Source organism: Rhopalosiphum maidis, chromosome 2 (assembly GCF_003676215.2).
Source record: "Rhopalosiphum maidis isolate BTI-1 chromosome 2, ASM367621v3, whole genome shotgun sequence".
NCBI lineage: Eukaryota > Metazoa > Arthropoda > Insecta > Hemiptera > Aphididae > Rhopalosiphum > Rhopalosiphum maidis.
Genome location: NC_040878.1, coordinates 47,674,475 through 47,746,563, shown reverse-complemented (window position 1 = coordinate 47,746,563; position 72,089 = coordinate 47,674,475). Strand labels below are relative to the sequence as shown.

Here is a 72,089-nt window from a genome sequence, read left to right as displayed (position 1 = left end):
AATGATTTTATGACAAACATCTTCGTTTTTGTAATTTAAATTATACGTTTAATCGGTTATTTACTGGTAATGTTGCCCACGATATAAACTGTGTTTTTTTTCAAACGGATTTAATGTCCACAGTAATAATAATATTATTATTATACAATAGTTATCGTCTATTATACAACAATATAGCATGTGTCAGATTGCAGTCGTTTTAGTGTAACGATGTCCGTGCAGGGAACTACTAGACTTCCACCGTTAGTCAACAGTAAACAATATTACGACTCGCAAACAACAGGTAATTATAATAATCAACAATAAAAAAATATTATTATGTGCATATTATAATATATAAATCAACCGGAGCCCAGACTATATTGTATACTATTGTACTAAAAGTGACGTGAAAATGCTGTTAAACTGTACTACCTGCTAAACAATAATATATGCGCTGAACATAATATTTATGGTGCTCAATATCACTAAATCTCGTCGACAAATGATTGACCGATAAGTACTTAAATTCTGAATACACATATTGTTGTGCGGCAATATACATCATTATTATCCCTACCTACCAGCAGATACAATCATTTGTCAGACGCCTTAGATCGATTGTCAATCATTTTCCGTTTCGTCTCACGAATAAATTGTCATCGATTTCCGCCGTACATATAATCTAATATTATTACGTATTATTATTTATTTCCCAGAGCTATAATTTAATATTTCTATATAGCCTATGCAGAATGCAGCGACTAGATCATAATACCAGTATATTATATTATTATCATCGTTCGACGTTCATATCATTCTAAGTAGAATCGGACGTCATTCTGGTAATCTGAATTTATACAGTAATCACTTACCTTTGTTGTTTGTAATAATGTTTATACAACATTTTTAAAATTATTAGCTCTAGTCTCAATTTTTTTTTTATGTATAATCAATGATATGTATAATATTCATCTTCAATCAAAAATATCAAACTCAACACTTAAAAATTACAAGTATCTTTACAATATAGGTTTACAACGTATAAATATGAGTACATAGTGATTAGGTGCCTATAGTGTTTATAGTGATGAAAATAATTCAATACCTCGTATGATAAAATGTTGACTTTTACAAGTATATATATAAAAATGTAAATTTTGTCTCATTTTCGAGATATTTCAAAATAATAAATAATAATTAGGAGAAAATAAACTACTTTGTACTTAATATTTAGAAATCACATGGCAATAAAACTGAAAATGCCATAAAAATTAAATGAAAAAAGCAACGGAATTAAAACCAATGCTTTAAAATATATTTCAAAAATTATTATACCGAACAGTAATAAAAAAGTAACATCATTTTTAGAAGTAAAAATATTAGGTATTTATAAATAGCTATTTTTAGGTAGATGTCAGGTAACTTCAAACAAAAATATTAAATGTCTATTGATAATTTATTGTTTTAATAATTAGTTTCATCTAAACACCTTGATGTATAAAAAATCACATAAACACTGTGGTTAATTAAGTTTCATTTGAAATTATTTTTTAAAAGAAACGATTAATCATTGCTTTCAAATTAAAAATAATAATGAAACACTACTTTGCGTGAATGCAAGCAAAGTGAGACGAGTGCACAGCAACATGTTTTCGTATCCGGCCCGATTTTTAATCACAATAATTTAACAGGCAAAAATTCCCCAAGTCGTTACTATCGCTAGACTTGTAGAGATAAATCAATTTGTGAACACTATTTAAACAATTTATTACCAATACATGGATTTTTGACAACTTCTAAACATTATTATATAATGATAATTTGTTCTTTTATTAATAACCGTCGAATCGACTTCGTAATTGGCTTAACATAAATCGTTTTATTATTATTTGTAAATAATTAAATAAAACCTGTTTTAATCGTTTTCGATTGTCCAACTAATAAACGCTTAATTGTTGTAGCTACAATAGCCAATAGATATAATATTATTAAGGTTGAACTATTCGTATTTGTCTTACATGGTATTTGTACACTGTAATGTAATAATAATTATAATAAAAATATATCTTGAAATATTATAAATTCAAAAGTATATTTTTGAATTTGAATGATAAACCTTTAATATATTATGATATACATAACTTATAAAATATGTAGATATAGAGTTAAAATTCAAGTTTATAAATCGTTCAACGATATCATGTCGTATCGAAATATCAGAAAATAATACGTATATTACCATAAAATGTTCGTTATGACTGTTTCAGATAACCATCGTTGTAATGTATCAAATATTTTATCCCACCTGTTAATATATTATAATGTATTATTTTTGATTATATAGTGCTTATTTTTTTATATCTCATGTCATCCATTCAAAAACTAAATAATTTTATTCGTGACTAATTGATTATTTTAATCTAGCGTTTAATTTTTATTACTTCTAATTGGCGGTATCTGATATGTCTATCATCTGTTATTCAAAAACACTAAAAAATAAGTAAATAATTAATCAAATCGGCCAGTTTATATATATATACATATATTACACAGGGAACGAATAATTTTATGATTATCAAAATAAATATACCGATTTTAAGTGTTTTGGACTACTGCCGCACTTATATCGTCTCAATAACGTTTTTTCTTTTCTCTCGAATAAAACGAATAGAAAAGTTTTCGTTTTTATCGTCTTACGACATCTATATTATAAGCTGATATAATAAACTATGTGATTGTAACGTTTTTTTTTTCATTTTAAAATATTTCGTCTTCGTAGTAATAATATATTTCTTGGTCATCGAGTCGTAGGACCAAAACGCGTGCCATTGCGCTTATGACACATGGATTTCTTAATCGGTCTTGGCGGCGGCCGGTATCCGATTTGTTATCCTATTGTCGTGTATCGTTGCGCGGCTTAAACACGCGTAGGGGACACGTAATAACGTTAAAAGCACTCCCGCGGCGCGTTGTCGAACGGTTAGTGCGTTCGATATAACAGGCGGTACTTATTTTATTTCTACGTTTCGTACGCATTTGTAGACAGTTTTTTTCAACTCGTGCTGTATAGCGTCGCCGTATGAGTAAGGCTAGATAGTTCCGTGCGCGGAGAACCAACACGCGGTGAAACTGAGCGAACGGAGAAGAGACGGAGGGACGATTGTCGTACACGAGGAAAGCCCATAAAAGAAGAAACGATGCAAGTCGATGCACACGCACTCCAACCGTATAGATACCGATCTGCCGGTTGTCCCAACACGCGCACACACACACACACTCGTCGACTGACGCACTCTCTAAACGCACACACACACACACACACACACATATACTCGGTCGCGTGTGTAGTCGTACTTAAACGTCGTCCGTTTATTGTACCATTATAATCGTTTGTATAATTGTTTGGAAATCGATCTGCGGCGGCGGACGACATGTACAAGAAAGACCGGTCCCACGTCGTAGACAATAATATGTATATATTATTATTATTATTATAATATTATATTCGTAAGTGCAGTGTGCGTGGTAAATGATCAACGAGGACGTGAGCCGCGGCTCTGTCTATATAATGAGACAACCCGTCGTCGTCACCGTCGTCATAAGATCGCCGACGCACCGCTATAATACAACCTCTATCGTTGCGCGCGTCCCTCCACCGCCACCGTATATCCGGAACACCCCGACGAGGGGTTGTTTAATGGATTCGTGTACACTTTACCCTGCGCAGACCGCAGGTGAGATATCACAATGATATGATGGATCGCATTAATAAGTATAGCTCGTACACCTGTAACGATATTTCGATTATCGATCGGCCGTCTTGTATCGATGGCCGAAATTGATTGTGTAATGCCCGCGTATTAGGTATACTCAATGCTATATACGCGTATGATGAATCACATCACATCGTTAAAACGATTGAAATAATCAGTGGTCGGAAGTCACTAATTTTTATGTAGTATGCGTATGCGATAACTATATACTAAATAATACATATAAAAGCTTGTTATACCTTTGTGCAAACGTATACAGCGCTGCCACACGACAGATGCTGTATTTTTCAGTTAGATAAATAATAGGCTGTGATTAAAAAATGAAATGTATTTTAAGGGAAAAATCTCATATAACTGTACAGATTGGTCGATGTTTACAAAACCAGATTTCCGTATTTATTTTTTTTATTTTTTTTTTTTGTTTTTACTCGAACGTGATGCATGTGAGTATGGTAGAGTGATGTCAATATTCGGAATTTCATTGATATGTATAAATTAATCTTTAATCTAAAATGAATCTAGTTCAAAAAACTTCGTGACGAAATAGAAACATTTTATTAGTTATTAAGCGTGTAGATACATCTTACGTTATTTAAAATAGAAAAGTGTAGTGCCGCTCTGGTTAAACGCAGTATATATCTGTCATATACTTTTGAAAAAAGTCAGTTTACACTCGCTTACACATTTTTTCTACGTATTTTACAGTTCACAGGACTATCTTTATTTTCTGTACCACCATTCTATGTAATAATAAACATATTACGATATTATTATTGTTAGTAGCGTATCCAGCACAAAAAAAAATGTGTAGGCTTGTTTTGTTCTTTATTGTGTACAGAAGCATATTTACAATTTTGGCGTCCTTTTTTCCTCTTAAAAAAAAAACTCAATCTTAAAAATGTAACTTCTAGTGCGGTGTCCCTTTAAGAAGCTTACAATTTGGTGCATAGGGCACCCCCCATTCCCCCTTCCTAAAAATGTCCCTGAGTGTGTGTGTTTATAACTATTAGGGATGATTGGTCCTATCAAATGGGACATGGCTATGATAATAATATTTAATAATAAATATGAATAACAACATTTTTATTTGTGATAACAATAACCAAACAGTCAAATAAAAATTGGGCAGGACCGGGTCTAGTCAACCTACCCTGTAAACATGCCACTGATTATTGTGATGTTCTAGTGTGAATTTATTCCACAAGAATCTTGCTGAAACCCGTTTGATCGTAACAATAAATTAATAATAATAATAAAAAAAACAATTATCGTAATTTATGGTGACTTGCGCGTTTGATATTTGGCAAGGATGCATATAATATTTTTACTCGCATAGTAATTATATCCCATGAAAAAATGTCAAAATACATGTATATATACGGCGATAGTATGTATATAACTTATACAGAGCGATTCAAGCAACCTCAATCCAGTTTTTTCATTTATTTATGAATGTATTTAAATTTAGATTTCCAGAGCAATTAAATACATTCAAAGACCACATTTTCAAATACTTAGATTAGTGTATGCCATTTGAATGACCTAGTAATGTAAAAATTGTTAGTGCATAATTAAATAAGTAGGTACAAACATAAATATGATGCATTATTAACGAAAATATTATTCTAAGTTCCCATAAAGTAACTTAATAACTCATATACAATGTTCGTTATTATTTAGATTTGGATGTAACAAAATTTTCAAAAAAAAAAATCTTAATTTTAACACACATATTGTTAATAGATACAATGAGAAGGGTGAGAAGGGATGCATATGCTCGGTACTGAATTTTCTTGTGTACGATGAGTAGTAATACACTAATACGTATATCGTAGCGCTTTATGAGCCTTTTAGGTAACGACTTCACGTCCAGGCCTCGGCATTGTGCAGCCTATACATACGTACATTACTACTACATATATCACCGCAATAAACCTGAGAAAATCGAGAAAAAAATAATTGTTTAGTTAGATACATGTAGCTGTCGCTGTTGATTAAATATCGTATAACATTACACCGTAACCTGTACGCCACAGAGTGCCTACATATTATACGTGTTTGTGTGCGTATACACCGTGCAGTATATCCGTAATTTATATTGGTGCTCGGTGCAATCGGGTTACAAGTACACAATTTACTAACATATCACGTACACCCATATACCAGTATACGTCATCCACTGGCATACTTTTTTGACACATACAAATGTGGACCAAAGCGCTCATTGCTACAGCAACGGCCTATAATAGTATAATGCGACGAACAGGATCTTCAGTGTATAGATGTAACATGCAATGGTTTTCCGCTGAGATTTATGCGCGAAATACGCGAGTGAATATCTCTATAAGTAAAAAAAAATTAAAATTAAAATAAAGAACAACAACACGTAGAATGAATCACTTTTTTTTAGTATGCCTGCCACGTGTACGTGATAAACGACTGGGTGCAAAATGTCTAGAGTATACTCGTATATCCGATATCCGAAAACAAACAAAATATTCTCCTAATTGATGTCCACGTGATACAAATCGATAATAATAGTCTTTAGTTAATTCTAGAAGTTGTTGGTAGTTATAATCAATATCATAAGTCATAACCGTAACAGTTCTACAATAATATTATGTGTAACAACTATGTTTTCATTGTATATGTTGCAGTACGTGTATTTGTTATATGTTATAGGTGAAGGGAAATTTATTGAAATTACAAAATCACGACACGATCCGTAATCCTAGCGTGAAACCAGTATTTAAGGTTCGGTTTATTTACCAAAGTTATTGTATCACCTATATGCGTAATGTGTGATTTTTTTCTTTCCGATCATTCTTGCAAAACAGATAAAAATATTATGCTGAATCACGCGTGACAGTGTAAAAACAACGTCCACCGCGTACGAAAGTGATTATTGAATGTTAGAAAGCACCCAATAAGGGTTATGCTGCATAAATGGTTTAAAACGATATCATCTGGTATCGATTTCTCAATAAATCAAACTCCGGGGAGTCGTCTGGACCGGTACTTAAGGATAAAAGAACCATATTTATATTATATAATGGTCAACGCGACTTGTAATCAATTATACATGTCGCACATATATTTTTCCATGTACAGTGTTTAAGTATATTAAGTTTCAAAGTGATGCTTTCGTATATGCGCGTGCAATAGAGCCGAAATTATCTCACAGGCTAAGTTCCGGAAGGCGGATAACGGTTATATACGGTCAAATATTTGACATTTAAATGTTTTGAAATTCCACTTGTTATTTAAGAAATTAAAAGTCCATCTGATACAAGAGATCGAATTGATAGTGGCTAGTTGTGAGTAGTAGTACAAGATGTTTACCGCGTGGAATAATTGATGATATCGATTCGAAATTAAGAAGTTTACACTAATAAGTAGCACTCGGAAATACTGAAAAGTAATCCAGCAAAAGTATAAATGTCTGAACAACCGTAAAAGAGTTTTTACCGTTTTAAATAAAACATGGCAATCAATCTAAATATTGAATTAATCTCAGATATTTACTGATTGTAATCGGAATGTTTCAAAGAAATTTATCGAACGGGCGGTATTATGTCTTATGCTGAAAAAATATACTTTAGATAATAGATATCATATGATGATATAAACATAGTATCTAGCTGAAATGAAATATGCATAATATTTAAAAATAAAAAAATAAAAACATCAACAGAAATTAATCAAATAATATAAGTAGTATAATTTATTGTAGTTAATCAAATGTAATTATACAAGTAATAACCTTGTAATGTGCATGCTAATTACGGTAAAAATTAAAAAAAAAAAAAACGTATGTGTTTGGTATATCATCGTTTAGTTGGTACTACTTATTCTTTTGTTTTTATTATACAGTTACATTTTATGATCTATTACACAAGTTCAAGTATATTTTACTATTGGAGAACTAGAAATACTACACGAGGGTGAAAACTTTAATATCATTTATTATACTCGACAATATTACAAAGATCTGTATCATATTATTATAATAACAATAATTTATAATCGAAAATTGGTTAGTTATATTTAAAAAAGACGAAAATAACATATTTTGAGACAATAAAAATTTGTTATTTATATTATTTCATATTATTGAAATTAAATTAAAAAACGATGTATGCAAAGATTTTTTTTTTTTTTGAGAAACGAATGCAAAATATTGTAAAATAATCAGAAACTTAAGAAAAACATAATAAAAATATATCTAACATATATGATTTATAATAATTGGCTGTATTAGTAAATTCTTACCACATTATAAGATAACAGCTATTTTTATTGTCATTATATTGAGGGTTTTTTTTTAATGCAATTTAAGTGTGTTGTTATTAAGATTATTAAATTTGTATTATGTGTATACTTTAGATAAAACAATTTGCGTATATTATTATTTAGATTATTTATTAAATTACAATCTAAGATGGAAAAAAATGTACCATATCTTATTGTTTAATATATGCCATTTTTAGATAGAAACACATCATAATACAATATTATATAAATTATAGTACATCGGATGTTCTAACAATATCGAAAACCGTTTGTGTTCAAATATTTAAGCTCAATAAAGAAAAAGGAATTACATACCTACAGTTAAAAATAAACGTATTAGGGACATAACTCAATATCCTGTGATCTTTAAACCATTAAAATTAAATTATATTTTCGAGAAAATACATAATCTTTACTAGATGGGTATATAGATTAATGTAATATGTTTCTTGCATGGTTTTCTATACTTTATTGGTATTGATATTATTATTATTGTCCGTCAGGAAAAAAACTCATTACGTCGAATTTTCTTCCGAACGCAATTCCAATCAACTAGGATCCATTAAACCAAAGGCGCGTCTACAATCATTTGCTATATACATATACATATACGAAAATGTTAAATATTTGTTTTGACCCAAAACTTTTGGCCCGTTCACTGGGTGGTTTCATTATGTACACCGGGCTTCAAGGATCCTGTCCGACGAAACCTTATCGTTTACAAGACCCGCCTAATGCTCTTTATCGGTTAGGTAACAGTAGCTACTTAAATCGTCAAAGGTCACTATTAGAACGTCCACGACTTTATGACATCCGCCATGCTTTAAGCTCATTAAACGTCGCCAAATTTTCTGTCAGAAAATTCAATGCGATTTAATCTACGTAAAATATGATAGGTCCCTTTTAAACGATAATATTTTACTTCAAGTGATGCTGTACATAAAATAAATATGCAAATTATTATGAAAAAAAATATATATATTTCTACATCTTCGGATTATTTATTTCAAATTTCCACGCCTGGCGGAATTTTTCATTATGACAAGTTTATTGACATTTATATCTCATTATTACAAGAAAAATATTTCATATTATAGTAGAAATTTTTACAATTCATAACTATAAGTGATTATTTTTCATTTACAATCAGTGATTTCATACCAAAAATGGAAACACAATACAACTCTAGTAAATTAAACATGTTTAAATAAAACAGTTAAAAAATATTTATAAAACACCGTGAAATATGCATTACACACTATTATAGAAAAGTGTTAAGACCCCGAGTATGATGTACAAAAATTTTCAATATTTTCCACGGTTTTTTAGAAACCAACATTAAAATTCGAAACACGATCATTTTATAACATTTTTCTATCTTTCATAAATATCCAATGTGTATTTATGCATTTAAAATATTATGTTATATATTGTAAGACTTACTGCATGATGTATGCTTTAAAATATTTACTACCCACACGATGGAATGTTTTATTTTTGAAATCTCTTAACGTAATATTCCAACTTATTGATGTTTTTTTTTTAGCTGAATAAATTTTAATCGGGTAGCATTTTTTGAGAATAGAATTAAATAGGGCTTTTGGAATGGACGTTCAGATTTTTTACACGATTTATTGTTCTACTTAGGAACGTTAAAAAAGTTTTGAAATTAATTGCATTCTCAGTAAATAAAATCTTGAATGCAATGATCTTGAGAATAATTGCTTAATAGATTGAAAGTAATGCCGACCATAATAGGTGAAGTCCTACGATATAAAGTTTTAAAAACTATTAGATATAAATTAATTTTATCATAAATCAAAAATGTATCTTGAGTTTATAACACACTTTTGTTTATAAAGAATATCATATTTAATGGAGTAGAATACGTAAGTTAGGCATTTCATTTTCCGAATTTAAATGAAATATAAACTAAACGAATACAATACGAAATCAGTTCAAGTATATTTTATAACTAACACACACAAACAAAAAAAAAAACAGTTTATGTAAGGTACAAATGTACAATAGGATGTACAATAACGCAAATAAAATGTCAAATATATTACGGAACAAAATACCAAGACAAAAACTAATAATATAATATATATATATATAAAAGGTAAGTAACTAAAGTGTACAGCGTTCTACCTATTTTATGGTTTTCGAGACAAAATAATATGTTTCTTTGAATGTTAAACATTTTTGACATTTCCTTTATTTTATTTTTACATTTAGTATACTTTTTGCATGTAAAAACGCATTCTGTCAGAAAAATACAGAAATAAGATAATATAAACTTTCACTCAAAATTAGATTTTCAAAATACTATTACTTTTTTTTTTTTAACTGGATAACTGTGTAGAACCAAACATGATATATAATAACACATAATCCAAAATATAACTTCTTCACGAAATTACTATCGTAAACCACATTATGTCAGAGAATTAAACGGTCTCTTATCTACAATAACATCAATCATAAAATATTATTTTTTAATTGTAAATATTGCTTTATCCACATTTATAACGCATCTGCACGTTTAAACAGGCTTAAATAAACTATATTATGCATATTTTTAATTGATTTTTATTATAAAATTAATTACAAATTAATTATAAAATAATTAATTTTATATAATAAATACTATGAAATCTATGCATGCCATGATTACGTTTGTTTCGACGCGTACAGTAAAAATGGATGAAGTTATGTTTTTTTTTACTGTTGAGTAAGGGGGAGGGTAGTGTGGAAATAATTCAAAGCGAATATCGTGACAAGTGTGTACTATTTTAAAAACATGATAAGTATATAACGTATATGTATAGTGTATAGGAACTTACATTCGTACTTGTTTTAACATGTAGGAACTTATATATTTAACTTACAATTATATCGTGTAAGAACTAACAAGTGTATTTTTTTTACCTGTTAGGTCTCGTGTAGAAACTTACATTCGTCCTTTCTAGGAACTCTACTGCGACGAATGTGGTTGTCATCCGGACGTCATAATTTAATTGGGTCATTGCACATACGCGGAAATCCTAAACTACGTAATAACGTGAGAACAAAAATAACGCAGATTGTTTGACCAGAAGAGAGAGAAGAAGAAAGACAGGAGGGAAACCGACTATATAAGGGAGCCCTGGCTTAGTCTTAGATAGACGTGGTTCAACAGAATTAGTATGAGCATCTACATGTCAGTCATGTGTCTGCCGATGTCTAATAAAAATATTAAAATTAAACGTATTAAAAACCATTACTTATAAACTTTAGATTCTAATAATTAGAATATAGAACATTAGAAGAAAAAATAGAATTTGTATAATAATATAAATTCATACAAAACGATAGTATAGGTATTTTATGTTAATAAGTCATTGTTAATGTCTAATATTCTATTTAAAATACACTGAAATATTTTCAATAAATAAACACTTATTTTCATTACGACTGCAACATTTCTATACGATATCTGCTTTATTATGCTCACTAAATTGTGGTCGATATCTCTGTATGAAAGTCACGTCCAGTGTATTAATTTTTTGGGTTTATTTCTGTTGTTTTTCCAGGTTGTAAATTGTTCGACGGCCGCCCACGGCGTTATCGCTACTGGATCCTGGTTCAATATAGTTGTTGTCATTGATACTCCTCAAACTTTGAAACTTTTTGACATAGACGACTTCTTGTATGTCATGTAGACCGTCGTGGGTCAAATTTTCAGTCTGAAACAGAGAAATTGCAAGCGTTTATAAATTTATGAAAAATCCATTGAAAAAAAGTTACCATCTGTTTTTTTCTCACCTTTTTGTTACACCACAAATTAAGATTCTTTGAGGTGAACGTGGGACAAAAAGTATCGAATCGATGGAATTATTATACCAAAGCGATCGATTCCAAGTGTAAATACTTTTTGCTCATAATGATCTGTAATCATTTTGTTTTATAATATAATAATGTTACGCATTATAAAACATTTAAAAATATTTGGTGATCAGAACCCACCAGAACTGTTGTTTAGAATCGGATAAAAGCTTCACTTGACCCTCTCGCAGAACTTTGTCTTCAATCCAGAAAGGATTAATGTCATCGTAACGTTTCACTTTGGGTTCTGTTATGGAATAAAATTATGTTTAATTATTTCATGTTACAACATTTATATAACCAAGCTGAATATAATAATAATAATTTATTTAGCAAAACAATACAATTTTACAATACAAATAAAAATAAAGAAGGTATATGTTTGTAACTGCCCATAAAGCTTGTTTTTTTGCGGGGTGGGGGGTATATACTATAAATGTCTGAGTTCAGTATAAAACTAAGAGTAAGAGTAACTTTAATTTATATCTATAGGTACCTTGTACTTACATATAATTCAATGTTCAATCTTCGGTATATATCTTCTAAAGCATTATCTAGTCAGTCACACAAATACATAAAATCATATATAAAAAATAGTAAGTATGAACTGTCAAGCTGATGAGTGATGACTGATGACCATTAGATGAATACTCATCGATGTAAAAAAAAAGGGTAAATATGATTCCCTTTTCTTACTTTGATATGATTTTTTACATATATATCAAATATAATATCATATACAAATTATACAAGTTTATATTAGTATAATGATACTATAGGTATAAGGATTAACTTTTGAATTGGTTGGGTACTATGATGCATATTACAGTGAATTTTTAAAAAACATTACGTTCGAAAAGTTGGCCCACTGCAATTTTCTTAAAACATACGCCATTATTTTGCAAGTTATTTGCAAGTCTAAGTAAATAAGACGCCTGCAATTCTCAATCACAGCATTTTAATTATTACTATTATATAGTTCCCCTCGTCGACCGAAACGACCAAAAACACATTCCAAGCTCACAATGTCCACGTGTGCAATGTGTGTAATAATAACGATTAGACTTTAACGGATTTTTTTAATATCGCCCCGCCACCGCCTCTGCGGAAAATCATTTCATAAACATTCGACCGATTACGTACGTTCCGTTTGGCGCTTAGGGCCTCGATAATAATTTATATATCATTCTATTCGATACATTTTATTGGGTACGGACAGATTACGAAGACGCGCGTAATGCCTACAATAGCGCAGCGTCGTGGTTATGACGTAGGCGTTCGGGATCGTCCGTCGTCACACCACCCGCGCCACCACCAACTACGACCGCGTACGACGATTGCTTTCTGTCCGTCGCCAGAGTATATTAATACTATACACCTACTGACGTCTTATACCCGTGCTGAGTACAATATAATTATAAATATAAATGTACCGCGACGAGTGGCTTGTAATCGCATTATAAGCGGATCGACAATTCAGGGCCGTCTCGGGATTCGCCGCAAACGATACCCCCTTCCCCATCCCCAAACTACCCACCTGCCATCAGCATCGGTTTCAAGTGTCATTAGGCCGTCGACGTATATAATATACAGTATTATAGCAGTGCTATAGATATGTTTAGGTATATAATATAAGTATACAGTGTATATATATATGTTACGTCGATACTTACGCCGAAAAGACGGTCTCGAAACCCTACCAAGTTCAATCGTCCGTTGTACATAAATGCGCGACGTGGCCGAGTTATATATATATCACGCCGAAGACGTGTTTTCACCTCAATTAATAACGCTATAGCTTCTGCTGCTGTCTGCGGCTGTTTATATTTTTATCATCATCATCGTTATTATTATTATTAAATATTATAGTATATTATATTTTTATCTCTCCCGTAAAATGTTTTCGTTCCATTACGTTTGCCGCACCGTTCGTTTATTTGTTTGTATATTTTCCACCATTTTTTATTTGTATAAATACGTATATAAAGTCGCCGTGTAGATTTTGTTATTACACGCGCGAGCGGAGGCTTTTGCGCTCACTGAAATCTTGTTTACGCGTTACCATATAACAATATTATATATACTGCAGTCGCCGGGGAGCGTGTAAGGGTAAGACGTGGCGTCGTAGCGACCGTCGTCGTAGTCGTTGTTGCCGTAAAAATACACGAGTTATATTAAAGAGATAAGACTCGGCGTGGGAGAGGAAGATAGTGCGAGCGAGAGAGTGAAAGAGCAAGGAAAACGTTTGCCGTATAGTAATCGAAACGCCACCCGTCGACTCCGCGCATTATCTCTTGGTTGCCCGTCGTTAAATTTATACGACGTTCGCAAGCTACTTCGGCCAGACGTCTCATTTGCAAACGTTTCACGAACGAAGCTATTGCACTGAATCCCCGAGTGTTTATTATTATATGTTAATAAGTAATAATTGGCTTCGTTAGTGAAGAGAAACATTCGGATATCCGGAATTAACTTTGGCAGGTATCCAAAATGGCCAGAAATTCAAATATTTCAAAATTATGACACATTTTTCATCTACGAAAATCGTTTAACGTTTAATTATTATTATTGGTTCTAACAAAGCTCATTTTGAAACAATAGCATCTGAATTAAGTTAATTGCGTTTATTTAGATTTACTCAAGAATATAAAATATAGAATTGTAATATTCGATACCAAAATTTAAAAATGAATCCTTATTTTTCTTTTTCCGCAATAACAAACAAATTAAAATGTCAATTCATATTTATTTAAGAAAATAATTTTTTTGAATTTACTTGACAAAAATGCTTATAAATTAAGAATAGCTGTGCAATATTTTTTTCTATCAGATTCACGTACAACATAGACAAAACGCGTTCACGCAAATTATTTTTTTTACGATTTTTGTTTAATCATAGAATGGAATCACCCATGACAAAACCTAGTTGATACTATTTTTAATGATTTGACTTATCAGTTTTAAATTTTACTACTATTTGACCTTGTTTAAAAAAATAGATTATTTGTAAATGTAAATGTGTATAAAATTATTTTGAAACAATAATATTTAGACGAATCAATATGTCAAATCCTGAAAAATATTATTTTCTATTGTTTTTGTTATATCTAGGTGATATTTTACTCTAATATTACTCAACAAATTTAAAATATTTATTTTGAGTAAATATGTTTTGTCTCTATGGTGCGTGATCCAGGGACAACAAATAGTTCATTTGCATAAATTTAATTATTATTGTTATTTAAATTCAATTTTTATTAAGATTATAAGTCATAGGTATTATACTCATATATTTCACTATACCATTGTTATTAAAATACATAACCTAAAGGCCCCAATAGTGCATAAGTAATTTATTTGTTAAATTAATTTTCAAATCGTACCTAAGCGTAAGTTTATTGAAAATAATGGAATGACTCGATTCCAATATTTTTAATAAACTAAAACCATTAAGCCGTTTAAAGTGTTTAAACCTGTGTTTAATAATTTTCTTTAGTTTAAAATGCTTAATTTATTTATTAACATTATGTTTATATGTTCCGTTCTATTAAAGTTTTATCCGATTACAAATAATTGTACTACGTTACTTGTGAACTTAACTGCGCACTCACTCACTATAATTTCTCAGGATATAGAAGTCGCGAAAAGGACTTAAAGCATATCAATTTTTTTTCACTATATTAAACGAATTTATAGTTGGTAATTTGTTTAATGTTCAATTGAAACGCAAAACTGAATAATACTTTTTGAAATAATATTTAATAGTTTGTAAAGTTTATATACAACTTCAGGTTATTATTTTGCACTTTGATAGTGCTTTTAGGCATTTATGTATATATAATATATTAATGATATATTTATTTATAACTTTATTTAAATTAAAAACAAATTTAAATAAAACTATTAAGTAAGTAGTGGATTTTGCGTGCGAATAATTTAGATTTTTAATTAAGAATTAACGATTCAAAACTTTTTGTAAAGTAATTTCCTTTTTTTGCTTTAATTAAAAAGGAATTTATTTACAAAAAGCTAGCAGGATATCTTTCGATATACGATAATGTTTACAATTGAGGCAAATTGCACAATTCATAAAATAGTTATAAAATACATTATTATACATAGAACGATTATAGAGACAATAGTACAACACGAGTATTAAATATTTACATTGATTAAGGTTGTAAAATATAGTTTGCAATATTTATCATATAGTTTTAGTGTTTGTATAAAGTACGTAAAAACGTCTAACGAAAAAAATCGTAATTTTTTTGCCCAGCCGTGGTGCATAGACGATCTTCCTGCTATTCGGTGTTTAATGCAAAGGTTGTTTTTGTTGATGCCGTTATATCTCGTAACAACGGAAAAACATGCTTTCCGATAATGGTTTGTGATTTATATGATATAAACATTATTCTATTTTTTGTCGTTCGTATAATTAAATGGTCCCGTGGCTGAGCTTGCTGTGATTGGGTGGACGCGGAGGGTTAGAAGGTTTGCACAGATGGTATTTTATAGTTTTTAATTATCCTGAGTCGCTGTACGCAATAAACTTTTTTGACCCTTCTACTGGTCCACCCATCCATTAATTCCCTCCCACCATCGCAACTATCTAACATTTAAAACGGGGTCACGATTTATTTCAGACCGGTCGCAAAGGCCAAATGCGTAGCGCAACAACGTCGGCGGAGATCATAATCATAAATTGATGGTCAATTTGAATATTTCATATCCATATATTTTCTTTATATCCACTTCCGTTTGTTTACCCCTTATTTTGATACTCGATTATTTTTTTGTGATTTAAACTAAATCGTCACCGTTGTTGCCCGTCACATAATAACAATTAACAGTATTATTATATCATATCATAATGTTAGTAAATAAATAAAATTGTTTAAGACACAACAACAAATCAATAAATACTATTCCATTATTTTTAGCGACTAATATCACATTCGTTCATTGCAGTCGTTTGTTTCACACATTGGAGGTTGGCATATGTAGATGACACATTGAAGAGTTCAGCATTTGATATCTAAATAGTTTTCTTAAGAGGGCGTCACACCCGGATGTGTTGTCTCTTTCTTACAAGTACGTAACATATGAAATTTACGCTCAGCAGATCAAGTTTAGCTCCGTCAGTTTAAAAATTAGTGTGAATTGACTTATTATGAAACTTGATGATAAGAAAATTATCTGTGTTTGTATGTTGGTTTTCTTGATTATTAAGTTTTTAAGTGAGTTATGAGCATTTTTAATTTACGCAATGTTATATACGCATAACTTGCTAAAAAATTGAACTATCGTAAAAAACCAACAGACAAACACAAATAATTTTCTTACCATCAAGTTTCATAATAGGTCGATTCACTGTAATTTTTAAACTGACGGAGCTAACGTGATCTGCTGAGCGTAAATTTGCTATGTTACATACTTGTAAGACATAGACAACACATGCGGGTGTGACGCCCTCTTAACATTTTTTTTTTTTTATAGAACTACGTTGAAACGAAGTTAGATTAGAATAGTTATTTTGATAAGGTCAAACATTTATCACCGTCAAAACGATATTGTATTATTAACAGTTAAAATTATACAATATACGCTTTATATACATTACATTATTATAATAAAAATGATTTGTAATTAAAAGTAATTTGAAAAGTCGGATCTTTTGGGTTCAGATCTAAGTACACGGTTAACAATAATGCCTTATAAAAAAACACTACTGTTCAGATTCAAACATATTAATTGTTGTCTCGGGTGACGCGTCACAATATAGGTAGTTCGTATATTGTACTACACGTTGTATATGTCGTAAACAGAATGCGTAACGACTGGTCATAAAACTGTGTCCCGCTTATTTAATTACAACTGCTGTGTATAATAATTTCAATAATAATAATAATAATAATAGTATGTTTCAATAAGAGAAGATTATATTGCTGAATTATTATTGTCAGCGTTGTTTCCACCGTTAAGTATATATATAGTATTGTTGTGGTGATACACGTGTGTATGGCTGTTCTATATAGGTCAGCTTCACTGTGTATGTATGTGTTAGCGGGAGGGTGAAAAGCTGCGTTTACACACTAAATTGGTAAGGTTCTGTGGACGGATCATATTTTAGGGGGGTGGGGGAATTAAAAACCCATTGCAACATTTAACGGTCATTATTAACACGAAAAGCCGTAAACGACCGCGGCGCACAGGGATCCAATTGTTTTAAATATTGCATAAAGGTACGCGCGTGTATTATAATAATATATGATGCGGACACGGACAATTTACACATAAGTATTCCGAACATCCAAAAACACAGACGTCACGCGCACTAATGAAGAAATATTGTATTCGTTGTGCTATATATACGTAAATATTATGTGTATATTATATGTAGACCTGTACCTGTTTTTATAGGTATATCGACAATAATTCAGGTGGTCAATATAAGAGTTTATGCAAATGCGAATTAAATCGCATTCAAGTGTCTTTTGTACACCGAAAAACACCTATGCTATGGTATACCATAATAATAATATAATACTATATTTTCATTCCGGAAAAATAATTTGATCTATCTATGCTGTTTTTTATTAATATTTATTTAATCCCTGTATGAGCGAGCACGTCGATATTCCCGTACTTACAATTTTAAAATCAAATTCTCTACTAAAATAATTATCATATTTTATAATATATTTATTTTATCTACATGAATAATATTGATAAAATAATGATACCTACAAATGATATACGTAGAGGTAGGTATTGTTTTATTGAAAATTCACTTGAAACTCATTTAACATATGTATACGCATTTAAATAATGTTATATATATATATAAGATATTCATTATTCAAAATGTTATGATTGTATCAACAAAGTAAGCCCGGTGGTTATCAATGAACTATTCAATGCACACATATAGGACTATATACGTTTTATTAACTTTTGTGTTACATGAAAAACATTCATACTTTAATATAATTATAGTCATAACGTTATTTTATTGCATATAATTTGTATTTAAACAACACACGTCATAAGTATGCTATTTGAGCTGTCGACTGTGTACAGTATTATTTTAATTTTAGTTTTTAATTTACATTTTTTTCATATTTCATAACTAGAATACAACTAAGTGTAACAACAAGTGTTTGGTATAAACATGATACTTATCTCAATGGTGAATCAAGAAAATAATGAAATTCAAAATATATTTGAGTAAAATACTAAAAACTGTTATGTTATAACAGGAAGTCAGGAAATGTAATTGTTTAATAAATCTAACTAAACAATTATTTTAAATGCGTTTTTATAAATATTTATATAAACCTTGTTAAGTATCTATTAACTATTGACTTCATTTAGGTATTGACAAGATTGTTTATTCAACTTATAACATTCAATAAACACAAAACATGAATGTAATGAATTAAACCACAAGATACATAGTTGAAATAGAAAAATAGATTATTTTATAAAAACCCAATATATTAAGTTCATAATGAACAATATAAATAAAATATTATAGAAAGATGTATTCTATGAATATAATATACTTATGTCCTAAACAGTTAAAGAAACCAATAAAATGTAATTTCAAACGAAATATTTTACACATATTCAATGGTTATAGCTCATAACGATACACGATATATATATATATATATATTGATGTATTGAAAAATACAATTTCAATCGATGGTGGTAACATACAGGTTGTTAAACGAATGATCTTTTTCGGGGAAAATACAAAACTTTATAATGAAGTTAGGAGATATGTCATGCAACACACAACGTTATATTGCATAGGATGGCACATTATTTTCTTAAATTTCGCACTTATTCGAATTCTGATTTTGGAATTTTCAAAGTAGATGTACTTTGACAAAATTTCGAACGAAAAAGTGAAAATAGTAGCACAAGTCACAAAACTTAGGTATATGCAAATAAATATCATCTTGCCGAAACTGCAATCCAAATGTATAGTTATTATATTATTTTATCCTTGCTATATTATAAAACTTTTATAATATTTAAAATAAATTAAAATTTTTAATATTTACACATAGTTATTAAGATCCCTCCTCATCGCTGCTTTTGCTCAAATCCGTCATTGCCGTCAATCGTACTCGAGTAGTCGAGTATTACAATACGGTATTTCGTCAACAAATATGGCGATAACGGCAATGATAATACTAATATGGCGTTATAATAATCATGACAACAATATATCGGAAAACCCTTCGTCGGCGATGGGACGAACAACTGCAGCGGACAGTTTTCAGCACGTGCCCGCCCTTTTGCGTCTAGCCGTAGGCGTTTATCGGTCCGGCACGGATGACCGGACACGTGAAATGAGCTGCTGCTGCTGCTAATCAATAAACGTCGTATAATACGGTCTCACTAGCCGTTCACGGACGACTGGACCGTAAAGGGTTTTATTGTGTCGTATGACGCCGAATAATTGCAATAATGATGACGGTCGTCCGCACTGTGTATATGGTATATTATATTAGACCGCTTCCGTCGTCGCCCTATCCGTCAGCAGCGCGCATCCCAGCCGTTCTAGTGTCCCGCCGAATAACCGACGACGACCGATAAAAAAACAGTCGTTGTGTGTGCTTCGCGTATTATTACTATATTATATTATTAAATCGATGGAATACCTAGTTCAATATTCGACGGAAAGCGATTTAATTGTGAACGTATTCGACCGGAAGACCGCGACCGGCTAACTCAAAACGTCATACATATACATATATATGTATAATATATATATAATATAGCAAAAGTATAGGTACCTCTATATATATATATATATGGTATTTGTGTATCGCATGTACAGCTATATTATATATTGTATTGCTGCACGGGCATAATAATAATATAGTCCGGCGGCAATAACACGCGCCACCAAACACACGACGTCAAGTACGACGGTCGGTGCAGTTGCAATTACTGCAGCGAGAGAAGCCAGCATTTTCCCATAAATGATATATTTATGTATATATATATCGTACATGTGTAATACACGTACATATACTCATATATTAATATATATATATATATATTTATATATTATACATGTGTAAGGCCGTAAAGTCACGATAAAAGTCCCGACCGTTCTTTTAATATACTATAGTTGGTCGCAGAATCGTTTTTCTCTCTCTATTATAACGCTCGTATAGGTCGTTTACGAAAAAAAAACCGTGTATTTCTCGGTTAGCGCGCACAACACATATTATTGCGGTGGATACTGGCAGAGTACCTCGATACGCGTACTACATACCTATAATACGTCTTTAGTCATTATTAAAAAATAAATCGCAAAAAAGTACTTGCTCGCTGAAAAATGTCAGGATAACCGTAGTGAAACTCGTATATCTTTTTTTCATATATTAGACGCGCACATCGTCGACGTTTTTTGTGTGACAAAAAGTTTTTCATTACATACTCTGTACATATTTTATTTTTATATGTGAGAATCGTTCATATTATTTTGACGCATTATTATAAACTTATAACAGAAAATTGTACAATTATCATTCGTCTCATCATTGTAATGTGAGACCAGTGTAGATCAATCAGGGATCTAGATGATTTTTTAAAATTTGGGTTCGGTAAGTTCCTTAATTAAAAAAAAAAAAAAATAACAAGAATTTGTTTTCCAGTTTTGGTATGGTTCTTAAATTGTTTATACTACATACTTATAGTATGGCTATAATGATATTATATGCATTGCATGTATGTTAATATTACTATTATATTTATCTTTATTATCCGAGTAAGTTTGTCATTGAACAAAAATATATTGTAAGTCATAACAAATGACAATAATACATCATACCTATGACAATTTGTTTTCATTATAGTTATTAATAAGCAGCTAGGCACTCTTTCGATGAATAAACTCCCATTAAAATCGAATCATCAGCATTCATTTTTGTCTCTTCATAAATCTGTGGTTTTTAATTGAATAATAAACAGCTAGTGCTTTATACCGGTGCGCGTGTCTGCATGTAAAATTTATAATAAGCTGCACCTAAAGCTGAAATACGATCGAACAATCTAGTCACGAATACTCAAATTCTTTTTTCGTTTCTTAACCCTTTCCCTGCAGAATTATTTTTTTCCAGTTCACAACACTGTGCTGGGATAAAATTTTATTTTTAAATATTTTTTTTCGTTTTGTTTTAAATATTCTTATAGTTCAAATAATAACTATCAACAAACAAAAAAAAATGTTCTATTAATTTTTTTAGCAGATATTAGTTAATTAAGTTAGTGATTGGTTCCCGAATAGTCAATAATGAGTTATTATTTCAGTTTATCAAATAATGACAATTTGGAAACCCCGGAAAATCAAAAAAATTATTTCGCTAATAACTTTTTTAATATTTATCATACATTTTTTGTTATTGTCTCTTTGGATTCGTCTAATTATTTACCATTTTATTATATTATCAAATTATCGATAACAGTTTTTGTTAATTTTTAAAATGATAGGACGCGTATGTGCGTCCATAGCACACCAAAGTTTTTTTACATTGGACGCATATGTGCGTCCATAGACGTGAAAGGGTTAAAGTGTAATAGCGGTTATAGCACGAATAGGTAATACTGTAATTATTTAATTATATTTGAGATAAATAACTCGCAAAACCCATGAGTTGAATTTATTTTTAATCCCATTCGAAATTCGAGTTATCCGAGACCCGACTGTATTACAATGCGTTGATTATAATGTCGCGAGTCATAAACGCAGTGAGTCAATAACAATAATTAAGATTTAAGTCTAACCTATTGAAAAAGAAAATGTACAACAACGCGGATCAAACGATCGGTACGATATCGTATTCATACCACTGACCTCGGGACATTATGTATTTGTTGTCGTTAATGACACGCACAAAGCGTTAGGGTCACGCTGCGCACGATAATAATACATCGGATGAGTCGCGGACGATCGTACGCATAATTTCTATGTTCTTGAGCGCGGGCAATAATATTAATACGATGACATCGAATCTCGCGAACACACATTATTGTGTACAGCATTAATATACACCAGACGGATGATTAATAATCGACTAATATTCCCGATCACCCACACATACCCCGAGCGTGTGCCAGCCACGAACACAGGAACGGAATAATAATATCTATAGGTATAGAATAATTATATTATCATATACTTACAAGGAGTGGGAAAAAGACCGAACACCTTCGTGGGACAAACGTTAATTGTTTAATGCCTAGTCACTCTCATCGGGCCGCCCGCGTTTATTCATATATGTATGTATATAAATATTAATAATCATCGTATGGGATTCGGAGCTGGAGATAATTTTTTTTATTTAAAGAAAAACGCCATTTTTCTTGCGTCTCATCAATCAAACATTCTGACCCGACGGACCGGCAAAAAAAAAAAAAAAAAATAAAATAAAATATAAAAAAACAGCTCTTGTCGACGACCAGTCATCTTCTCGATTGCTGTACGACCGATCCCGTCGGGGACGGCTACAACGGTGGAGAGTATCATATATAATATTTCGGTAGATTATTATTTTCACCTCCTGCCCATCATTCCGGAATCGTTAGCCTGAAAACGTTTATCGCTAAAGTTAGGCTTGAAAGCCACTGCGATAACGGTGTTGTACGCACGTCATTTACACGCGGTTAAGCACGAATGAGTCGGCCCGCAAATTCAAAGACCGAAATCGCATCGCTTCACTATCGGCGGCGGTGACGATACGCCCAGACAATATGGAACAAGTCTTGTGAATGCAAACGTTTAGTTTTAGTCGAATTACGATGGTTTTACGTCGGCGATGATACGATCGCGACGTATCAAATTATTAATGTTTGCGTTTTGTCGCAAAAATTTACATAGTGATATAAATTATACAGAAATATAATATTATATAGTTATACAGTATTCAATTTAATATCGAACAATATCATTATAATACATGAGATTTTTCTTAGACGTGCTCATTTTTTATGGGCTCGTGTACCTACGTCTATATATAGGTAACATGTACATACCTACATACTTAAGAGAATATAATATTATAATTGATTTAAATGATAATAAATTTATACATTTTAATAGATAATAATTTAAAATTTTAAATTGCTTTTTAATTCATCGATACGTAGTAACAGAAACACGCGATGTCGGCATAATCTAGTCGTTATTGATTACAGTCGTATCAAACACTGACAATAACAGTTATTGTTTTATTTATTTTTCTTGATATAATAAGCTAGGCGGTATTGGTACTGGAAAATTGGCAATTCTATCTCACAAAACTCGTATACTGTTGTGTAAAACTAATATAATTCTATGAAATTGTGTTCGAACGTTTCAAAAATTATTTTCGATAAACAAATTTAATCAAAAGAAATGTACTATTAACAGACGTAAATATGCTATTGTCCATTGTAAATAATAATAAACCGATTTCGTAGTTATTAAATTTGCAAAAAGACACAATTGTACAGTCGTTGTTAACTGTAAATTTATTGTAATTTTACCAATGAGCGACGTTATACCTAAGCTGTTTTTAATTAAAACGTCTAACCATTGTGCTTGTCTGTGCATTATAGAACTGATATTTTGTACAACCATTGAAAAAAATAACTATAAAATATGATATAATAATAACGCGTATTTTAAATTATCAAAGTATTAAATAATATACACGGAGCATTCGAAAACGGCACCTAACCGTAGATACAAACAAAGTGGATGACGGCGATAGGTACTTATATAATATTAATAAAAATATACAACAGCTATGATCCTCTTCGTAGGATAAAAGAAAATATAATATGATATTACCGACTAGGGGGCGTTATTCGGCGGAATCGATAAAATGTGTTTATAACAAAAAAAAAATCAACCAATGATTTATACCTATATAAACGAAATTGCGGAAAAAATTCGAATACCATATAATATAGCAACCACACAAAAGTCGCGGTGGTGCGGATATAATAACACGATGATAATGATGATAACAATAACTACAACAATCATAATAATAATAATAATAATAATAATGTAATAGACAATTTTGTTTTATTATTATTATTTATTTATTATTATTTTTTTTTTTTTTTTTGATGAGTAATAAGACAAAAAAAAAACGCAACAGCGTTATGTATCGCGGTATACCGACGACCGGGACTCGTTCACGCGTCGATTGTTTCGGAAACGAGCAGTCGGCGGCGGCGATACGGGTGTGTTTTTGTCCGTCCCGAAACGCTAATTTGGCGGCTCGCAAATGGGGTGCGAAACGCCGCCGCGCGCGAACCATTCCGGGGCGGGGGCGGCCCGCGCAGGGTCATATTATACGACACACGAAATACGTGTTATTGAGCCGGCTGACGTGCACCGCAGCTGGAAAACATTAACGGCGATCATTATATTAGTATTATTATTAGGCCCGGTGGCGACGGAGCTCGCAGACGTGAAGGTTTCGTGCAAGTAATTATCACCCGTAATATTCAGACGGACTAATTATTTACAGCGCCGCCGCCGCACGCAGACGACGTATAAAACACGGGACGACGTATAATATAATACAATGTGACAATGTGGGGGGGGGGGGGTGCAACTCTCGCGGAAGTGTCGGCCGCCGGTTGTTGGATATTTTCGAGGGATTTTTTTTCCACACTCGCTCTCCGCTCAGTCGTCTTCCTGCGCAGCGCCGCAGTTATGTTATAATATATTGCCTATATATACGTATTATGTGCTGCGCGTATATGGCCCGACGTTTGACGCGAGCCCGTCGTCGTCCGGACGGTCGTAAATCGGCTGCACTTGAGACCTACCAGACACGGATAAACACGCGCGTTTATCCACATTACCGACATCATCGCGTCATAATAATAATATATTATATTTTACAGTCGTACCTACTGTATAGGTATACGCATGTACATCTATGCACGCGTGATATAATGTACTGTGCAAGTATACACGCATAACGCACATACGACGATAAAATATTATAATATTATATTGTGAGTGTGTTTTGGCTTCCACGCGGGCGACTCAGTGTGGTCTCCGCGGATGAGGGCGAAAACATAATTAGTTACAAATCGTTATGACTGCGCGCCGTCGTCACCGCGTTATAATCATTATTGTACACGGAGTACCCGTAATAACATATAAAGACGGGACAAGACGTATTATAATTAAGAATTTAAAGACATGTATCTATGTTTAACGATTCGAAGGCGTTCGTTATAAGTTATAATCAACGATTGCACCTTTTTGATTTTCAGTCTAATAGCTGTTATACGCATTACACATCTGTATGCATCACAAATTCATAACGTTTAAAAGGTAACACGGACACATCCGATTTCGTCTGCTCTAGATTAATCGTCGTTTTCAGCGATAAATATTAAATAAAATATGTAAAAGTTGTAAGATTTTTTTCGATTTGAAAGGAAACCGGAGTTAATGTAAAAAAAAAAAAACATCAAACTCGTGTGAGAACTATAATCTCAGATTAGAATAACAAGAAACGAAAAAGTAGACGAATAAGGTGATAATGCAACGAAAACTATTCCTAATCCACTAATTAATAATAATACGATTTAGATACCGAATTTCTTATAACGTCATTAAACAACAATATCAATAACTAATAAATGCAATAATATTTTTAAAAAAAAATAACAATCAACAAATGGCAAATTTCAACTGCTGTCAATTGAAGACAAGACAAAACAGTCACCAAAATCAGAATCAGTTATATTTTCCTCGCACATTCACGCTTTACAAATAAAAAGCTTCATTCTATAATAAATTTAAATATTCTACCGATCACTGTCAAACACATAGTGTAGAATTATATAGAATAAACCTCAACACATTCAGACAAAATATGTCATTCAATAAATCAAAAGTGCTCAATAAAGTCTCAACTACGAAAATAATTAATTTTTTAAGTGTTACTTAAATCATTAAAAAAATTGTAAATTTTATAACTTGTAAAACACACTATAATATAAGATTTTAGACGAAGAACAATTATTTTAATTTCAATAATAATAAGCTAATAATTCACGATTTTAAAGCTTTAATATTAAAATAATAATAAAAAAAAATATGATAATTCAAAATGTATAATTTGTGTAAGATTTTCATAACATATTCGAATATTTAGTATTATAATATACTTAGTGCTTTTTGGCACGTGACTTTATTATGTACCTATTATACGGATATGTACTTAAAAATTGATTTACTTTAGCCAAATAATAGGTAACTATTATATTATATTTAGGTATCAATATAATAACATTTAATACTTGCATACACAATGTTTTAAAAATTAATTTACATATTAATGCTTGCAGATAGTTACATAAATTATAATTTAGAGCGTTGTGTTTTGGATTGGATAAAATAAAATTATAATGGAATATAATTATCATGATAATTTATTGAACTGTAAATAAAATACACCTTTAAACTTTTAATTTTAAAAAAGGTTTATATTTTTTTCGTTTGTAAAATTGATGTAGCTATATTTAATTTAGCGTAACTACAGGTGTTCATTTTTTTCTAACAGTATTTATTAGAATCTTATAACGCGTAGAAATTTTACTATAACTTTTATCAACCTTTTTCGAATTGAAGGTTTTTATAATACAAAAAAAAATAATCAAATGACTTGCGATGTTATATGTTGCATAAATTATGAATGTTTATAATTTTATACTTTTAACAAGGAATGCGAAGTAAAACATAGTATGAGCTTTTAAAATGTAAAATTTTTTTTTAAACATGTTCTTTCGGTAATTAAACCAAAAAAGCACTCTTTGTATGTATTAATGGTAGAAAATATAAAATAATAATAAACGATGACTGTTAAAAGAACGTGTAAAGTACACTGTGAGCTAAAAAAAAAAATGTTGCTCGCTGTATAAACGAATTAAGCTGTTTTTTACACCGTATTATACTTTCGTGGTATTACACACCTAAGCTTCCGGTTTTGAAAATGTTTTTAATGAATAATTTGTAAAGTATGAAAAAATAAAATAAAATATAAACAGGCTTTAACAACAATATACCTACAGGAATTTTTGTAGTTTATTATATACGTCAACTAACACCATTAAAACTCATTTACCTAATTTTATATAAAAAATATTTCTAAGCATTATTTTATTTAAAAATCATTTCCTTGAAAAAGTTAAATTTCATTTATTTTAAGAGGATGCTATACCCGCATGTGTTGTTTCTGTCTTACTAATGTACATCATTTACCGAGATCAAACATCATTTTTTTTTAGATAATTTATTAAGATAACATAGAAAAAACGCATTTACGCTGTACCGTTTGTTTTATGTTTTTGTGTAATCTTAGAGTAAAACCACTCATTACAAAAATTATAGAGAATCAAAATTTTGAATTTTAAATATATTATATCGATATGTCTATATATTGTCTCAAAACAATTTAAAGATCGTTTTAATTTAATTTTTTTTTTTTTTTTGAAAGTGAATATAAAATCAAATAATAATAAAATATGAAACCGATATGTCATTCCCTCGAAAATATTATACTCAATTATTTTTGTAGTAAGTAATTTCACTCTAAGAGTAGGTACTCAAAAATCATAAAAAAAAAAAAAACGGTTTTAGATGAAAGTGTTTTATTTATGTTGCACATGCATCCGAGGGATATATCAATTATTGCGCTGAGAACTGACATCTTCTAAAGTTTTTAAGTTACTATGAAAGTATTGACGTAGTTTCAGTTTTTATGTAAGACGAGGACCATTAAATCAATACAATTGAAAATGATAATAATGATATATAAATATATGTAAAAAAAAGTTGTTTTTTAATAATATCAAAGTTCAATTTGTATAAGACATATTACTAATTTTATCTATTATGTTTACTTATAATAAAAAACTGCCATAATACAAAACACTAATCACTCTGTATATTCTAACTAACAAAATAAAACTATATTTATAATCAAAACCTTATATCTTATTTACTAATTATTTGACTTTTCAATCGTTTAAAAAATTTAATTATCATTATCAAATTGTTTGTTGAATAAAGAAAAGCAAATAAACAGATAACAACTATTAAAAAAGTAATAGTTGTATAATGAGACTACAAAAATAAGATAACTGACCCAACCGTTGTTCATTATAGTGGTGAACTCGTAACGTATTGAACAGAAAAATTAGTAAAAAATTATTTATTCAATGTTGTGATACTTATTAAAATACGATTTTATATTGTAAAACATGCATTGGTTTGGCATCTATTGTTTTTGGTCTTTATTTACTTATGTTTTATCTGATACTCATAATTCCGTAAGTATCAAATGTACATAGATTCTTTAAAACTGAAATTTATAGTTTAAAATTAAATATCATGAATTGACGATTTCACCGATTGCATTGATTTAATATTTAGACGAAAGAACGGACGTTTATTGTAGATTATGAAAAAAATGAATTCCTAAAAGACGGAGAAGTATTTCGGTATGTTTCTGGTGATCTACACTATTTTCGAATTCCTAGACTTTATTGGAAAGACAGAATTCAAAAAATAAAAGCCGCTGGATTAAATGCTATTACAACGTAAGTGTCGCAAGTACATGATATTAACGAATGAAAAAGTTGCATCAACTTTGTATAATTATAGAGAAAATATTTTAATTTACCAAACTTTGTGGTATTAAAATGTTATCTCCTTTTTTAGTTTTTATCTAAATTATTAACTACAAATTCCAGTTTCAAAAAAATATTTTGTATATTAAAATTTCTATGAAATATACAGATTATATATAATAATGACATTACATCTATAATAATTCAAAATTATTTTCATGATTCAAGAAATAATTTTTAATAATTATATCAAGTTATAACATTGTACATTTATACACAAATATACATATAAAAATGTGTACAATTATTTCCTTAAAAATTAGCTATAATAATGGTCAATAATACAAGAAACGTAGTTGTCAGTACCTAAAATTTACATATTAGTAGGATTAAATGTAAAAAACAATAAAGAAGAATCTAGGTTTTATATCATGTACAAGTTTCAAAGTATGTAATTATTTATTTTTTTTTTAACATCAAAAAATAATGATAAATAATTTTAAATGTAATAATATGTGTTATATGCACATCATGGTTATTAAAAATTGATTAAAGGATTATTTACCAGTTTCTACATAAGAATATTATACATAAAATAGGAAACAAAGAAAAAAAAAACATTTAAAAAAACAAGTTATTTAATAATTTTAACACAGTAATTATATTATGTAGTTATGTAGAATGGAGTTTACATGAACCATTCCCTGGTATATATAATTTTGAAGGGATGGCTGACTTGGAGTATTTTATAAAACTGATACAAGACGAAGGCATGTACCTACTCTTGAGACCTGGACCATATATATGTGCAGAACGTGATTTTGTAAGTATAGTCGTATATCTCATTCAAAACTTATATTAGAAAAAATTATATTTTAATCAGCCGTCAATTTTCAGGGTGGATTTCCATATTGGTTATTGAACGTTACGCCTAAAGGGAGCTTGAGGACTAATGATTCAAGTAAAAAAATATAGATAATATACAAATTTATAATTAACCTGAGCGCAGCTCGTTTCGACCAAAGCCATTTTAGTCGTTTTCAAATTAAGTTGGCAATGGTTTTTAAATAATATAATACATATATTATTATTAGCTTTTTTTTATTATTATTAACTATTTTTAAAAAAGTTATAGGAAAAGTTTTTGGGTGAAAGTTTTTTGATTTTGGGCGAAATGAGTGCCGCTCACTAATCTATCTGTTATTCGTCTGGTTTTTAACGCAACATTGACTTGCATGAGATAAAAAGAAACCATGTTTTTTTATACATAAAATTACATAAATATAAATAATAATCACCTATATAATAATTAATAAAAGATATAGATATAATTTTTTTAAGGTTAATTTAATACCTGCATTTTGAGTTTCTTTTGGGCGAATATTTACCTCGTTAGAGTGCTGAAGGGTTAAACTTAAATATTTAAAAAAATAAAAATTTATATTAAGTATTTACAATTTGAAAATTCTTTCTAACTATTCCGTAACTCATAAATAATTATCTAAATATAAAAAAGGTAGGTAACCGAGTATTGCTTGTTGTACATTAAGTGTCGTTTAGGTCTGTTTAATTTAAATTCAATATGATATATACCGATATATCAGTGTATACAAAAACAATTTTGAGCAGAAATGGTCTATCAGCCTTTCTGAAATACAGTAGAATAATAAAAATAAATCCATAGAACCTATTAATAGATAATATTTTAAAATAAATCAAAAATGTTATTGCGTATAGTAAAAGTTCCCATGAATAATGTTTTTAAATTGTAATATAATAATATATCGTTATTTATCCTATAAATAAAAAATTTCATACTAACTAAAAATGTTTATAAAAAATTATGTCTTCTTAAATTTTAATGTATTATACAGTTTCAATAAGAATTATTTATAAAAAATCTTGTATTAAATTTTCAATAATCTTGACCAGCAAATTTTTTTTTACTGTAAAAATTAAAAATTTTTATTCTTATAAATAACTGAAAAAACTTGAACACTTTATTATACAAGGAAAATAATAATAATATAAATATTTGGTGAAAATGACAAGTACTCGTATTTATTGCTATTTTTTTTTTTTTTTTGAAATGTAATAAGATATTAAATATTGTCTGACAAAAAATAATATTTAGTAGAATTTTTTTTAATAATATATTGGTTGAATTACTTGTAGAGAACGTTATATTCAATTTTTAAATTTTAGGTATAAAAACAAAAATTGTAACAAATTTTGTCAAAACACTAACTTTAAACGCTTATAAAAAAAAAAATACTGTGAGTAAAAATTTTAATACCTATCTTTTAATTGAGAAAATAATAACGTATAAGGAGTATTAAATTGTATTTAATTTATGTAATAATATTAAATTTTCAAGCATTTCTGTTCAGTGAATATTTTTTATCGTCAATTATTTTGAAAAAAAAATAAAACAAATTGAAAATTGAAAATTCCTATGAATTATGAATAACTAAAAATCAGGGACAAACACAGGGGAGTGTTTTGGGTGTTCAAACACCCCTTTGAAATATTTGATTTTTGTATGGTTATTTACTTATTCTATTTTAATGTTAATTGTCATAATTATTATTATACTTTGATAGACAGGTATGATATTACAAGGGCTAGGTAAATTTAGTCCGAAATACCATGTATGTGGTAAACTGAGTCTCTGGTTATAGTAGGTTTAGTTAACAGCACATTTTCTCACTTTTACCAGCTTAGTACTATCTGTTATGTTAATAATGTGCTTTTTTTTTGATTTTAATATCTTATATTATTCACAACGTAGTACATAAAAATCACAATTAATTATGTATACAACTGGCGTGGTTAAAAATGTGCTTTTACTCACTGTAAGTTATGACGAATTCTAGTCATTGAATCGAACACTGATTTTTTTTCAAATTACCTAGTTGCATTGGAAAAATATGTCTGTAGACTTAAATTGAAAGAAGAAAAATTAAATACAAAAAAGACCCCCTCTTTAAAGTATAAAACGAGTACAAAATAATACAAATCCTCGTTAAGATATTAAAATATAATAATATTCTATTTACCGTAGGTACTACGTGTTATACACAAAAATAATCGTCTATAGAACATAAAAAAGGCGTTGATTACTAATATCTACTGGCCGTTAAGAATAATGAACATCACACCGTAGCCGGCTAGTAAGACATAAAACGTTGTACTCGTCGTCTGGAAGGCACGGCATCCGACGTAACCAGAATTTAGTTCATTTGCAATTCAGAGTTCAAACGTCAAACACCACACAAGTGTAAATGGCTGCAGTCTACGAACCAGCCGACATCAATGAAATCGAATACACCGACACGCTGTTGTTATTGGAAAACGAAATCATCGGTAATCGTGTATTATCACTAACGCGGTACAACGATTTCGTGCTGCCAGTTGACGAACCGACACGACGTGCGTAAAATCGCAGTTCTCAGTTGAAGCCGTCGAATAGGACGACAGTGAGTAGGTTACCCCCGAGAAGGAGCAGCCGCGGAGTCTGGCGATAATTGTCACCAACGCGCGTTTTCGGAATCCCGCAGTGGTGTGACGAGTTCACGGGTGTCGCATGCTTGGTCAGACCCCCTGTGCATGGCGGCCAGCCGAACGGCGCCCGCCTTTTCCAATCGCGCGGTCCGACGGCGACACGGTGGCTGTAGGTATTATAAGCGGTACCGGCGTGGACAACGGTGCTACCTCGTTGACGGCACCAATAGCAGTTATGGAAATCGTTACTAATTTACGGGTGATCGACAATCAACCGTTACGCAACAATGCGACCGACTGGTTGATGGACACGAAACGTCATCGCGGATAACGGTATAGTTAGAGCGATAATGTACTGCATCGCGCGTACAAAGGTATAACGACAAACGGTATGAAAGTTGGCGGGCGGCTACGGAACAGCCGGCAAAGTAGCCGCCGGACAAACAACGATAAGAACATTAAAAACGCACTAAAGCGTTTAACGTCGAGTATGTTTATCTGTCGCGACACGCGTGACGCAACCGAAGACGCATAAAAAGCAATACAGCCGTTCAAAATCGACAAAATCGCAAATGGTGTTTTGCGATCGTACAAAAATACGATGTCGGTGTCGGAGACGTCTCAACAACATACTGTAAAAGTAGTTATAAAAAAAAAAACAAATCTCGTGTGACATGAATTGCGGGAACATACAACCAATGGTCAACATGTCTTCGAATGCAGCGACAATGTCTAATTGCAGCGACACGGTGGCACTGAACGCGATCCATATATACGAGGCATATCCAGAAAGTAAGTGTACTAAGGCTCTCACGACCGCAGGAAATACTTTTTTACTATGTTCGCTACACTGCTGTATAGCTTTACTCCTCTCGTTTATAACAAGACCATCACAAGTTCAGTACGTTGAAAACTGCGGTCACAAGAATTTTTCTCGTGAAACATGTCCATCGAGTCTGCCGCCAAGTGCGAAATCCGCGCGGTCATTCATTGCCTCTATGGAACGCTATAAACTGGAGAGTGATAATTTTCTCAAGTCTATTGTTACTGGAGATGAAACTTGGGTTGCACACTATATGCCTGAAACCAAGAGACAGTCCGAACACTAGTGTTCACCCTCAACCAAAAAGTTCAAAACCGATTTCAGTCAAAAAAATCATGGCATCAGTGTTTTGGGACCACAAAGACGTCATATTGATTGAATATTTACCTCAGGGTGAGACCGTCAAAGCAGCAAGCTATTGTGAAACCCTATAAAAATTGAGGAGAGCTATTCAAAATAAAAGGAAGGGTCTGTTAACAAGAGGAGTCTGCCTGCTGCACGACAACTCCAGACCCCACACAGCCAATGTCGTGAAACAATTTTTGGGCTCATTTGGATGAGATGTTTTGAACCGCCCTCCGTATTCCCCGACCTGGTGCCTTCAGATTACCATTTGTTCACTTCTCTGAAGAAGCACACGGGTGGAAAAAAATTGTTTACTGACGAGGAGGTGAAGGGGCGGTCGAGAAGTGGACAAAGGAGGTGGCGGCAGACTCGATCGACATTATTCACAAGAAAAATTCTTGTGACCACAGTTTTCAACGTACTGAACTTGTTATGGTCTTGTTATGAAGAAGAGGAGTAAAGCTATACAGAAGTGTAGCGAACATAGTAAACAAATATTTCCTGCGGTCGTGAGAGCCTTAGTACACTTACTTTTTGGATATGCCTCGTACATTATGTATATTCTGACTGTAGCCGTGATGGTGACGATTTATATATATATATTTATTATGTATCGAAATACTGTGGTGACATCACTGACATCGGGTCACGGACTATATGTGCTATTAACGTCAATACGTCATTGATGACGATAATAATAAGCACAACGGAACAATTACAAGGTGACCGGCCGGCGTTTGCATGACCGGCGAAGACGCGCGATTTCGATGTGATGCGTCGTCCGGCAATAGCGAATTTGACGGACCGTAGGCACCTGTTCGTAACGAAACTGATGCGCCACCAATAAAAACACGAGGTTGACTCATACATATGTATAGATATGTGTGATGGCAATGCAAATTACGTACCGAGACGTTTGACGAATGGTGAATCGTCGGGCGGCCGTACATTTTACGCACCAAAACGATATATGGTTTTGAGTGTACCAAACATTCGTCACTCGATCTACACTAATCAATTTTTAATCATATGCATATCATTTATTTTTTTCAATATGTATAATAAAACTTTTAAACGATTAAATCTTCAAAAGACTTAACACAATGGCTAGAACTTCACGAAAATTAGATTTAGTATTGCAATTTTTTTCTTTATATCAATATTTATACTTAAAAAAGTAGGTATTGTATTTAAGTAGGTATAGCTAGTTTTCATAAAAAAAATTCGTATGTTTATTAAAAAAAAAGTTCTACTTTTCTATAACTGATTTTCAAAAACACCCCCCCTCGCAAAAAACCTTTTTCTGCGCACGTCCCTGCTAAAAATAGTCATAATATTTTGAAAACTTATTGTTAATAGAAAACAAACAATAAAATCAGCATTCACTGAACAATTTTAATATCTATACGGTTTATTTGTTTTCAATTTAAATTTATGGACAGTTGGATTTTCTTAAAAATTCCAATTTTTGTTTGTTTTTTTATAATTTAAAAAATAAATACCGGGAATTATTAAGCTTGACCTCTTAAAAATATAAACTAAATCCAATTTGCTATCAATAACCACCCTCTATTTTTGAAAATTGAAGGATTTTATCAACAACTTATCGTGTAATGACAAAACAAAACAAAATACATCATGGTAAAATCAATAATTCATTGCCTTGTTCAAAATCTAAAAAAAATGATTATATATTTTATTTTTAGAATTAAAATTATATAATAAACCATATACTACCTAGCTATTAGGTTCTTTGTATTTTTTTTCTATTATTTATTAGATTTAAGACTATTATAATTTAAATGCATAGTAAAAAATATATATTATCCTTATAATATGCTAAATTAGTTTTATATTTTATTTTATGATACGAGTTATATTGTCTAATATTTTAAAATTTGTATTTTAGGTTATAAAAAATATGTTTCGAAATGGTTCAGTGTGTTTATGCCAAAAATTCAACCTTATTTGTATGGAAATGGTGGGAATATCATTATGGTCCAGGTGATTAAAACAATACGTTAAAATTATTAACTATCAGAATACAAATATATTTTTAAATAAGTATTTAAATATTTTGGTACTTTTAAAAAGTATCTCCTAAATGTATCTAAATTTATACACGTGCAATATTAATTGATAATATAATATTTAATAATGACGTATTTAGGTAGAAAACGAGTATGGGAGTTATCATGCATGTGATTTAGACTATAAACTGTGGTTACGTGATTTATTTAAAGGCTACGTAGAAAATAAAGCTCTACTCTATACAATTGATATGTGTCAACAGAGCAGTTTTGATTGTGGCTCTATTCCAGAAGTGTACGCGACTGTTGATTTCGGAATTTCAGCTAACGGTTTGTATTATAGTAGGTGCCTATGATATAATAGGTGGTCATTATAGCCACACAAATTGTTTTATGAAACAAATACCCCAATACAATGTATTTATATAACATATAAAGTTATATATTTATTACCACTTGTTCGATAATACATTTACAACCGATTTTAATATAATACAATTTTAATTTTTTTTAGCTTCCACGTGTTTTAACTTGATGAAAAAGGTGCAAAAAGGTGGACCGCCAGTAAATTCTGAGTTTTATCCGGGTTGGTTAGCTCATTGGCAGGAACCACATCCTACAGTAAATTCTAACGATGTTGTGAGGCAAATGAAATCAATGCTTTCGATGAACGCTTCGTTTAGTTTTTATATGTTTCACGGAGGTACAAACTTTGGATTTACGTCTGGCGCCAATACCAACGACACTAACGCGAATATCGGATATATACCTCAACTAACATCATATGATTATGATGCTCCGTTAACCGAAGCAGGTGACCCGACCGAAAAATATTTCAAGATTAAACAGACTCTTGAAAATGCCAGTGTGAGTCTTAACAGTTTACACAGTCATACAAAAGTCGAAGGTCTAACTCGTTATTTTTATAAACACTCTGACACTAACGATGTATCGCCGACTTCAATGCATAAAGCAGCATATGGTGTATACTATTTACAACCATTGGTTAGTATATTTGAAACGGTTACTCATCGAATCGAACCAATGTCAAGTGCTGCACCGATAACGTTTGAAGCTATGGATATCAACACTGGTTTTGTAATGTATGAAACAACATTATTGAACAATAAGTTCCAAAATCCTGTAAATTTAACTGTGGAATCTGTAAGAGATCGAGCAATCATATACCTGGATCGAGTAAAGTCACATCCCTACTCAATAAGTGTTGGTATATTAGTTTAAAATAATGTTATATTATTACAGGTTCAAGTTGGCACTATGAATCGATTAAAAGCAAACACAACTATGTATTTAAACATTAGTAATAACTCTGCTCAAAAACTGAGTATTTTGATAGAGAACCAAGGAAGGATTAACTACGGAGACTTTATCGAAGACAGAAAGGTTGACTGATAAATTATAATTAATTAATACTTCATTTCCAATTAAATTGTGTTAAAATAATAATTTATCAGACACTAATTATTATTCTGTCTAGGGAATTGTGGGTGATGTACTACTTGAAAATACAAAACTAGGTCCGTGGAAGATGATTGCACATCCTTTAAATGAAACGTCTTGGCTTTCTTCAATTAAACCAGTGGATAGTGTCCAAGTACCGGCATTTTATAGAACACAGTTTATTTTACCAGAAAATTATACGAATACCTTAGATACATATCTGGATACTTCAGGTTGGACTAAGGTGCGTTTTCTAATTCTGTTTTGTTTTTTTTTTATCTTTTTTAATTAGTATTCATTGAAGTGCAACTATTTATAAGGTATTTAAAATTACATATTTTTTATTTTTACAGGGAGTAGCATTTTTAAATAATATAAATCTGGGTCGTTATTGGCCACTTGCCGGGCCTCAAGTTACACTTTACGTACCCGCTACTTTTCTAAAGCCACCGCCCAATGTTAATACACTTGTTATGTTTGAACTTGAAAGCGCACCTCAAGACTTGGCAATTAAGTTTGTAGACAAGTCAATTCTTAATGGCCCAATAAACACATAGATTAAAATACATAACAATATGCTGTATATTATTAAACTTTTATTTAAAATATGATAAGTATAAAATAAAATATGGTTACATATTATTATATTATATTTATATACTTTCTAACATATTTAAAAACCATATGGGATAATGCATTATAGTAGGAAATATAATATATCTTATATTATAAAAGTTATTATTTTGATGTATTATTTATGAGTTAATATGAAGTACCTTTTAATATTTACAATACTAAAACATACAAATTTATAATTTTTAAATTATATTTATATCTAAATGGTACAATCTATGAGGGTTTGTTTATCACATGGTACGAACTTAGAGAAATTAATCCCATCTATAAGTATAAAGTGATATGTGTATATGTGATACATATTATCATTAAATTTAATTTAATAACAATACTTATGATATATTCAACATAAAATGTAAAAATAAATACGTCTATTAATTATCAAAAGAGTATATATATATATATATTTGAATACAAGACTATAGTCCATATTTTTCATTATTTGTAGTTCTTAATAAACTATTTTTTAAATGTTTTACGTGTGCAATGACGTTATTCGATAAGACTTAAATCGTTTCATAAGATAAAAATAATATATTTAAATATAATAGCATAGCATATGTATCGAAAATGTTGAAGATTATAAAAAAAGGTCAATAGTATAATTAATTACAAATAATTTTTCGTATCACCATTTAATTAAATTGATTAAAATTATACCTTTATAGCTATATAAGTAAATAATTTATTTTTATAAATAAAAATTAATTTGATTATTTAAAAATATCTAATAATTAATACTAATTTAAAAATAATACAGTGAAAAGATAATGCATTGTTTTTAAAATATAAATCAGATGAGTTAATTTTTTTATTATTAAAATACAATATACTTATTTCTTTTTACACTGCACGTATCCCGTACTGTATTGTTTTGTTTTTTTGTTTTATAACGAAATATCATAATATTTTATATAGTTATTTAGTTAATTTTTTATATAATTATACTTTATTTTTATCAAGATTTAAAAAACATTTTATTATACAATATAAAATAACATAACATAATATATTGTTCATTAAAATATTAGTCGATCGAGTAAACTATAAAATTCGGGAGTATTAATCAATCTATATAACTAATAAACCCAATTTTATGATAACAGACTGGAGAGGAGAGAGAGTTCCATATAAATTTAAAGAAGTCAAATAAACAATAAATTTTTTTTGAAATATTCCTAATACATGAGACTATTCTGAATCATCCCATTTTTCTTTACGTTTCTCTTTATTTTTAGTTAATTATATTATACTATTTACTGTCGTCACTGCTTTAATCAGTTCTACTAAAAGCACAAGTTGCTAGTCAAAGGGAAGATTAAGTACGAGTACATATACTACATGCACATAGTTATAATGTCAGATATTTAGTTATCTATGATTTAGAATCGTTTGACGTGGTTTAACTTTGACTGAGACTAACGAAACGTCTATCGTACATTTCGTACCATGTACCTATTATAGTTATGGACACTAATGAAATGATAGTATTGTTGTAAATGAAAAGATCTGATGTGAATAAATTCGTTTTTAAAAGATCTATGTTTGTCGAAAAAATCGCACAAAAAAACAAAAAATCGTAATGTATTCAAATGTGTAAAAACGTTATTGGTAATTAGAAATATGTGAATTATATAGAGCATAATAATAGTATAAAGTCATATTTCAATTAATAATACGTATTTATGAATGAACATTAGTTTAAATTTCTTCAATCGAAACTACTTTTTAGACAATCATTATTATTATTTATTATAGTCAAATTGGCATTAACATGCCACGTGATCAGGATTTATTTTAATATACTGATAATATACAATGTTTTATTTTTGAATACTTACTATATAAATGAATTAACATGCGATTCGGACGTACGTGCAAATTATAAATTCTGTTTGTTTTTATTTTTTTTTCCGTCTGTCGCCGAAGTTGTGTGTTTTTTTGGACGTCCTACGCACGACGACTAAGATGGTAAAAGTAAACATTTGCCGCCAACAAAAAAGAAAAACTCGAAAATATAACATTGTCCTCTGTACGCTCGCCGCGCGTTCATATTTCATATACCTATTGTGTTCGTATGTCCAACGCCATTACCGTTTAATAATGCGACGGATGTTTATAGGTATCGTCTGTACACAGGTAGGTACATGGCGTATAAGACCATATTATTATTGTGCACGTGTGTGGCAATCGTGTAAATATTATAATAAAAATGGTTACACAGAATACCTATGTAGGTATCTACATATTATACTTTTATCTCATACATTAATATGGTATTATATGCGTGTAGTTGGAGCCTGGTTCGACGAGACGGTTGATTAATGGTTTTAACGCGGTGGCGTCGCGCGCGATTAAAAAAAAGTCGCGTACGTTAATAATAATTATTATAAATGTTTGTCCCGTACTCTCGTAGTCCACAGTCACCGACAACGTGTCTCTTTCCACGTTCCCGCTGTTCGGTCATCCGTCCAATAACAATTATAAAGACACCTACGATCTACGCGACAGCCACAAATTTCAGAATATATAACAATGTTAATAACTAACAAACAATACGCGTACTGGTTTTGGTAAAAATGCCACTGTCGAAATATCTTACTAACAGAAAAAAAAAATCAATAGTCAAAATTCAATATCAAAAAATCCGTCTCAATAGGTACTCAGTTAAATTAGTTTAATAATAATGTCATCCATCAATTTGAACTTTGTGCGAACTTATTATCGGATTCGTATTTATGAATAGTAAATATAAAATTTAATAGGTAATGGGGAAAACGTATGTCACAATATAAAATAAACAAAATTATTTGACGGCTGTTTGAGTAGTATTCAGGATCGTATATTGCTGTGCTTTATGGTTATTGTGAACAGTTCATTTTTTAAGTGATTTCATAAAATAAGAGGTTTATAAATATTTTTTATGTTCAAATTTAAACTTAAGATATATTTATAAATTTTTTTTTTAACTTAAATTTTTTGATCGCACGAAAATAATTTTTTACAATAAGTATACGTAAGTACTTTACGACAGATGTTGGATTTATTGTGAGTGGGTGTCGCATGGAGAGTCAATCCATTGGCGTGGGTAAAAACATAGATATTTGTTACCTGAAAAATTCTTTTATATTTGTATAAGATGAATTATTATATAACAAGTTTTGTTTAATATGTTGTAAATATATTTTTTATATGCATAGGTACATAAATATTTGCCAAATTAGTAATAGGTATAATATGACTTTTATGTATCTTGTTTTTGTATTTAATGAGTAATAACATATTATAGGTTTACGAGATTATTAAAACATGCTTTAGTTGTTTTTTTTTTCTTTCTTCGATGAAATGTTAAACTTGAAAAAAATAAAATATCAATGCATTTAATTTTAACAAATAATTAAAAACCAACTGTATGACAATAATATTTTGTTGTTGATGTTAAGTTTGGTATAATACGACATGTGTATGATCTCAAGTGTATATATAAGAATTGTCGGACGATCAAAGATATTGTTATCATCGTTACAATATAATATAGGTCCTATAATATTTTTATGTATGACGAAGACGTCTATCTCGGTCTATATGTTAGTTCCGACCGTGATGATTAATAGAGAAGAGACGGTCAAAATGTCCGTTTTCATATTTTTCTCCAATCATCGCTATACGACCGCGTCGTTTGTGTACTTCGTTTACATAACATCATATACTGCAGTAGTAATAATAACAACAACAATAAATAGACAAGTAATAAAATAATATATTTACAATATCATAACGACGTGTCGGCCGTTGTTGAGAAAATTGTTGCATTGTTATGTCGGCATATCGGATCGAAATCCGATTATTATTATCATAATAATATTCTCTCACGACCGCGGCGAGTCGACGTCGCGCGCTATTTGTTTTCGGCGCGACACGTCGCGGTCGTAGGTACTATTATTAATAATATTATTATTATATTATAAGATTGCATTCGCGGTGGTTAACCTCCGACCGGTGACGGCGAGAGAGCTGAACACGTACGTACAAAAAAGAAATGGCTGACTGTTGTAAAATATATCGCCCGTCGGTCGGGTCGCCGTTTCTCCGGTGACGACGATAGGAGCGAGAGCGCACGCCGGAGATGTCCGATTTCCGTTTTGGCTATCCGTCTCCTCATCGGATCGTCGTCCGGAGAAACCGCATAAGGCACCTCTACACAATGTATGCTTACCAATTATTGTTATATTAGAAAACGATAATGGTATGCGCTTCGTCATCTACGAGACCTTTACACGACCTCTACGCGCGCTGTACCGATAACACGGCGATCTGGCCGAACAACCATATTATCGTTTCCGACGTGGCACTAATCCATCGACAAAATAATATTTTAACTCTCGGGTCTCGTGACTTGAAGCTCTAAAAATAATGGAGTTATACGCTGAACTATGATAATATGAAACAATTCTTTAAAAAGTATAAAAATAATAAATAGTTATAATAATTTCAAAATACAAAACAACTCTCTACGAAAATCAATCGTAGATAATTTTATAAAACAATTTCTTCTTGAAAATATAGCTTACACAAAATGGTTTAAAAACAATAAAATATATAAACGTTTAAAATCTCTTCGAAATTCAACAATATTTAAGTATTATCGACTGACACGAAGCTACAATTTTGAACGTCGAAATAAAAGTTAATTTCCAAAGTGGACTTACAATCGTTTTGTAATTCAATGAGATTTCCCAAACTATACTTCGTTATTCAGAACTAACTATATGTAGTGTATTATATTTGATCTGTTTGGATTTGGTCCACAAATTAGGAACTTTATCAGTTTAGCTTAATTAATATTATACGGTGGAGATGAGCCTTAAAAGTTGATCTACCATGCAATGTACATTGAAATAATAATACGCAACAAATTCGCGAATGTCCGTCGATTTCTTTAAAAGTACAATGATTACTAATTCTTTTCGCACACCCCCATGGTAGAAGTACACTTGAATCGAATAATTGCGTGTTAAAGAGTTAGAGTTAAAGTTACATCTGATATTAATCTAATTGCATGTTTGACGAAACTCAAATTCTAAAAAAAAATCTTAAAAAATATCGACCATCCATTTAAAAGTTTTTGTCGAATATTGTGAGGGAAATATTTTTACCGAGCAACATTCAACGCTTCCGGCAATTACGAGAGTTTTGCATTTAATACTATACCTACATCAACAAACCGAGTCTAAAGACAATACTGATAAATTACATGGTACTATGGTAGGTACCACCGTTTTTTACCTTTTGTGACATTTAAATATCAAAGACATGCACGCGCGTGTACTCTTATATTATAATATATATATATATATACTTTGATTGGTACTTGGAGCACGTTAAGGCGTATAGCGTAGATTCCTAATTCTTAAGTATATAATTATTATAAATTTTGAGTTAAAACAAAAATTAACATTCAAAAGTTAGTCTTAGTAATCTAATTTTATGAAACTGTATGCGAATCGTTTTATAATAATAGTGTATATACTTACAGTACTCGTATATGTTCTCTTCTCTCTATTAAACGAAAAAGTTTTTAAAAAAATCTTTCGCCAAATTATTACCACGGTAACCATTGTTCATTATTATACATATTATATAATATTTAATCTTTTTGTGAATTTAAAAATTGATAAAAAGAGACTTCAGATATCAGAATCATAGCGCATACATAATGTACAAAATTAACAAAAAAACGTGAAGAGTATATTGACAAGAAATCAAACAAACAAAAAATTAAAGAAAGAACAAGTAGATGAGTGATTATTTAGATATCAATTATATGGCAATGTCAATACATAGTACTTTGGGACTTAGGTGTTGACAAGTGAAGTGACTAGGGGACAGAGTCTTCTGGTGCAATATATTTATTATTATTTTAATAATTAAAATACAAAAACGAACATAATTTTAATCAAAGTATTTGAGAGAAACAATAAAAGTTGTAATCTAATAAATTAAACTGAAAAATGTACAGTTACGATCTTTTTTTTCCCCTCACATAATTATTCGTGTTCTTTAAAAACTAAAAATTATTAAATTTTTTATATTATAAAATACACAGTTAAATTACTATGTTTTAAACAATTTTAAAAGCAATGTAATTGTTATAAATGCCCGTTATATTTAGTGTGCACTGAGTTATGAATATTGAATTAAATATCCTTTCTTTTTATGATAATTTCTTTCTGGCTCACTTATTTCTAATATTATACCTCTACCTGGGAATTCAAAGTTTTATTCGCATAATACAACATAATACGTACATAATAATTAACGTTAGAGAAATGGTATATGTATATGAACATAAATTGTAGATTTTCTATACGAATATAATATTATATTAGGTTTATATTCATTTAAAAGTGATAATACAACACTAAACACGTGAGGCTAAAGTCTTTGACCTTAATTAATACAATTACATTTGAATCGGTAGTCGTATTACGATTTCGTGATCGGTTTGCTTGACAATGATCGATTAAAGTACGTCTAATCGATTATTCAGTCGATTAGATAACGACTAATAATATCCCTAATGCAATTAATTACTAGTCTGCACACAAACACTATTCTAGTGTAATGCAGCTCGTTACCAATAAAGAAACTATTTTTTATTTTAATTAATGGTGTCTGAGAGAGAGTGAAATAATATTAATACTCGGATAGGCTGTGGTTAACCATCTAAATACCCTATGCATTAATAAATACCATATGATCGTTTAAATTATAATGTGTTGAGCAATATATACTGGTATCGTCAATAATAATAATAATAATAAAAAAAAAAACCAATCACAAAAAAGTATACTGATTTCGTCATTGATTTAAAAATATGAATACGAATGGAATAAAATCAAAAACATTGTATTCCTCCACGCATACAGTGACCCAAAAATCAAAGGCAGTAAACGCAGCATACAATATATACCTACACCCATGCACGTCATTATCGACAAATAATAGCTATAAATAATTGGTTATTAAAATATTTGAGTAGCGATCCTTCGAGATGGTTCACTACTACGAAATTCGGACCGAGTGCCTATAATAACGTGTTATTATAACTATTGCTTTACAACATAATGCCTATAATAATAATGTATATCGTAATAACATAATATGGGTGAAACTCCACTAATTATTATCGTTATTATTCTTCGCGAACACTGTCGCGTGGGCTTGACCGTCCGCGGCGTTTGAATGCCGGGTGAATTTGAACGCCACTGCAACCTGCAACCGGTCGAATGATTACGATGTGTATATATGGGTAATATATATACAAATAATGCGTGTGTGTGTGTGTGTGTGTGCATTATATACGAATAAATATTAAAAAAAAAAAACACACAATACTCCTCGGGGATATTTCCCATCGGTTTCCAAACATATGGTCTATCAAAATTCGGTCCACCAAAAAAAAAAAAAAAAATAATAATAATAACGATTATAATATTATTATAATATGGTTTATGTAAGAAGTTACGCGGGCGATCGGCCGTAGAAAGACGCCCGGGGGAAACCCCTTTCCTACTAAACGATATTATAGTGTATTATAATATCATGTCCGCCACTGTATAGTTTCACGCAGACGTCTTGGGGTAAAATAAAAAAACACTGATGGCTGCAGCTACTGCCACGATCGCTATCTGTGTAGATAGAATTTTTGGACTATCAACTGTAGCACGTACACACGCGCGTTGCATAATAACACGCGGCAGATCAAATTTTACACACACACACACACACATGGAGCTTATTTTAATATGTTTTATTTTTAATAACAGCACGATTACCATATAATGTATAGAATATACGCATTCCCGGTTGATTGCCGTGGTCGCAAACCAGCCGGGCAACACTATAAGTATATAGGTATAACTATATACATATAGCTCGCACGAAAACGAAACACCGGACAAGCTACGATATTAGTAAATAGGTATTTATAATATGTATATATATATATGTGTGTGTAAGTGTATGTATATAATACCTACCCAGCTATATATATATATATATCAACCGTATTACATATTATTTTAACATATATGATATATTTACCTATACGTCATATACCCATATACGTATATCGACGAAAATCGTAAACGGGCGACAGATTCATAATATCATATTATCGTTGTACTATAATAACCTATATGGGCTACATGCATAGGTATGTATATTATATGCTTGTGTAAATGCGTAATACATATATTTGGCGTAGGCAATAATAATTAACATTCACAAACGGCGTAACGGTCATTATAATACATATATATGTAATAATTATGTGTTATAATATTCTGTGTAAGTAGTAAGTATCACTACCGGTATTATACGGGTATATATCATGTGTGTATGATCTATATTATATAAATATTGATCATACGCACGAAATTAATATTGAATGTTATGTGATTAATAGCTTATTATTCATTTTCCTAACCATGGTCTATGAGAGTACACACCCAATTAGTGTACTCTTTAATAGACGTCCCCAGTAAAATAAAATCGAGAACGCTCATATTTAATAGTTTTTATCACTGTTAATTTTGGTTCTGATCTAGATAAATATCAAAAATCATCTTCGAAACACATATAAAAAATTTGATTTACATTAAATATTATAAGACTCAGTTAATTTATTAAAATATTTAAAGTTATTATAATATTAACTATTACCAATTCTATACAGTAGTCAGTAATTAACTTATAGGTAACTTATTACGACTTAAATATAATCATTATAATTTATGACTGACTATTAAAAAATTTCCATTACACATTTTATTTATACGCAATATACATTTATAATTACTTACTAGTTATTTAAACAATATTATTATCATTGTAATTTTTGTTACATTTAAACCAAAAAAAAATCAATGTGCCGGAATCGCTTAATAAACAATTAATTTATATAATATCTACTTTGCAAGTAAATTCGTTCACAATCGTGTAATTTTTTTTTGAAACGCAACATGTTTTTTTAGATTTGTAAGTATTTTAAATCGTACGGTCAAAATGGTATATTTAATATTCTCAACCATATCGAAGACAATATTTCACTCAGAATACTTTCCGCCGATTTTATAATAATAATACTATGTGCAATTTTTTTCATATTATACTGCAGATGCCTACATAATGACGAGTAACGTTTATCAACAAGTCGAGCACACTGCGAAGGTTCTATAAGATCTTACATAGGCGCCTGGAAGGGGGGGCAAGCTGGGGAATTTGACCTCCTTGGCTTTTTAAAAATACTTCTCAAATTAAATGTTTTAAGATAAATTACTAATTACTATATAACAAATTAGACAATTTGCAGTCGATTGATATTTTGTATACCTAGTAAAATTATAATATTTCTTCTCAAATCCTAACATTGCCCCCCCCTTAGAAAAATATCTGCGGTTGCCTATATGTACATCTGTATAATATTTAAATATAATTCAGTAAATCGTATAATATACTTTTTTCACATATATTATATTTGGTTATATTTTTCATAAAAAATAATTTTGACATGACAACATTATTTAAATCAATAACTGTTGAATGGGTATAAAAGTATACTTTTTATAATTTTTTGAGAGAAACAAAAAAATCATATTATAATTTTCTCTCAATTGGATAAATATTTTTATTTCCGAGCGTTATTTTTAGACGTTCAGACAGCCAGATTTTTCAATTTTTTACAGTTAACAGTGATTAATTTATATTGTATTATAAAATATTTTATATATAGTAGAGACTGAAAATTTAAAAAGCCAACATAAAAAAATTATAAACAATGTCCAACTTTTATATTTTATATTACCTATATAGTTGGTATTCTGGTATCTGCCAATCAATGTATAAGTATATGGATTTGTTTATGCTTTCTTATATTACTTAAAAAAGTTGCACTTATTTTTTTTATTAGTAAAAAAATATGATTTAATTTTTTTTCATTGCTAAATAAAATTTGTTAGAGTAATTTAAATAGAAACTGGGAAACCAGGATATTCTAATATTAAACACGTGCTGCTATCTTTGTATTGAATTCTGTAGCTATAAATCTACAAACAAGCTCAATACAAAATAAATAACGTCAGTATCTGCGAATCTGCGACCTGTCTAATTACATTAAACTCGCGATGCTTCAAATTTTCGAGTATAATTATTGTTAGAGCTATTTTTGAATTAATATATTATATTAAAAGGTTAAACAATTATCTAAATTTCGCTTAAAAGTTAATAAAATACAATTTATTCGCCGAGAACAATATTTAAAACCCTTTAGATTTTGGAGCACATTGTTTTCTTATTTTCATACGAAATAGGTACCTGTAGAAATTGTTATTATAACATGTATATAATTTAGTAATACAGTAGCCATGAGAAAGACTAAAGACTGTTGAGTGAGAAATATTTAAGAAATAATAAGGTTATGCATCACATTATTATGATTACAGTAGATATCAATCAACAACAAGACTTTTGAAATAAAATATAAAAACCAACCAATGAGTACCTGTATGTGATACTATATACATAATATTTCATAATATATAATATATGTACCTTATACGAATTAATTAGTTATATTATATTTTATTATACCTAACACATACCGACAAGATTTTATGGTAAAAAATACAACATGTGTGTGTTTGTGTGTGAAAGCATTTCAATTATTATATTATTATTATTATTACAATACGAATCGTATGGTGTGTTTTTCTTTTTAATTTCCATTGCAGCAGGAAACGGCGGAGGCGTAAGTAACGGTGCAAAACGTCGTGTAATGCCGATAGCGTGGCGAAGGCGACGGCGGCGGCGGCCATATGCAAACATGGCCGATGATCGACTTGTCTTAATTAATAACACCCGAACACCCGCGTGGAGGTCAAGTGCTACGATATTATGTAAGTCAGTGGTTTAAATCGATCTGTATATACGAAACGTTTAGAGAGATCATGATTTTTCGACTAGTTAATCGATAGAGAAACTACTTATTAGTTAATACTTATTACGAAACGCAGTTGTTGTGGTTGTTTTTTTTTTTTGCGGCCAAGATATTTGAATGACGTTGCAGAGATTATACAGATATTCTTTTTGGACTTTTCACGGTCATAATTTTCGTGAATTTTAAGCATTCGACAGTCGATACATAAGTGAACGCGTTAAAATACGCGGTTTGATATATAATTATTATACCTACACAATATGTTGTTCATAGGTATATATAATAATAAGATTACGAAATTTTATATTAATTTTGTATTTTTGTTGTTTGATAATTAATTATTGAAGACACATAAACATATAGGCCATTATGTGTTATTCCGATGGACAGATGAGTGACGAGTCGACAAAGAATGTCTGATAAATTATTAGTCTGCTCTAGGTTACCACACAGAGACAAACCGAAAAAATCGATACCTAATAATAATACAATATTTTGCAAATAGAATCTTTATTTTAGCTTAATAATAATATATTGTGATATTCTAAATCGTATATTAAACGTTATTTATTTATTTTTTACGAATCATCAAAACTCTAATATTAATATTGACAACAGCAAAAGGTTGTTACTAAATAATAAATATAAGCGTACTTAAAATATTACCGTAATGCATATTTTCATAGATGCATAAATTTAAAATAAAAAACTTAAAATGTTATGTAATAATAGGCATATAATAAAGAATAACAATTCAATTTTCAAATCTATAAAAAAAAATGTATCCTTACCTATAAGTTTTAAGAACAATACAACGACGTATGTCGTACTGTTTTTATGCCTATATAATCATAACATAAATGTTAGAATGTTGTGAGAAATTCAAATTACACAAAAACAATGTACAGTTGAGCGCATTATAATAATAGATGTCTTAATAAATCTATAATCAGTAAGTTCCTATTACAACGAACCACAATAAGGGACTGCATTTTTTTTCCGTTATAACAGAAATTTCGTTACAACGAAATTTCGAAGATTCGAATAAAAACAAATTTAAAAACATTATGTAATTCAAATACAAATATGTAAATCATTTGTGAAAAAAATAACTTTGTCATTATAATCGATAATTTTAACAAATGTAAATAATTTGCGAAAAAAAAAACAACTGTATTATAAATAATCGATAATCTTCTTTTGAACAAGGTTCGCTGTTTTAATAGAAAGTAAATAATTTTGTAGTTGGTGAATTTTTGTGATGCAAGATGAAGTTTGGTACATCACTTTATCATGTAGCAATGAATGTTCGCATAACTTCTAAACTTGATAAGGCTTCTGATGAAGTGACATATTAGATAAAAAATTACTTGAACGATAAAAATAATGTATTTATATAATATTATATAATATTTAAAATAGCTATGTATCCATTATATATTTAAAAATCATAAACAACAATATAATTCTAAAAGTGGACAATGAGTTTGATTTGTACTTTGTGTTATACCACTATACCACTATAATTTGAACAGCTTGATTCGCTTTTGTTAAAAAAAAAAAACAAAATGTAATGTCTAGAAATAATATAACAATACTTATCAAATCAACTAAAGCTCTGCTCACTGCTCTTATATATTTGTATTTATTAAAATAATTTACTGTGACATATTTTAACCTAGGTTATAAAGCTTTTATCAAAATACAATAATTATTTATGTAATGACCAGAGCTCGGGATTTATAGCACTTGAAATCATTAAAATAAGCGTTTAAGAGGACGTTATACCCGCATGTGTTGTCTCTGTCTTACTAATGTAGATCATAGCAAATTTTCGTTCAGCAGAATATATTTTGTGATGTTAGCTTTAATATTAAAGTATATTTGCCTATTATCAAATTTAAAAGTAAGAATATTTTTTAGGACATTGCATAGGCTTTTATTGATATCTTAATTTTTAAGTGAGTTATGGTTATATAAAATATTAAAATTTTATAATGCTCTTAACTCGCTTAAAAATTAAAATGCCAATAAAAGCTTATGAGATGCCCTAGATAATTTTAATACATTTAAGTTTGATAATAGGTAAATTGACTCTAATATCAAAGCTAACATCACAAAATGTGTATAAGCACTCAAATAAGCATTTAAAAAAATCAAATTTGTGAAAAAATATTTAATCAAAAAAAAAAAAAAAAACTTTCTTATTACATGATAAAATAGGTACTATAGACATAATTTCTAATTGTGCTAAAAATAATATAATTAAAGATTACAAAAAATATTGAAACAAAATGATTAGGAAGAGTTTCTGACTAAAAAATAAAAAATACAATTTAAAAATGTTTATATTAAAATGTAAAAAAAAAATATAAGTTGATCTATTTTTGGGTAATGGATCTTGTTATCGTTTAAACCTAGTTGTAATCTTCAAAATAAATTATTAATCTAAACTTTTTAAGAAACCTGCAAATATATTTTGTTCAGTTTTATTTGACAAAGAAAACCGAAACGATTGAGATCAAATAAGAACCATTTTTTAAACATAATATGATATAGTAAAAATGGAACTATTTTTTTATCATTTTGAACTGCAATAAAAAATTATTATAAGTAAGATTTATATATTTTCCTGTGATACTGCACAACTTAAGTTTTGAATGATTCATATAAAAGATGTATTTTTTTATTTTCAAAATAAGTTATGTACAATAAAAGCATGTCAATATAAAATTTATTCAATACTATGTAGTACAATAATCTCGATTATACTATCTGTGTTTACTGTTTAAACATGAAAAAGAAAAACAATATACGCTTTTTGCCATTCCAATAATATACTAAATAGGTATAATGCGCAATGTGTTTCTCATTTAATCGTTTGAAAATGGTTTATCAATTAACTTATGATAGTAGAAAAAAATGTGAAGTATAATAATAAATTGAATCGGGTAATCTACGTTCACCCGTTGGCTGTTTATGATGCATGTCTCACTACATACATGAAACCGGGTTCATAAATCTTTATAAAATATACATTTTTTTCACTCAACGTCCATTGTTCGTCGACTAACGAAATTTATACTATATACTACTTAAATTATTCGTTATTCTGATTAAATGAATTCGTAAATAAAACATTAACGGTCGTGATTATTTGGTCAATCTGCTCATCTTAAGATGGATTTACGCCAATATAATAATATATACTAAAATTATGTTTTTTATATTTATACCTATTTTAAATCCAATTGAATTCTGATGGAACATGAATTCTCAGCAGGTGCTCGACGACGGAGATAGACTTTTAAAACAGATAAGAATATACATATACCAACGCTTGTACATAGCAGTATATTAGATATTTATTGAACGACCAAAAACGAAAAAAAAACATTACATTTCGATAATTTATGATCTCCGTGTTGGGTCTTTGAATTTCGTCTGTAATTGGTATTTAGACGTTCTATAAATTTGTACGTATCGTCGCGCATTCTTCGAGTAATTCTGTTTGACGTTATTTCACCATTGACAATTTCTCTACTGTGGCATTGCGATAAAGACCGTCGTTGTATAATTGGTTGCTGGTTATATGTCTCCTGCAGGAAACCCGACGAAAAGACACCTAAAGTTCTTATAATGCTCTCCGTTCGTTTATATTATAATATGTATCATATTATTGTGGTCACGAATGGGTGTAGACCGTTTGAATGAATCGACCCAAAATATGGTCTGTTTGGGCAAATAGATTTATACCGTTTTGGCGAGGGTTTATTCATCTAAAAATACGATTTGGAAGAATAAGTATGAAAATGCTTATAATATACACTCAACAATTAATTAAACAAAACCATATAAAATATACATAATTAATAATGAGTCCTATTAAAAAATAACATATTGGTATAGGTGTTAGTATTATTAGTAATATTATATATGTAGGTAATAATCTACAGTCAAAAATAATAAATATAATTTTATAAATTTTATAATATAATTAGTACATTTTAAAGTGATCTATTGACTTTGTATGTAAATGCTTATAATATATACTCAACAATTAATTAAGCAAAATCATGCCTGAATCATAATCTTGTTTTCAATAATAGTGATTATAGAGGTAGGATGTTGATGGCTTTTGCATTTTTTCCCTTTGTTTCTTATCTTAGCTAAAATTTTGTTTATTTTATAACACTTATTTTCTAAAATTTACAATATATATTTCTAACTGCATATGTCATATAATTTTTTCAATATTATTTTATTATTGTATTCAATTTAAAATATTTCATCACTTTTTAAATTAAATAAATAATTTTTGTAAACGTACTTACTTATTCGAACAAGTAACTTTTCTAACACTTATCATTCGAAAATATGACTTTTTAACACATTACCTGCTCCTATTATTTCTAAATAATTTTTCTGTGTATTAATCGAACAATTATGATTTTTGAATAATACACATCTACAGTTCAAATTTGTGTAATTGTTATACCTATATTATAACTGATTTCTTGTATATTATATTTTTTTAGAAATGGAAAAGGAATTAATGTGCTTAAAAATATAATTGATAATATACAATATTAAACCTCAAACATTAAAGCAAATTGAACAAAATTAATATATTAATATAAAATATTAAACCTAAAACATTTTAATAAATAACACTCAATTGATCTAACTATTCTGTATTTCATTTTTCAGACCATGCCAACCAAAATTGTTGGAGGAGAGAATTAAATTTTACACATAAATTATTCCAAAATCGTTGCATTAATGTATGCTGTAGTGCAGGCGTAAACGCAAGGGGGTTTTGTGGATTTAAACTCCCTCCGAAAAAATAAATTACCTGTTCTACAAATGTATGATATTTATGTAAATTTTTTATAAATTTTCATCATTTATATTTTAAAAAAAATGTTGCCCCTCTCCACTCGGAAATTTTTTTCAGTTACGGCCTCGCCAACAGACGTGTAATCTAGTAAGCAACAATAAAAGATTATGTTGTATGTACTTAAGTTAAGTTTAATACGATTCGTTACAATTTATGTAATTTATAAAAAACAGATATTTTATTAAAAAATTTAATTTTACCGCAAATTATGAGCAGCTTACAATGGAATACGACTTAGACTTACCAAATGAGGTACGTACTTAAGAATATTCTGTCATCGTCCACTGAATTAATTGATTTTAATAGTTTGATATTTAAAATGGAAAACAAGAAAAATATATAAGAAATACAAATGGTAATATACAATAATAATCATCAAACATTAAATTAAATATTACTTAAATTAATTAACGGTCCTGCTTCTATTTTTTAGGTGAATTGTAGAAAAAAAAACAATTGAAATAAATAACGTATTTAGTCAATCAACGGTAACATGTACAAACACGTTTAAAAGGTAATTTTTTAGAACATTTTTCTGAATTTAATTTTTGAAATATTACATTTTTTAGTATTTAATCATAAACATTCTGAAAATATCTGATTTCAGCATAGTCTAACGCCAAGTTTATTATATGAACAGAATATTTTACACGTGTTACACAAGTGCAACAATAATGATCGATGGCCACTGTAAAATATAATAATCGGTCAACATTAACGCCTTATATATTAATATATATCGTACGTATATTATAGGTATTAGCGAATAAGTATTTTTATGTATGCGACCCGTGGATTTTCTCTTGGGTCTTATTTGTGATAAATATTATACGAAGTAGACTCGGTAGAACCTTATTTTGCCGCATCCCGAACAACACCTTTGGAGTTCTGAGGACTTTTGAATATTGCGACGAGTTTAAGTTTACAGAAATTACTTAACTATTGTTGTTCAGAGACTTAGATGTTTAATAGTAACCGTGGACAACCAAAACCTCTACGGACGTCAGCGACTGAACGCAAGTCACCTTTACAAAGTGCCTTTCAGTAAGTATTAAGTATTCTTAATCTCATTTTTTATTTATTGCATATTCAATTTAATCTATTCTAATTCTAATTTTCAAACTTTTAAACTTTAATTAATAAATAAAGAAGACAATTTATTAAGTACACTTAAATATCATATTTTTTAATAATTTAAAATATAATAGTAAATAAAAGAAACTAATACTCATTTAAATATTTTTTTGTCAATTAATTATTATAATTTTTATATTGTCATACCTCTCATTTTATTATCTTCTGACGGTGTTAGATACAGATATAATAAATGTAATCGTAAATATTAAGAATAAGTCACAAAAATTATAACTTATTGCATTTAGATTTAGATATATTAAAATTATCAAAAATATAATTTTTGAAAAAAAGTAGTTAGTACGTCACAGACAATAAAAAATACAAATAGTAGAAAATTATATTGTCCATAACCATAAGAATACCTAAAAATTTGAAAAATAATATTTTGAATTAATCCATTATTAGAGGTTACATGGACTGTAGCTGAGTGGGCATGCTCGAGGTGAATAATCCAGAATCCAGTATTTATCGAATATGTTATATATACTATACCAAGGGTGGTGAACCTACGGCACGCATGCCAAAGGTGGCACGTTGATCAAATTTCAATGGCACACATGAAAAAATTGAAATTATTAAAAATGATGCTATTTATAAAATGTTCATTATAATTGTTATAAGAAATTCAAAGAAACAAATTATATACATTTTAAAAATTATAATTAAAAAAAAAAAAGGTGTGATAACTTAATAAAATAATATATAATAAATCAGTAACTTTATTTTTATCCTTAGAAAATTGAATTTCTTTCGGGCACGTGAAAAATCTTCAAAACGTTGATTGGGAAAATTTGGCACTTGACACCAAAAAGGTTCGCCACCCCTGTACTATACAATAGTTCTTATATACATATCATATTATTTATATTTTATTATGTAACCATTTTAGTCATTATTATTTTAAACAAGAACCGCAATATATCATGAAATTGTGGAACATCATAAAGGGTAATAGAATAAACAAATTGAAAAATTCGTCACACGAGGTGCTTAGATGTACCTAATTATAATATACATAGAATTATTATATTATCAAAAAGCTGATCCTATACACGGCGTGACCCGCTGTAAATTAAACGCCCGTCAATTGACTCCTTCGTAAATTCCGTCAAATGTAAACCGTGCAGATTTTTAACACTGTTATTTTGATTGTGTAGACCAAATTTAAAATGCAGGTATATTCTTTCTTAGTGCACTTATTATACTGTGTACCGATTCATTTGACATTTTTAAGAATTTCAAATGAATCGGTTTACAGTATAGTAGTTTTGGTTGTACGAGTATGTTGATGAATCAATGAGTCATGATAATATGTTATTTTATATACTAACGTATAATTTTTAAATTGTTTTTATGTCTAAAGCCACGAATGGCGTGTCCGACGTATTAACACAATATATTTTATTTTATTATACTGACGTAGAAAAATCTTCTTTTCTAATCCATTCGTTGGATAATAATGTATGAAATAAAAGTTTAAATAAAATAAAGTTTATCTGACCGACAAATAAAACATGATGTTATTTAGTAACGATTTTTCCAACCCATAAGTATATAATAATAATTCACACTATAGAATATTATGTGAGATAACAATAACGATTTAATAGTCCGCGTGGAGACGAGAGACCGGTAGAATCCGATAGTTACAATAATGCAATGCTTAACCTATAGTTCGTTTTTTTATTTGTCCGTTAAAACGGATTTTCTTCGGGGACGCTAATGGATGAACTCCTAGCGATCGGCGTCGAAAGCTCGCGTGTATATTTTTTCAATGACACACAATTTTATACTGCAAGGATATAAGGATTTCCTTTTTTCTTTTTATTTTTTGTGGTTATAAGTGCGCGAGTATAATAATATAATGAAGCCCTGCCGCGGTAATTCTTCCGGTTTTCTTCTTTTTTCTTTCATTCTTTCTTACCATAGTACCACCGTGACCTGCAGGCCAGATTTGGCACACGACGCATTTAATAATATTATACCATATACGTGTAGGTACGTAAACCGTTCGCGGCGTCTGCGGCGATCGATCAAAATCCTTTTTGCCGGTCCGACGGGATTTTTTTAGCCGCGCAGTTCTTATCGCCGTCTATAATACACTCGCAGCCATACTACCTTCGCCGCGCGCGCCCGCTGCAACGATGACGGATGATCAGACGATGATACGTCGGAATAATAATAATAATAATAATACGCGTCGTCTGACAACACGGTGACTGTAATATTTATAAGTTTTGTTTATTATACCTGTACATATACAATACATATTATATATATAGATTTATTTTGATATTAGTCGGTCATCGGCTTAAACGAATATTTACAACGTGTCCCGTTATCGTGGCGGCTGTATCCTTATATTACTTTTGGGTTTATAATTTCATTATATGTGTTTTTCATTATCAACATTTTTTTATATCTCATTTTTAATTATAGGTACCCGTACGGTCTCTAAATTGGACACGGACATTACTGACCTACAGTCTCGACGATCTCGTCGTTATAACAGTATAAGTATATATATATATATGTTTATGCATGCGTGTATATATAATATTATATATGCTGTGAATGGATGGTGTACCTATGTACCTATACTTGCCGTGGCACGGAATATCATCGGAAATAATATTATTATTATTATTATTATATTACGTATACACTCGTCGTCGTGTCCAAATTCCCCCGTTGCCCCTCGCCGCACGTGACCATATAAGACAATGCGTATATAATAATGTATAATGCTATTATACGCGCGAAAGACGTTTCTGGTATACTACACCTATACATCGTAGGCGTGACTATTTGAAATTTCATTTACACTATAATGTGTTGTAGATACCACTGCAAGAATGTGCCGGAAAACGTTTCGCGTGCCGTCTGCTGTTGGGTCCGTGAAATTTGTGAAATCTACGCGGCAGGATAGAAAACTTCCGAAAGCGACACCGATGACGACTATCCGATACCATAATATTCTACCTTTTCACCTATACATAATATAATTACGCCATTATGATACGTGGGGTAGTACACCAATGCTATTTTATTATTATATAATCGCATTAAGTGGTGAATGTATCACACGAAACGCATTGCGATTCACTAAACATCACTTACCTCTCTCACTTGTTCTGCAATAATTATGCGTTTATTCGACTTTTGATATTTTGAATGTTTAAGGTTATATATATTATTTTTTGCAGGTGTCGCATTTATTTAACCATTTAAGATATGTCCAGTGATTATAAAATAATTTTTTTTTCAATTGAGAACCATTCCTATAATTATTTTTTGAAAATTTTAAAGCATTCAAATATAAATTCAAATGAGTTATTAAACTTAATGCACCTATAATATAGCTTATAATAATTCTTGATAATATAATTACTTACATTCAATTTTACATTTGATTTTAATTTGGTTCTCAATTAAAAAATTTAAGAATTTTTACCGATACAGCTAAGACACTAATTTTTATTAATGGTATTAAAGAATTTAAGTATTTTCAAACACCGAGATCTAAGTTCTTCTCTATATTGTCAAATAAAAAATAATTTTAATAACTATTATATAATATTTCAAAAATTACATTATGTCAACAAAGTTGAATTTACAAACAAACGGAATGATAATGTGAATTATTTTTCTCACTGAAAATTACACAATAAAGCAAACAAATAGATTAGCACGGATGAGTCAAGGTAATTTGGATTAATATCGTGATTATTAAAATTAAATCACGAAACAGATTATAGTCAATCCATTTGATACTGTGGCGCTCTGTAAACGGTGTTAAGGTTCTATGAAGGTATACCTGTTTCGGTGAATGGAAAATAACTGTGTACACCGTACATTATAAATTCCCGTCGAAAGCGAACATTTTCTGTTGGATCCCATTGTGCGGCGTATTGCGACTGTAATAGTAATGCGCATTAGGAAATAAACCACAGTACGTGTATACGCAGTGCGTGGCTGAAATACAATTTAATTTGCAACAGCCAAGTGCAAGGGACAATGAATATTTATGGAAAATTGGTACAGTATTTCATACGGGTTTCACGAGCGAAATTAATTTGACGCGAATAACCGGGCTTTTATTTTATTTTCATTTTTTTACTCTCCTGTTAACAACGCAATCGCAATAAAGAGAATACTGGCGACATTTTATTTTATTTTTTTTCATACGAGATAATCATAATAATTACCGGGAAGTCACGATTTTAATTTTAATTTTATGCGCTTTTCCGGGTGGTTTTTAAAATTTTAATATCAACCACTAACCTGCAGTTGTAGTACTCATTCGACGAAATTATCGTCGTCGTTTATTTTCGTTTTCAATATGTCGTCACCGAGAAAGTAGGTATTAATAACTGTTTACTTTGACGGACGAATAGTACAGAAAATTTAAATCCAAGTGTACGTTAAAATATAATATGATAGTATCATATAGCTCAGCATTTATAGTTTACTATTAAATTAAACCAATCTTGTACAGTATAATAATATAATACGTACATTTTTAATTATTTTTAAATTCAATACTTCTCTTGAGTATATTATTTTTTATTCATAATAAACGATGTTTGTCAATTTAATTTGTTACAGAATAAGCAGTTTTTTTATTGTAATCTATATATTTTATATAAAGGTAATATCAATAATGATGAAAATATATTAAATAAAGAAACATTTTAATTTAAAATATTTAATATATTTACATTTATAAAATCAATTTCTTAGGTATCATAAACATTTTCTTGACAATCGTAAAATCCTCTATTAACAATATTAATTTCATTAATAAGACTATTATTTTGGGTGTATCTTATTTTTCCAATGTATAGTTTATTGAATATACTTACATAATAACATAGTAAATAAATATTTAATTTCAAAATAACCTTAAAATATAATAAAAAATGATTTTACACACATTTTCTTATATATCATTAAATATTTAAAAATATTGCCCATATTAAAAACATAAAACAATCATTTAAAATAAGACGCTATTAAATTACGCATTGTTAAACGATGAGAAAAAGCTTTCGTTTTTATTTGTAGTTCTATGCGATACGTAACTCGAGTAACTGACACTTACATTTTATTAGTGAACTAATAGAATAGCTCATGGTTCGCAGTTAAAAAAAGCTAAATAAATTTCATAAAACGGTCAAATAACAGTAAGTTTAATCTTATATAGAAGTACTAATTTTAGACGACGCTTTGTCTTCAGTACGCGCGTAAATGTTATGTTCAATTTTGACCATATGATAAAGGAAATCGGATCAGAACAAATGCCATTAAAACTTAAAGTCTATTCTCAACTTTTATTATTTTTGCATGGCGAATAAAATTTTATTTGTTTGCACAAATAGGACAATTAAATTATACCTATACTCAGTATACTCTCGAGTTGAATAGTTATTGTTATTATACTCTAAAGTATCTTTTGTTTCAACAATAGTATTTTTCGATACAAAATATGTCAATATCACTCTTTTCCTATAGTCTAATAAATATTTAAATTGTATAAAAGTTCAGTGTACCTATTGGACAGGTAACTGTTCATTTTGGCGAAACCCATTTCGGTGAACGGATATATTGGCGAAAGCGTATATCGACGAAATTAATAATTAAAAATATATAATATTTAAAAATGTAAAAAAAATATCAGTCAGTTTAGTAGTCATACCGTAAATTAATATCAATAAAAACAGATATATATGAAAATCAATATAATACGCAAACCTTTTTTAATACCAATTTTGGTTTCGACCGAGCCGTTATGATATTCAAAATTTATTAAATCAACAGTTATTTAAATATAATAAAATAACACAGTTAACAATTAAAACTAATTTGATTATTATTTGATCAGTAAAACATTTCAACTTAAAAAACACATTCGTGTCGGTTATTACGGTTCGGCTGAACTTTATCGTAATAATGTTAATTGTAATTTGTAATCAACAAAAATGAAATAATTTTTATCTTTCAATCTGTTCATGTTTTATTCTATATATATATAATGTCCAAAAATTATTGTTACAAAGACTAAGGTCTAACGGCCTAATCGTTATAAATATCCATTCGGTAATACATCCGTTTGCCAATATATCCATTCGCAGATACATACGTTCGGTGAAATGCTTTTCACTGAGATGTCCTAAAACCCTATTTAACATTGTCATATTAGTTAATTACAGAGAAAAACTATATAATAGCCAATAAGTATGTATTGATAAATTTTTATTTTTTTATATATTTGGCAAAATATGATCAATATAATATGAATTTTCTTTTATGCTTGCTTTAAATAAGTAATATTATAATGTAATATTATATATTATATTATGTAAATTATTGTCTTGTAAGTATAATATAATTTTATTTATTTTTAATACTAGTATTAATTTGATAATTTAGTAGTCTAAATGTGATTTTCCAAAATTAAAATAATATATCAGACTTTACAGTTTTATAGAAATTGTCATAGCCTTAGCAACTTTCTATCCAACGGCAGAAACCAAAACATAGAACACAGGGCTTGCATCAGTAATACTAATTACGTATATTTGTACGTATTTTGGGATTCCAACCTCCCAGAAATTTTTAAAGTAGAATAATTTTTATCATTAAAATAATAATAAAATAATGTATTTTTAATTCATGTATTATAAATATTTAACCCCCCCCCACCCCGCAAAAAATGTATCCTGAAAACGTGCTTGCCGCGTTTATTCCAGTATAATTCGGCCGAGAAATTCTGTGTTCTCTAAATTGGTGAACACAAAGTATATATGTGTTATATATGTATAAAGGTTTCCACTAGACAGATCATGTATGTATAATACATTTCTAGTAAAATCGCGTGTTTCAAAGTGTAACTTATTCACGACGAAAATTATTCAGACAAATCGCAGTCGCCGTCATTTATATCGGTTTAATCGATCAACTGCAGATTGTCGCGACGTTACTCGGTTCGGTATTATTGTATTCAAGGTATACGTGGGATAAAAGTTTCCTATCGACAGAAGATGAAAATCTCGAAGATAAAAAACTAATACAAATAATGAATCGTAAGGTTGTTTACATTCCAAACGGCGGAGAATTAACAAAGATCGGGTAAAAACTAAAACTATAACTATGCGTTAATAAGTACGGGTGGAGTGGTTCGAACGCATTACTACTGCAACGGAAAAACGGCGACGGGCCGGCTCTGTACATACGCGTATTACGGCGCATACCTTCATATCGTATTGTGCGACATAAAAATATACAAACGTAGACCGCTTATAATGCGCACGTCAGTGCATCAATATGTTTACCATTTACAACGATCGACGGGTATAACGCAGTCGTACAGCGTATGCGTATCTATATGATATACTATAGTACATGCGCATACACTTACTTGAATCCTAAATTTTTTTCCCGGTTACACCGCCGACTACCGGGCGAGTAATTATATTAATTAACGAACCGCCGTCTGTGTATACATATATATATATATGTGTGTGTGTGTTTATGTGTGTATATAATTAAAGAGTATTTTTTCCTACATTATTTTTTTATCAGACGATTAAAAATATGTATATCGTACGCACACGCTCGGGTTCACATCCTTAAATAATATGTGTAGGTATTGTGTATATGTGTGTGTGTGTGTGTGTGTGTCACGTTGTTTTCGATAAATTTACGCGCAGAGGGAATATAGAGGCCTCATCGTGCCCCCCGGGTCCGAGTCTGTGTGTGTGTGTGTGTATATTATATAGTGGTAGGACCGAACAAGCCCGAAACTTATATAGTTTCGCCCGCTATAATTACGATCCATTAGACCACCGAGCCGCGTTATAATAATATTATTCAGAAAACCGTCGTGCCATCCGACCACGAGTGCGGTGCAGTATATTATTATTATGTATAAAACTATAAACGTCATAGTATACATCACGATGGAGGTACAAACGCCCGAAGGCCTTTTCTCCCGCCCTCACCGCCACCGCGTGCGTTGCCATTTTAACTGTTGACCTGCCGACCGCTCGCCACGTGCTCGGATGCGTTAATGTTTCCGATGGCAGAGGAGGTTTAAGGGACATCACCGAGATTTGAGTACTTAGACCGGACCGATAACGCTCGTTTTCGTATCGCAAGCGCCTATCGTAAGTTCGGTATAGTAATTATTATTTCGTAGGATACCTATATTATTAATAATTATTACATGCGGCTAGTACTACACGATACTATCAATAACTTGTGCAAGCTGCAATCCGTTCATAATGACGACGATGGTCCGAATTCGATAAAAATTGATTTCGGCGTCCGATTTCGGAGATGATTTGTCAGTCTAGGACAAATCGGTGTAGTAGGGTATATTATATTATTATCAATATTTAAATTGTAATATATATATATATATCCTTATTTTACGCAATTTCGTAAAAAATTAAATTTTATACGCTCATAATATTTTTTCTATATAGACGCTAGAACTTTTTTTACAGTTATTTGAAGAAAAAGTTATGGAGAACCTTTGATTGGGTTTTTTAACTTTAGGTATATAAATCAAAAAAATGTTATGAATTTTCAACTTCAATATTCCTTGCAATTTTTTATTAAATCTTGTATTAAATTTTAAAGATTTTTTGGAATAACACATTTTTTTTATAGACATTTCAAAAAAAAAACTTATAAAATTAGAAAATTTCAATTATCTATAAGTAGCTTTAAAAACGTCAAAATGTTTTGAAAATTTAATCGTAAATAGATAACGTTAATTTAAACATTTAGTGAAAATTTCAAGTACTTAGTATTTACAATGATTCGTTTTTTTTTGTTACAACAAAATAAAAATATATAAATATTCCCGTTTTTCCGTTACTTTCTTAGGGTTTTTTTCTGACGTTTTTGACTACAATTAGACATTTTTACTTTTGACACCCCAAAGTATCAACAAGATTCATTTTCTTTTTCAAAGAAAGGCTGAAGTCCAAAATCAAAGCACTATTACTGTTCCATAACATCATGATGACCGACACATACAAAATAAACCACATCATTTAAAATCAATACATTCATCACTCCGTTGAGAATATAAAAATATATTATTCGCTTTTATTTAGAAAAAAAACGATCGTGTATGGGTAATGTTGGCGAAGTCATTAAAGCCGCTTTAATCAGAAAAAATATGAATAAGCATTAAGCATTGTGCTTTATATAGCGTTTTCGTTTGCAACGGTGTCTGCGTAGATATATAGGTACGTAGTGTCGAATAGAATAATCTACTTAATATATCGTTGAATCCGTGGCCGTCATCCTCGCACGTCCAGAATCGTTCACTTCAGCTCTCTCACTCTCTCTCTCTCTCTCTCTCTCTCTCTCTCTTTCTCTCTAAATATATATATGATATAGTTTATCGGATTACCTGTTGTACGCCTCGCAGTTCTATATAGGCGGTAATAATTGCACCTTGTCAATAAAGAAAACAAAAATAATTACGATTGCGGACGTCAATGACTCGAGGGCGTTCTAGTTTTACTTTCAACTGCTTTGGCACGTTGTATACGATGGTATACTCTGTTTACACAATAAATATAATAAAACAACGATATATTGTGTATAAAAACGCGACGATAGTACTGGGCTGCAGGCTATCCCCTACCCATGGCTGATATTCTCGAAAAGTTAAAGACAAAGCTGAGTAGAGTATAATACGTTACTTTATATTAAATTATATGTTTGGAGAGTGTTCTATACACGAATAAATTGTTATCGACTCAATTATAAAAACCTTTCGATCACCGTCATAATAAATAATTAATTCCTATATAAGATCAATTTGATCAGGAGACGAAACGTATATAGATACTATTCTACAGCCACGTATATCATACTCATTACTGGTACGTAATTATTGAGATTTAAATGAAACAGAAAATGTACAAAGTGAATAGGAAAAAATGACATAAAATGACAAATATATTAAAATATATAGGTACAATAGGTACATTCGTAAAATTCTACTTATTTTAAACTCGATGTGATTCGATGTATATAATATTTTTATGTTTGCATATAATATAATGAAAACACTTATTTAATTGCATACCTATCTATTAAACTTGAGGAATAAAATCTCGGAGAAAGTCTTCTCTAACAACGAGTAGAATATTTCGTATTTCTGTTCCAAGACATAAATAACTTGTTACTTTTTTTAAACGTGTTAAAATGAATTACCTAATGATGGCATATTTTTATTTCAGAGAACAAGTAACCCCAAACATAGCATTAAATATGCCAAAATAATTTTAGATATCATAGATAACCAGATTTATAATTAATTGATTAATTTTAATATTTAAAATTTAAAAATATTCTTATTTTAATTATTTACACATTTATGATTGTATTGACATGTTTAGAATTAATAAAATACTTTATAACGTATATTTAAAAAGGCTAGCCACCTAAAATATCAACTGCGAAATAAAAAATATTAATTTTATTGTGTTTTTAAAATAAAATTAATTAGTTTATTTTCAATAAATATTATCCTTAGTATGAACATTTTAATAACTAAAAAACTATTCGTTTCTATATTATTTCATAATTCTGAAAATATTTTTTATTTATGAGTTGGTAAGATCTTGTATAAAACAATTTTGGCTATATGTTGTTCTGTGATTGTAACATAATTTATTTATATAAATTATATACAATAATAATACATTATGTTTGGCTAGAAAAAAACTGCTCAACTTTCTTTTTATTTTATTGGTATTAATAAAAAACAAATCAAAGTTATTTGGATATTAATATATAATAATTGTACAAATATTGTTACAAGTAATCTTTTGCGATTACATTGATTTTGTAAAATTATTTATCAAAGTGATATTTTGTCACAGATTGTATTAAATCATTTCATGGTTTTTATTAGGTACAATTGCACCATTTGCACCGTACTTTAGCAAAATAATATATTATTATATTAACAGTATAGGGTTTGAAGATCGTCTAGGGATTTCCTTTGAGTTGTGCTTCCCGAGATAATGTCTCAGACCACCGAGCAGCGATAAGGAAGAAGCACATTAATCATCAATTTGAACATTAGACAAATATTTATTAGCAAAGTTAGTTAGAACAATAGTTTACACAATGGTACCGCTGGTAAGTAAAAGCGTAAATAACGTACATTTCGATTGTAAAAAAAATATATATATAAAAATTGGTCGGAAAATTGTATAGTTATAAATATGTGGAATTATAAGAGTGTGGTGGTTATTAGTATATTACATTATATAAGTATGACATAAAATATTAACCGTGTAATACGTACACGGCTTTAAAGAAAATCCAATAAAAAAAATCTTGTGAACTGTTTATTTATAATATATATGAAGAAAAAAACTAGTGGACATTATTATTAATCATATTAAAAAAAAAACAACATCAAGGGTAGAGATATGCTATATTTGATGTGATAATAAACGTATTTAATGGATTATTACTTTTAAAACAGTTTTCCATTTATATTAAAATAATATAATGTAATATTACATTATACTTGATAGTTGATATCATATGTAATTCGAAATGAACCTAAATATTATATTATACCTAATAATAATTATACACACAAACAATTTAATATTTTGAAAGCACACAATTATTTACATGCACGCATACTGTTATACGAATACATTTTTAATTAAATTCCTATAGTCGTTATAGAAGCGAATTATTTTTTAAATAAAGTTTTAAATCTTATATAGCTATAAGTATTAATTTTAAATCACCGTAATCAATATAAATGGTTATTCTATGTATACATACAATCTAAATAAATACATAATGACATAATTTGTAATAGTAAATTGTAAACTTATATAGTAAAGGTAGTTGGTACCTACTTAATATGTATTATCTCATTATGATATGATATAGATTTATTTAAATATATATAGTAGTGTACCATTGATTGTAGCCCTGTGGTAATAATAGTATACAAGGTTATTCACCAAGCATATTTACTCTCTTTTTCTTTTTCAATAATGTAGTTATTTAAAATCTGATTTTTGAAACTATTAAAAAAACTTAGAGATTTCATTTCCAAATTGTTAAGATTTTTTGTACTACTTAATAATATGATTAAATTATAGAAAATTTATAGTAGCTATTAAATTATCATTAAGTAATAAACCATACATTTTAATAATATTTTGAATTATTCGGATTTCCTGAAACGGCATTACAAAATGTTAATGGTATGCATTTATGAAAAACATTTAATTTAATGATGATAATATATTGGTTTAGCTGTTAACATAAGAGTTGAATAATAATAGACAAATGATAAGTTAATTTTGTTTGTATTATCGTTACCTGTAATTTACAGAATGATTTAGATATGACATTTAAAAATAAACCAGATGATAAATCGAGCGAAATTTGTTTCTCAAGCTATTTACGAAGATACAAAAAAAAAAAAGTCGTAACATTTAACAAATCAGCTATAAAAAACATATAGTAAGATACAGAGACAATAAGAAATCAGTTAACTATTGTGTTTTTCCTCAGTTAACCACATAAATCAGAGTAGTAGTGTTATTTTATGTATATTTAATATTTCAAAAGCAGACCCAAACGAACGAATTTGAAAAATATTGTTGGTGAAACACAATAAAAAGTTTAAAACCCAACTTTTATTTATTTAGTTTGCATCTTATTTATTTATTTTAAGCAAAAAGTTCGTATTTAAAATATTTGAAATAATAGAGTATCGACTATATTTTTAATAAAAATAGCAGAGATTATGAACTACATCTTTCGTTATCAGCTCTCCAATTTATTGTAATCGAAAAAGTGTACATTTAATTAAAAATAACATTTATTGTACACGAGTAAGTTGTTCATTTCCGTCGTGGTCTGAAACAGCAAACCACTATTACAGTGATGTCGCGTAAATGAAACCCCATAGACCTATATTAACTAAAAATTAAGTCAATATAGTGGCATAGGGACTATTTTTGGATATGAACTCGACTGCAGCTTATGCTGTGTTTAGTCACAACACGGGGCACAGCATGGGCAGTACGACAAACACGCGTTTACCCACTTGTACTGTAGGTCCAACGGTAATATTTAACATTCATGACGTCTTTATTAACGTACAACAACAATAATAATAATAATAATAATAATAATAATAATACGGTAGTTCAGTGTATACGATATTATATGGGTACCTACGCGTTAAATGATAGCAACGCTGGTTTTGTGAATATTAATATGACGGAGTTAGAAATAAAATCGACGAAAATGCCGTAGGTATATGATTTCCCAACCCGCGATCGGTTAGGCTCGCGTATTATGTGTATTCTCGAGCCCAGATCGCAGCGGTAGCTTGTCCGTCCGTGATCTGGTTCACGGGCGAAGGTCCGCGAGGCACACTCTTGCGCGGGTCGGCCAAAGGTCGTGCTCGCACAAAATCATTACCGTATTTTATTATTATTATTAAAATAATCATTATTGTAATTATTTTTATTTTCATCTATTACGACAACAGCCGTTCGTAACGCGGCCGCGGTGCCTAATGAGCGCTCGAGTTTGTTTGTTTGTTTGTTTTTTTTTTTTTTTTTTCGCTCTCCAGTTTCACTTTTCACGACGAAGGTACCTTCACACGCGTGTAATACGTGCACAATACACGTCTTACGACCACACTCGAGAAGCAAGCAGCACGGTAAGGCCGGCGGTATCGGTGCCAGAGATCACTGTCGACCCAAATGAACGGCGTGATCAAACCCGTTTAAATCGCAGTTCACACCACGCCAACGAATATGTGTGTGTGTGTAATAAATACGGGCGATAACCGATAATGAACGGCTACGGGGCGACGGGTGCGTTGCGTCATTTTCGCGCGGCTTTTAACAAGCTGCCGACGTCTGGCGTCCGACCGTTTAATATACACGCGTGACGCAACGCTATATAGTATAGCACTCGGCGAGCTCCAGACAGACAGAGGTTTAAATCGATACACAATAATAATAATAATATTAATATTATTATAATATATACGCAGCTATAATGCAGGTGTATATATATATATAAACAGTATAAATCGTACGCGGAGACGTAGTGACAGACGCGCGGCCTCTGAATATTATTATTATTCCTTTTATTTTTTCGCCTAATGAACCTGCCGCTACTACTATAATATTATGTAGTATTATCACACTCTACGCCACTTGCGCACCGCAACCCACCGCCAAGCTCGTGGTAAACGATAATAATGTGTAATTATTAAGTGCACAACAACGTTTGCGCGCGGTAGGTATGGGAGCGTGGAAAATCTATTGCGCTGATACAGAATCGTATATCCTCGATCTTCCCTTAGAGTCAGTTATCGTGAGCTATATAGGGCACAAGTCCTCCGGGATGTTTTCAAGTCAATATAACATAATAGATAATAATATAGTTTTATAAGTTCACTCGTATATCGTTATTATTTATTTACATTTATATAATGTCCAATGCCTATACGTACATTCGAGCAAAAGTCTTGCGCACATAGTTAGCATGTCGTAGATTCCGATTATATTTGATTCGAAGATTTGCGAGTTAAATAAAAGTTATTATTTTTGATTAGTCGCGAAGTCGATTTATATCCATATACGATTCGTTTATTTTGTCAATTAATCAATGGTTTGAAGACTAAAATAAATAAATACGTAAATTGCGTATGGGGTATATAATCTTATTTATATTCTACTTATCAAACACAAGAATACATCAACATTTATTCAAACTAAAAAATAATAACATTTTTAAAAAAAGTTTGTCCGAAAATTGTAATATTTATGAACTCCGTAGCCCGAATAAAAAATTAACTAACTGTAAAACAAATTTCTATCTTAGAATAAAATCGGTAAAAAAAATCGTGTAGTTTGCTATACTCACTTGTCAGATCAACTCAGTGAAAACAATCTCTAAAGTGTTGTGTAATTGTATTGCAAACATATAATGCATAATGGTATAATAAATTAAATAACTTATTAATATAATATATAAATAAATAAACAAGCTAAGCATGGTTTCTAATTAATAATATTATAATATAATCGCTTATTAATAAAATTATTATTTTTTTATTGATCATAGATAATTATTGAACTCAATATTTATATAATTAAGCTTATTTTATGATTAAAATTGATATTATATAGTTTGAATATTTACTAAAATAAAATCTATAAAACCTAATATAATTGGTACAATCAAAAACGTTACAGATTAAATGGGCACTATATGGTACATTCAAAAACCTGTAAAAGCAAATCTAAACGTAAGTCTTGTCGAAAGTTTATTTGTGAAGAATAGACGTGAATTTGAATTCTAATCAACATGACTTTTAACTATTTACTTTGTTAATACATTTCCGTTCTGCATGACTATTCATACAATAATAACTAATAACGTAGGTGTAGGTTCCTTATATAGGTATGCTAATAGAAATTACTTTTAAAGAGCATATTATTAAGAGCATACAATTCAATGCGTATATATTATTTGTGCTACGGTGAATTAATTTTCGATTGTTCACTTGTTCATCGCCTATGTTAAACTAAATTCCCGCAATAACTTCGTATTGTAATAAACGGTGCAATCTATATATACATTATATACATTATATGCATTTTGAAGACCAAAATATTAATGGAAATGCATATTACGAATTTACGACTGACACTTCAACGAGACGGACATGCCATTTCATATGAAATATATAAAATGTTCCCTAAGTGCCAAATTAATATACGTACTATGTATTAAACTCATATAATTTATAGGTACGGGTAGTGTTATATTTTAAAAGCGTCGAGCGTTTACCCGCCGACGTTCTAATCGGAATATTTTCGCAATGTAATAATGGAGCGCGCGATTGCCGTCAATTATCGATTTACCATCGACAACGGCAATACGTGATTACGATTTTATTTCATTGTCACACAGACAATAATCAAAATACGATTTTATTCAATTTTTATAAAAATTATCTGGAAAGCTTGAAATACGAAAAAACTTCGAAGCAAACATGATCGGCAACGCAATGTACATAGTATACATAATATACCAGCCAGTACTCAGTAGCCACGCAATCTGACGAGTCAGCTGGTCCGCACGGTGTTCCGTTCACGTACCGGACGAATAACGACGCTCGTTTGGCATATGTATGGTACACGAGACTCGAGTGATTTATGAATTTCAGTTGGATTGTCATATCTTTTTTATTGATGTGTATGAAATCTTTATTTTTCCCGAGCAACGGCCGGTATGGGTATACCTGTGCGTCTAATCCAGAGATTGGAAACGCGGCAACGATTCTTTTTTACGATTCCGCGGGCCATAAAAATTCACAAGCTCGTTCTGTCTCTCTCGTTTTTACGACGAAAAACGGAAAGGTTTTTATATGAAATCCCGTCCATCCATCCAAATGGCAGACAAATATTAGATTCCAAGCGGGCTATAAGAAAAATAAAATTACCGCGTCTTATCAAATATTGATGAGGCGTTTTTCCGCCAAAATGTAGGTAACTGGTACCTATACCTATATTATGACATAAGTATATGAGTATACGTGCACCCAAACTACAAAATTAAA

General features: G+C 29.9%; 1 protein-coding gene across 1 annotated transcript; it reads left to right on the top strand.

The window, feature by feature from the left end:
* The first annotated feature begins 29,119 nt into the window (after positions 1-29,119).
* On the top strand, positions 29,120-38,396 carry LOC113553538 (beta-galactosidase-like). The gene is made up of 10 exons (XM_026956906.1): positions 29,120-29,288; positions 29,392-29,558; positions 30,261-30,411; positions 30,486-30,549; positions 36,170-36,264; positions 36,431-36,620; positions 36,805-37,487; positions 37,554-37,694; positions 37,789-37,995; positions 38,105-38,396. The coding sequence occupies exons 1-10, from the start codon at positions 29,220-29,222 to the stop codon at positions 38,306-38,308; spliced, it is 1,971 nt and encodes a 656-aa protein (XP_026812707.1). The 5' UTR covers positions 29,120-29,219; the 3' UTR covers positions 38,309-38,396.
* Positions 38,397-72,089: the final 33,693 nt, after the last annotated feature.

Coding starts and splice junctions, on each gene's coding strand:
- LOC113553538 (XM_026956906.1), top strand. CDS start 29,220: ATGCATTGGTTTGGCATCTATTGTTTTTGGTCTTTATTTACTTATGTT. Junction 29,289..29,391: donor TATCTGATACTCATAATTCC/GTAAGTATCAAA, acceptor TTTAATATTTAG/ACGAAAGAACGGACGTTTAT. Junction 30,412..30,485: donor TATGTGCAGAACGTGATTTT/GTAAGTATAGTC, acceptor GTCAATTTTCAG/GGTGGATTTCCATATTGGTT.